This window comes from Mauremys reevesii, linkage group 9 (assembly GCF_016161935.1).
Source record: "Mauremys reevesii isolate NIE-2019 linkage group 9, ASM1616193v1, whole genome shotgun sequence".
Lineage (NCBI taxonomy): Eukaryota > Metazoa > Chordata > Testudines > Geoemydidae > Mauremys > Mauremys reevesii.
Window position 1 is genome coordinate 27,896,773 of NC_052631.1, and position 72,089 is coordinate 27,968,861.

Below are 72,089 nucleotides of genomic sequence, written 5' to 3' on the forward strand. Positions count from 1 at the left end.
AATGTTAACTAGAGTAAACAGCAGTTTAAACTTGTTAACTTTAGTTTGAAATGAGTTGTTGTTTTTGTAATGTTTGTAAAAAATGTAATTTTTGTTATTTTTTTTTTTGTTATATAATAAATTTAATTGAATTTTGTTTATTATTTTGAATTGTTAATTAGGTTTTTATTAGTTAAAATTGTAATTAATATTGTTATATTGTGTGTGTTTTGTAAGGTACTATATAGTAAATAGTAAGTTTTTTTTGTTTTTTTTTAATTAGTTAAAAGTTAGAATAAAGTTTTTTTTTTAATGGAATAATAATAAGTTAAATTGATGATTGTTGTTTTTTTTTTTTTGATTAAATTTATGATGTTTTGTTTTTTTTTTTTTGTTTGGTTATTTATTTTTTTTTGTTTTTTGCTTTTGCTTGCTGTTAGTTTGTTTTTTTTTTTGTTTTTTTTTTTTTATTAGTTTTTTTTTTTTTTTTTTTGTTTTTGTTTCCCTTTAAAAAAAATTTTATTTTTTTTTTTTTTTTTTTTTGTGTTGTGTTTTGTTTTTTTTTTTGTTTTTGTTTTTTTTTTTGTTGTTTTTTTGTTTTTTTTGTTTTGTTTTTTATTTTTTGCTGTGTTTTTGCTGTGTTTCAGTAAGTTTGCCTTTTGTGGATTAATGAGTTTTGGGGGAATTGTTTGATTTTAGTTGGTTTATTTTAGAGTGCTTTGTTTTGTTTTTGTTTTTGTTGTTTTTGTTTTTTTTTTTTTTTTTTTATTTTTTTTATTTAATTTTTTTTTTGTTTTTTTTTGTTTTTTTTTTTTTTTTTTTTGGTTTTTTTTGTTTTGTTTTTTATTAATTTTATTTTTTTTTTTTTTATTTTTTATTTTATTTTTTTTTTTTTTTTTTTTTTGTTTTTTTTTTTTATTTTTGAGATAGAATTTTTTTTTTAAGTTTTTTTTTTTGGTAGTTTAGAGATAATATGTGGATGATAAAAGAGTGTCTGGGCTGAGGGAGTTAATAGGATGAGCTTACAGAATGATAAGTTTTTTAGGCTTGCTTATGGGGCTACTGCTTGCTTGCTTGCTTGCTATAAGAAAAATGCTAAGAGCTGGAAGAACTGCCTGCTGCAATGTATTAAGATTGTATGCTGCTTAAAAAGAGCTTTGCTTGCCTGCCAATCAACTGACCCAGATGAGGACCTAAATATCAATGCATATCTATATCTATATCCATATATATCAAACTCTAATACTCCTGCTTCAACTTATTGAGTATTTAATGCAATGCAACTATTTTGGATACTTTCCAAAGTATAATGGACCAAATTTTGCTTTCAGGTACATATCTCCCATTGGTTTTAATTGAATATCATGTGCAAATCTCAGAGTAGATTTAGCCTAAATGTAAGATATTAAATACATTTACATATATTTCATTGTCTAATTCTGAGCTATACGTTAATATTAAAATCAATATAATAAATAATATAACAATAATAGTGCCATTCATTTTCCACAGTGAAAATAAATCCTGGAATAATATTTCTCTGTGTATACTATAATATTCAGAAGTTAGAGATAATCCTACAACTCACAATCAAACTCAAAAACTAGTTAAGTGTCATCTCTAATTTGTGAAAATACTACATTTAGGATAATAATCTCACTGTTATGTATTTGTTTATACCATTCATCTGAAATTATCAGGAAATTTTTCTTAAATTTTTATCTTTCTCTGCCAGACTGTTTTGTAAACAGATGATTTCCTTTTGCAGAGATTAGACAATTTTAAATTAGAATTGAACAAAGTTTTCTGGAAAGTTATTAGGTGAATTAAAAAGGAGGTAAAATGTAATTATGTCATTAGTTTAGGTTTCCTCAAAGGGGTGTCACTGTTCTCATTTAGAATTATAGAATCATAGACATGTCGGGCTGGAAGGGACCTCAAGAGGACATTTAATCCAACTCCCTCACGGAGATAGGATTAAGTATACCTAGATTATCCCTGACAACTGTTTATCTAACCTGTTCTTAAAAGTCTTCAGTGATTGGCATTCTGTAGTTTCCTTAGGTAACATGTTCCAGTGCTTAAATATCCCTTACAGTGAGAAAAATTTTAAAAGTTAGAGGTTTATCAGCAGGAATCTGTCTGCAAATAGATATATATTTTGGGCCAGATTTGCTCTCAGTTATTCAGATGTGAATAGGGGAATAATTCCACGTCCTTCAAGATGTCCTTCAGGATCAAATTTCTGCTCATAATTACTTTGGTGTAAATATAGAAATTGAGAGCAAAATTTAGTCGTACATTTTCATTTCTATGATTGAGAGCAGAATTTGACCCAATAAGTATGATTACATTTTTGCTTTGTGGAGTTTTGAGTGTCCAGAAATACTGAAGAAAATGGAACATTTTTAGGAGTTTGAGAAGTTCTGAGTGGATTGAATTAATGTGTTTATTTTTCATTTAGTGCTGTAATTATTCTATGAAAATAATTTTGGCTGATTCTTTAAAGCTTGCTAATGACCTCTGTCACAGGATGTCCATATTTTGCTAATATGGAGCAGATTCTCTTAGTCACATAAAGTAAAATTTTATTCCATGAGTAATCCCACTGATGTCAATAGGGGATATTCATGGTCAAGTGAGAGTAAGACTGGTTCATATATAAACTGTGGCCATAAAAATACCCAACCTACATTTAACATAGTGATAAAAATGTGTGTGTACAAAGTAATGTTTCCTTGTATAGAATATAACTAATAGAAATATAGATTTATAAAAAAATATATTTAATAAATAAAACTGCATTTTATTTTATATATTATATAAACTTTTGCCATGTTTAAAATGAATAATAATAGCAAAAATGTATGTGAACACAGTCTTGAAGTCCTTAAATCTCAATCTGAGATGGGAGTGAGACCTGCATATGTAGAATATATATATTTTCACCAACTGGGTGTATTATAAATGTAATGATACACTATATTTGTATCAAGGAAAAATTGATATTTTTCATATTTCAGACATAACTCTGTTCTCCACCATCCTCACCAAATATCATGTGAAAGAAAACAAACATTCTGTTTGACTCTGGCAACACTTTGTATAACAATTCCAAATGGTTAGCTTAGAATTGCTTATGTATGTTGAAAGTAAATTCTGCAGAGTTCATATAATTCACAAGTGATCATGCCTTAACCTAAGTTCTGAGATCTTTTCAGGAGCATCATGTACGCTTCTTCCAAATTTCTGAGCTCTGAGGCAGGATGCCAAAAGACTGCCATCTTCTTGGGTTGCTTCAAATAAAAATAACAAACAGTCCTCTTGACAATATAAAAGGCCACTGCTAAATCTTCCAAAGATGATTTCTAGTAGATGATTTAATGTCTTAGTAATAATGTGCAGTAAGCTGTGATGGTCAGGACTGTGGGTGAACTTTGACACTCTTGCTATTTCATATGCAAGGTTGTTCTAGAAACATATAGGACAAAAGACATCACTCAATGTCAAAAGACCCAATAGTTTTTTTCATGGATAAACTTAAGTTTTCTGATGGTCGATAGGAAAGGGAACTCATTTTTGTTGTTAGACTTGGATGTGCTCTGAGATTTGGTGGAATGTATTTTAGTAGCTGCAGGAAATATTTTTTAAATTTTTTTCCAAAAAAACCATAAAGAAAGGGATTCAAGCAATTGTTGAAGTAAGCTATGCAGATGGTGAAGGGCATAGCTGTATCCACAACATCAACAATTTGGCATTCTGTTATGATACCTAGCTGGATTAATACATCCAGAAAGGTAAACACTTGATGAGGAATCCAGGAAAAGAAGAAGAAAAGTACTATTGCCACAATCATCTTAAAAATCTCATCATTTCTGGTCTTGTTTTTCTGAATTTGGTAAGCTTTCTTCAGCGTCTTCCAGATTAAGGTGTAACTTGTTAAAATTATCAAAAAGGGAATTAAAAAACCCAACATGTTCTTAGATAAACCTAGCCCAACAGGCAGTGTTGTATTATGGGTTTTGTACCGAAAAGCACAAATTGTCATATTCATATTCTCGACAAAAAATACATCACGGTGAATTAGGACAGGCAAACTAGCCAATCCTGCTAGCAGCCAGATGCCAATGCAAGTTATTTTGGCAACAAGCATGGTGCGCTGAAGTCGGGACTTCATTGGATGTACTATAGCCAGGTAACGGTCAATGCTAAGACATGTGAGTAGAAACACACTGGCATACAGGTTGAAACTTACCACAGCTGATGCTAATTTACATAAACAATTGCCAAAAGGCCAGTGGTATTCCATGGCTGTGTAGGCTGCCCACAGTGGCAATGTCATTAGGAAACATAAGTCAGCCAGGGCTAAGTTCAACAGAAAGACACTAGCCACAGTCTTTAATTTCATGTAGAAGCAAATGACAATGACCACCAAGCTGTTCCCGAATATGCCTACAATAAAGATGATGCTGTAAACAGTTGGAACCATAATGTATATATAGGCATGCCTTCCTGAAACGGGGCAGTCAACATGGATTCTTTTAACAGTCCCTTCGGTAGATGAATTAAGGCTCATCTTGATCTCTTCAGTTGCAGGTTTGTTTCAGGCACAATATAAACTCTATCTGGGTGAAAAAGAAAAAAAAAATCATGAGTGAAGGTTTTTTGGGGGCTTTTTTGCAATTAAATTTCAAGACTGTACCTTATGTAGCAATGATGAATCCAATTCACTGAAGGAAATTTTAACTACACTTCTAAGGAAATGAGGACATGAGAAATTAATCTACTTTTCATTAACTGAACAGCTCCATCTGATTCAGTTGAAGTCTGGGTTACAGGCCAAATCCTTAATGAGCCCTTGTTCAGGCAAAATTCCTGTTGCAAACTGATGGGGAAACATTTTCCAGCTCTTTATATTTCTCTCGATGTGTGCTGTCTTCTCTTTGTATTAATGTACCCTGGGCTATACATGCCTATTTTATGTATTTAACACTACCAAAATCCTTGATTCTTTTAAACCTCATATCATTGTATTTATTCTATTTCATTTTACACTCCCCCGGCCATATCCTGCCATCATTCTTTATGAAATCAAAATTTCAGTGCACAAGTGGATGTCGGGATAGGGCCTTTGGTTAGTTTCAGGTGGAAGCAAACATTCAGTGGTGCAAACTCACAGGTCTATTTTCCCCAGACCCTTTGCACAAAACTCCCATTGATATTAACTGTTTCAATCCTGTAGTTGTTTCTTGCCTGGAACTCTTATTGTGTGAATTTCCCACTGAAGTCAGAGAATCTCTGTAATTGGACCTAGGTAGAAATAATATGCATGGAACAGGTAGAATATAGTTGTTGCTGCATAGGACCAAATATGGAGTACAATAAAAGCTGTGGTGATGATTAAATTCCCTAACCAAGTTTGCTCTCTCATTGAGCCAATGACGTACCTCAGCCAGCACTGTTCACTGATTTGGGATGAGAGATAAAGTCAGGTAATGAATTAAGGGCCTGATCAGCTCCCATTGAAATCCACAGGAATCTTTCTGGGGATTGGATTGAGCCTCTGCAACGCACTGCCCAATACCAAAGCAGTAACAAAAGAACAAACCCACCTATGGGAATCCTCAACACTGGCCCACAAACAGTATGAGGCAAAACTCAAACAAGGAACAAACACAATGCCCACAATGTGATACATAATGTCAGTGCTGTTCTGGAAGGTAAAAACCACCCCACTGCACTGCCAATTATCTACAGCAGGGGTAGGCAACCTATGGCACATGTGCTGAAGGCAGCACGTGAGCTGATTTTCAGTGACACTCACACTGCCTGGGTCCTGGCCACTGATCCAGGGGACTCTGCATTTTAATTTAATTTTAAATGAAGCTTCGTAAACATTTTTAAAACCTTATTTACTTTACATACAACAATAGTTTAGTTATATATTATAGACTTAGAGAGAGACCTTCTAAACACATTAAAATGTATTACTGGCACGTGAAACCTTAAATTAGATTGAATAAATGAAGACTCGCCACACCACTTCTGAAAGGTTGCCAACCTCTGATCTACAGGAAAAAAATATGTCTTCCCATCCCCAGAACTGGCAGTCAGCTGCTTCTCTAAGCAAACCAGAAGGTATGGTTTATATACCACACTCTTTAGTGGAGAACAGCAGGCTGAAACTGACAACACTCAAATGGAAAAGTATTACTTATAAGTTGCCTTAATGCATACTAAAGAAATGGGGAAAAGAAAGAGGATGTGTAGCTGTGTTCCACATTTTTCTGTGGCACTGTAAATAAAAAGGAAAGTTTTAATTTAGCATAAATGATTCTTTTATTTCTATGACACTATCTTTCTAATGTCATTGCAGTAAAGACTAAAGATAGTAAATTTCCATGGTTCCAAAAGTCCTTGCTTTCTGTTCCAGTTCAGTCATGGGAAAAAACTAATTTTAACCACCTAAATAAACTACTTTGAAATGCAGTGAGGATTTTGTATCTGTCCCGAACATATGTTTGGCTGCTCTCTGGAAGCCATGGCAAACGATATGAATTGTGTTGAAAAGATTTGCCTTGCAGCCTTCAGAGGTTTACCAGCATTTCTAACTCTCTGAACATGCACAAAAACCAGAAGGCCAGAGCCTCAGCCGCTATAAATTGTGATAGCTCCCTGGATTTCAATGGAACTATCCTCACTTACGCCTGCTGATGGTTCAGCCCACAAAATGTTTATTCTTACAAATTCTAAAATGATATTTCTCATAACATTTTAATTGTAAATGTAAAATTCTGAAGTGCTTACTCAGGAAATACTATTAAGAAGGTCAATAGGCACCCTCTGCTTCTCAACTGAACTGAACATGAGTAAGGTCTTTAGGATTTGGTTCAATAGTGATAGCTTCTTTTGAAAGGCAAGCTAAAACTCAGATTCAGTATAATTTTCAGTGAGGCTGCAACTTAAAGCGGAAATAGCTAATGACTATGCAAAAAAGCCTCCCTGTGATAACAGGCAGGTAATAAAAAAAACCCCAGCTAATTACATTTTAGAAGAATCTTCTGATATCCAGGCTACTTTTTCAATAATCATAAAAATGATGTGGCAAATGGACCAACTTACTCAGATGTCTTTTAGATTCTATACTTGGATGTCATGCCAGTCCATACAGTAAATATGATACATGTGCCATAGGCTAGAGTTTTATCTAAAGCTGTGAATTCAAGCTAGGTACTTATTTTGTTCTGTGGTATCTGTACTCTAATGTTCTTTTGACATAGTAATTTAAGCCTAATTTTTTAGGACTATTTGGAGGTTATATAGGCAGAACTGAGTGTGTCTTACAACTTAGTGGTTTGTTGCATTCACCAGGATTGTAAACACATAAACCGCTCACAAATTACACATCCCAGCCATTTGGATTGAAAAATTTGTCGTTTAATTGACAATGAAAAACAAATCTGTAAAAATCCAGGGCCAGATTGTTTTTGTCCCACACTGAAACCTTTAGAAAGGTTTCAGGGGAAGGAATCACAGTTCCATTACCTCTTCAGTTAGTGCCTAAATATGGATCTACGTGCCTAAATTTAGGTGCCCAAGTGTGAAAATTTTGACATAAATCTACTAAAAATATATCCAAGCAATGTAAACATGTGCAAGTTGTGTAAAATCTACCTTTGGCTTTGCTAGGGCCTCTACGGTGTGCACAAACAACTTATTTCTTAATGAATTGGAACCTCAGGGTGCAGTTACTAAATTATAACTGAAACAGGCAGAACATTTTCTCAACCACCTACAGACCAGCAAATTTTGCACCCAAATTAGTGGAAACTTACAAGATGACACAGCATTCACTTGACAAGTCTGTGAGGACCCTAGCTGACTATCATACCTAACTTGTGCCCGAAACACAGATTAATATATTGGCTTTACTCTTAAAACAACCTGGTAAATGTAAAGTCACTGTTACAAAAATGAATATGTCCCTAAACCACTGGGGCATTATAACTACTTTACTTCATTTAAAAAAAAAAGACATCTGCAGTACTGTACAGGCAACGGAAAACTTCAGGGACTAATACTGATACTTTGTTGTTGCTCATTATTTATACTACAGTAGCACCAGAGGTTCCAATTAAGATCATGATAAAAGTTTTAAACAGACATAGTGGGAGACACGTCCTGTCTCAGAGAGCTTAAAACCTAAATATACAAGACAGACAATGGGAGTATTATTTTCCCTTTTTTTTTAAAATGGGAAACTGAGACACAGAGAAATTAAAGCTCAGATTTTTAAAAGGTATTTAGGTGTTCTGCTCAGTGTTGCAACATCTATCTGATTTACAAGTCTATGGGCTTGTCTACACAGCCCTGCAGTTTGGACTGGGTGTGAATTGCAGCACACACCAAAGTGCTGCGCTGTATCTGCCCCATGTGGATCCTGTTGGCATGAAGTAAAAGGTACCTAGTTCGTACTAATGTAGTCCTGTTGGAAGAGGGCTAAGTTAACGCAAACTAGGTATCATGCTGGCAGTGTCCACATGGGGGAGTTACAGTGCAGCACTTTGGTGCACACTGCAGTTCACACCCCTGTAGTCCACACTATGCAGCGCAGCATAGAAATAGCCTCCGAGTATGTCTACACTGCAGTTGAAGGCCTGATTGCAGTTTGGGTAGGCATACCCATGCTAGCATGCCTAAAAACAGCAGTGAAGACACAGTGGCTCCTTACAAGCCCCCTTTGAATCCTGGGTAAAGCCTACGCAAGCTGCCATCACACCTCTGACTACAGTGTCAACATAGCCTAAGTCTCACTGAAAGTTAATGGGACTTAGGTTCCTAGGTACCCAAACCACTTTGGCCTTCCAGTGTTTAGCTGAGGAATGCCGAAAAACCTTTAAAAATCTGGGCCTAAGGGACTTGCCCAAGATCACACAGGAAATCAGGCAGAGCCAGGAATTGAATTAGATCTCCTGACGCTCAAGCCAGTGCTTTGAGCCACAAGACCATCCTTTTACTTTAATAGGTTGCTCTTTTCTAAAAATGTAGTGAGCCTCAAATATGTTTTTTTTTCCATGAGTAATGATCTATTAATGCTTCATTTATCCTCCTGATACACTTCCTTGTTCTAGGAATAATGCCGGACTTACAAAGCTGATTAATTAAAAAAAAGATAAAAGGGCAATTTCAAGATTTAGCTTCTTGGGAATTACACCAAGACTGGAATATCTAATTAAATGTAGCTTTAAATATAAAACTTTTACCAAGAACTACAATTAATTCCTCCCAATCTCAGCAACTCCTTCTGTAAATTACAATCTAGGTACCTCGTTTGTTACAAATGCCTCAAAAAACCCACCAAAAACAAAAACAACAACAACAAAACCCTCCCAACCAACCCTCAGTTATTTTTACCATTTTTTTTCCAAGCAAAAAACTCATGCTAAACCAGCTGGCACAACAAATACCTTATATTCTGATTATCAGTGGCATATTAACTTATTAACCCCCCAGGACTCAAATTCATGGCTGCCCATGCCTCACAAAATCTGGCATGTCACAGGTTTTAGCTTTGTGGCCAGTCACATTATCCAGATCCTATAAGGAAAATAGCAAATACTCCCCTGAAGCACACTGTGGAGCCACCCAACATGATGTGAACTCCTGTGAATACATATTTTTGTAGCTTGTGCTCTGCAACAATATGGTCCATCTTTTTATAACTTGCTTCAGCTCCAGGCTGGGACTGTACAGTCTGTTAGTCATTATAGCCTTTCTTCATTCATATAGAATCACAGAAGTATTGGACCAGAAGGGACCTCAATAGATCTAGTCAAGTCCCCGGCACTCAAGGCAGGACTAAGAGCAGGTCTACCCTACAGCCTAAGTCGATATAACTTACATCGCTCAGGGGTGTGAAAAAGTCTCCCCCATCCCCAAGCGACGCAAGTTTCATGCTGTCCACATTGGCGCTATGTTGGCGAGAGATGCTCTCCCACCGACATAGCTTCTTGACGAGGTGGAGTAATTGTGCCCATGGGAGAGCGCTCTCCCGGCGGCACAGCATGTCTTTCCCAGATGCACTACCGCGGTGCAGCTGCATGAATGCAGCTGTGCTGATGTAGCACTGTAGTGCAGATTTGCCCTAAGTAATAAGGCCATTTGCCCTAAGGCCATTCCTGACAGGTGTGTGTCTAACCTGTTCTTAAAAACCTCTAGTGATGGAGATTCCACAGCCTCCCTAGGTGATTTGTTCCAATGCTTAACCACCCTGACAGGAAGTTTTTCCTAATGTCCAACCTAAACGGCCCTTGCTGCAATTTAAGCCCATTGTTTCTTGTCCTATCCTCAGAGGTTAAGGAGAACAATTTTCTCCCTCCTCCTTGTAACAACCTTTATGTCCTTGAAAACTGTTATGGTCCCCTCCTCAGTCTTCTCTTCTCCAGTCTGAACAAACCCAGTTTTGTCAATCTTCCCTCATAGGTCGTGTTTTCTAGACCTGTAATCATTTTTGTTGCTCTCTTCTGGACTTTCTCCAGCTTGTCCACATCTTTCCTGAAATGTGGGGCCCGGTACTGGACACAATACTCCAGTTGAGGCCTTATCAGCATGAAGCAGAGTGGAAGAATTACCTCTTGTGTCTTGCTTACATCACTCCTGCTGATAAAAAAAAACAAAAACAGAAATCTGGGATGTATTTGCAACAGGGTTACACTGTTGACTCATATTAGCTTGTGATCCAGTATGACCCCCAGATCCCTTTCCGCAGTACTCCTTTCTAGGCAGTCATTTCCCATTTTGCACATGTGTAATTCATTGTTCCTTCCTAAGTGGAGTACTTTGCATTTGTCCGTATTGAATTTCATTCTCTTTACTTCAGACTATTTCTGCAGTTTGTCCAGATCATTTTGAATTTTATTCCTATTCTCCAAAGAACCTGCAACCCCTCCCAGCTTGGTATTCTCCACAAACTTTACAAGTGTGCTCCTTGTGCCATTGTCTAAATTGTTTATGAATATAAACCTAGCACTGATCTCTGCAGGACCCCACATGATATGCAGCTTCCAGCTTGACTGTGAACCACTGATAACTACTGATAACTACTCTATGGAAATGGTTTTCCAACCAATTATGCACCCATCTTATAGTAGCTCCATCTAGGCTATATTTCCCTAGTTTGTTTATGAGGAGGTCATGTGGGATAGTATCAAAAGCCTTACTAAAGTCAAGATATACCACATCTACTACTTCTACTCATCCACAAGACTTGTTACCCTGTGAAAGAAAGCTATTAAGTTGGTTTGACATGATTTGTTCTGGACAAATCCATGCTGGCTGTTAGTTATCACCTTATTATCGCTTAGGTGTTTGCAAATTGATTCCTTAATTATTTGCTCCATTATCTTTCCGGGTACTGAAAATATCAGACCAGTCAGCTTAATTCCCCAGGTTGTCCTTATTCCCCTCTTTATAGACTGGCATATATATTTGCCCTATTCCAGTCCTATGGAATCCCTTCTGGTCTTCCATGAGTTTTCGAAGATAATTGCTAATGGCTCAGATATCTCCTCTGTCAGTTCTAGGATGGATGAATTTCATCAGGCCCTGCCAACTTGAAGACATCTAACTTGTCTAAGCAATTTTTAACTTTTGTTCTTTTCCTATTTTAGCCTCAGACCCTACTTTATTTTCACTGGCATTCACTATGCCAGATGTCCAATTGCTACTAACCTTTCTGGTGAAAACTGAAACAAAAAAAGACATTTAACACGTCTATCATTTCCACGTTTTCTGTTATTGTCTTTCCCCCGTCATTGAGTAATTGGCCTTCCCTGTCCTTGGTCTTCCTCTTGCTTCTAATGTATTTGTAGAATGTTTTCTTGTTCCCCTTGATGTCTCTAGCTAGTTTAATCTCATTTTGTGCCTTGGCCTTTCTAATTTTGTCCCTACAGGCTTTATATTCATCCTTTGTAATTTGACCCATTTTCTACTTTTGTATGACTCTGTCTTGAGTTTTAGATCATTGAAAATCTCCTAGGTAAGCCAGGGGGGGTCTCTTGGCATACTTCCTATCTTTCCTACACTGTGGGGTAGTTTGATCTTGTGCCCTTACATAATATCTCTTTAAAAAACTGCCAGCTCTCTCAAACTGTTTTTCCCTTAGGCTTGTTTCTCATGGGATCTTATCTACCAACTCCCTGAGTTTGGTAAAGTCTGCCTTCTTGAAATCCATCGTCTTTTTATTCTGCTGTTGTCTCTCCTGTCATTCCTTAGAGTCATGAATTCTGTCATTTCAGGATCACTTACCAATAGACACTTATAGATTTGAAGGCCAGAAAGAACAATTATCATCCATTATATCATCTAGTCTGACCTCTTGTATGCTAGCTAAGAACCTGAATCTACCAGTGTTGTGCTGAGTTGGACCTTACTCCATGAGCAGACCCACTGATTCCAAGTAGTAAGGTCCTACTCTATGTGTGTAAGGTTGGTGGAATTGTGACATAAGATATGTATTGAATACAACTGTGGATTTCATAGCAAATAGTCAAGTCATGTCTAATGCAACATGTGGTAGATGTCCCTCTGCAGAGGGTTTAAGTATTTTCCTCTCAAAACAGGTTGCAGCTTTTATGGTTGTGCAGTCCATGAATCTTGAAGCATTTCTAATAACCAGCAGGAATACCGGGCTCTCTCTGTAGATTGGCCCCACCTTTGGAATTTATTCCCTTTGGCAACGCACCACATAGTTTAGTGTGCTTTGGGGTATGCATCAGTATTTAGGTTTTGACTTCCCCTTTCTGCTCAAATGGTGGCTAATGTTTCTGGTGAGAGCGGTGGCCTTGATTAATGCTAACTATTGTTATCTGTGTTTTAAATGTTTGTAAATAAGCACCTACCTTAAATGTTCTAAAATTCATTACAATCAGCAATAAAATCAAGTTTGTTAATTTGAGCCTGACCCTGTAAGTTTGTGAGCACTTTCTGTGAGGTACTGAATGGCCACAACTCCCTTTGAAGTGAGGAGGGAAATAAGGAAGTTCAGCATTTCATAAGTAGAATCAGGGCCTTGGTCAGGAAAGAGTTTTTTGAAATGCTGTACATGAATACTAAATTAAAACAGCCATTTCAAAGTTAACAGATCAAGCTCATTTCTGGTGTAACACCACTGATTTCAGCAGAGTTACACCAGGGATGAATTTGGCACATTATCATCTTCAAAATATATCAAACAATTGCAAATATTTTATTAATTATTCAAATGCACATGTACAAAAAAGGAAAATATGCTAATTCTAATGACAAAATGAGAAATACCAAAATAATACAGAGCTGAGGAAGTGGAGAGTGGAGAAAGAGATTATTAAGGAGGAATAAGGTAAGAAACTTAGTTTTGTTGCATTTTCCTTATAAGAGATTTTGATGCATCAGAAAGAAAAGAATGTTTTTGTGGATATATTTGAAGTGTTAGAAACACACACAATAGCTTTGTAAAGTGTTTGCATGCAATAGGAATATGGAAGGACGTTTCCTTTGAGTGCAAATAAAGAATGTGGACCATGTCTTCCTAGGAGAAACAGATGTGTAAATTTCCCTTGATTGACTAACAGTGACACACTTGTAATCTTATCACCTGGCTGTATGTTGTGCTCTATATATTTGAGAGCACAAATGGCTTTATATCACTGTGAGACTGAATTTCTGAATGGCCTGACATCTTAAGTTCTCGTAAGGAAAGCATTGCTAATGCTCAAATGGGACTTTTACAGTCTAAGGAACTCTTAATGTTTCAAAAGAAGACACAGTTGGTTTTGCTTCTCAGGAGATGCACATCCCCCTCACTGCTCTGGAAACTCTAAAGCAATAGAAAAAGCTTGAAACCTGAAGTGGAAACTCATTCCTTCTGAAGAGCTACTCAAGATGGCAGCTCTGAGAGATGTGATGGAACATCATCGTTGATATCAATTCCTTGCAGTGAACTGTGCTCTTTCTTTGCTAGACATCACTGGGGTTTAGTTACATTAAAGCTATACAGAATAGAATACGTTAATGTGGGGACACTTCACCTACTGCAATCTGCATCATTACCTCATCAATGAGTGCCAAAGCATCAAAATAATCTGAATGGTGCATAAAAGACAAACACAGAGGCTGCAGACAGACAGATTTTACTCTAGCCAGTGCCTGGGAACTTTAAGGGTGACATGGCAGTAGCGTTTGCTAAAAGGATTGATTTCAAGTGACTGAGAATAGGGGGTGGGGGCTGCTTCAGAGTCAATCTCTAAGCTAAGTGTCTGGTGAGCTGCTAATCCTTGTTGTACATTACTGTCCTGTTTGACCTTTTATTTTTTTAATTACAATGATTATAATAAGTCACTGGTAATGCAGGGTTTCAGACTGTTCTACTAGCTATTATTTACCACTCTATTCATTTCCTGTGTTGGATGAGCATGCATCCTAATTAAACTGCCTGTGGTAACAAGGCAGGATGCTGGGCCCAGGCAAGGTAAATAGTGCTTTGCCAACTGAAACATAAGATGAGATACCACTGACTCCAGCTTCCTGTGAAAACTTCATTAGCTATAAATGGGTAACCAGATGTCACAAGTAAGGTTTGAAACAAACAAACAAAAATGCTTTCAATATTTGTGCTTTGGCACTGACTATCGATACAGGCAGACCCAGCCTTAAGGATTTAGCTGTATTACAGTAGGTAATACGCCCTTTTTCTTCTCCTGATGCTGGCTGGGTTATCTGTTCCCCCTGTAAATGAGAAATAAGACTTCTCTGTGTTTATCAGGATGAAATCTTCTTTTCACATGAGAGGGCTGTGGATTTAACTCAGAGTAAACTTCCTGAGACAGGCTGGAAAACATTTTGGAATATGTTCTATAATAAAAAGTGTTTGTTTATTGTTCCTTTTTTAAAAAACTCTGTCCCAGGTAGTCTTGCTTTCATTCCTTCTCTAGGTCTGTTGTAACTGGTTGCTGCAAAACTATTAAGGTTTTACAAGCTTTTTATTTCATTGTCCTTTTCCTATACAGCAGTATAAACAGTATGTTCATCCCCACAGCCATAAGTGACTGTACTTTCTTCCACCTCATATGATCACAAATTCATCCTCCTTTCCTGCTTATCTCCCAGGACCTCGCTTCTCACGGCAATGAGACAGACTGCATCCTGTAAACACTCTGCCACCAACTAGGACCAAAGCCTACCCACAGAAAAAAGTAGGTGGTGGTAGAATTCTTGTTTAACAAACACAGATACAAAAGATAAAGTAGCAGATGTATTTTTTCTGCCAAAATATCTTGTCATGTACAGGCAGAGAGGAGTGTCATTAAGTACAAGTGCTTAAATAGGATAAGTTAACGAAGGGCGGTCTGAATTCTAAAGAGCCCTGTGATTGCTCCTCTGCCCAGACTTATGGTACAGAGGGAAGACTTGATGGTGAAGCCTGATGAGCACTGCTGGAGAGGCTGCTTCCTCTAGGTTGCTGGGTCAATCCAGTACAAGTCAATAGAAGCAAAAAATGTTAACAGTATGATGGCTACTCAGTGGCCTATCTAGAACAAGCTGCTGTTTTCAGACTGTTCCCTAGTGGGCAGCTTTCCATGTAACAGCTGTAACTTGCAGTTCAAGATAGAAACATGTTCGGTTTCTCAGATTTAAAGATGAGTTTATTTTAAAAATATATTTTTTAGTATATATAGTAGGCTGATGGGCAAACTATGTGGCCTGGTCTCACTTTAGTTACAATCCTAAATAAGAATTTGCAAATAGATGCAGGGGATTTTCTTTCTTATTTTCTGTGTACTTGTTCAGCTCCAGCTAAAGCCTATCCCAAACCCAGCAGGGATTGAGCTGAACCATGGGGTTTCCCCTGCGGTTACAATTCCTGGATTTCAAGAGCTCCTGTGGGGCTACCACTGAAGCCAGGGAGTCCGGCTCTTCTCCTCTGCTCTCAGTGCTCATCCTAGTGGCATCCAGCTGGCATGGAACAACCAGGTGGGAGAACAGGCAGCAGCAGCCTCAGGGCCTTGCTGGCAGAGGGGCAGAGACTGGAATGGAGGGTGGCAGGGGTTCAAATGGGATCAGAATGCAGCTCTGATCAGAACTAAGTGCCAGAGACTTTCCCAGGGCTGTTTCGTATAGGTTTTTAGGGAGCTATGGCATGCGCCCTCTTCTGGCAAGACATGAACGCCTCAGACCTGTCAAGTTTAACCTGCTGTTCAGCCACAATCTGCCCTTCTGCTGGTTCAGGGATTTCTACCCTTCCCCCCAACAAATGGCTCCTTAGGTCTCTCTAGTCCAGAGTTACTGCTGAGGAGCCCACATGTAGGCTGAGGAGACTGTAAGAAATGTGTTCCTGCCGTTAAATCACACCATGTAATTATAAGTATTGTAGTCTTCCTATTTGCATGGGCTTTACAGTCACGTGACAGCCTCCCCACGTTTCACGATGCTTAGTGCCTAAGACTTTAACCTTTTACAAATGTAATCATGAAGAATAGAATTAGAGAAATACAATACAGAACTAGAAGCTTTTCTCCAGATATACTCATTTGTATCATACAAGCAAACAGAAAAGCAGCTTTGATAATAATTGTTGAATTTGTTGCTGCTTGGGCACATTTTGGAATAATTAGATAAAACAGTGATTTGGCATGTGAGTCACCAGAAATCCCAGGAACTATATGCCTTCCTGTCCATTTCTAACGTATTTGGACTCTTTCACTAAGCAATTACCATAATCACATGAGAACTCACTACCAGTATTATTTAAGTGCTTTCTTTCTGCTACAATCTTTTGAATTGGATTAAGCTACTTTTTGGTTTTATGTTTCACAAGTATTAGTGAATGTATGTCCTTGTATTGACTGTTAAAATGTACTGTGTAAAAGTACTATTGTTTGAAAAGCAATGTCTATTTGTAAGATCTGCATTGATATGCTTTTGGCTGACCCTGTGCTACTCTCATGTATGCTCCAGTCCATGTATACGAGTATATAATCCCAGTGAGCTCAGCAGGACTACTCCTGTGTGTTCAAGTGTTTGCAGAATTGGGGCCCTAACTTGCAGTCATTATTTTGGTTGCTTTCTTTCATTGTGTTTCTATTTCAGGGCCGCCCAGAGGATTTAGGGGGCCTGGGGCAAAGCAATTTCAGGGACCCCTTCCATAAAAAAAAAGTTGCAATACTATAGAATACTTTATTCTCGTGGGGGCCCCTGCGGGGCCTGGGGCAAACTGCCTCACTCCCCCTGCCCCCCACCGGGGCAGCCCTGTTCTATTTAGGCTTTGTAAGAATGACACAATTAGGCTAATTACTTGTGTACTCTACATACTTGGTTAATATTTTCAGCTGAAGTAATGCATGAGTAGAAAGAGTGAGTTATTGCTTGCCCTGGACAGTTAGATGATCTAAATACCATTTTTTTTAGATCAAAATATTTTAAATCTTAAAATTTTCAGTTTGTGATGAGAGCTTTCAAATATGTGACAACAGTTTTTAAGCTGCCATGGTAAAAGCTGGGCTGCTTTATGGTGCCAGTTTTTCATAATCAGCAAACTGCAAGGGTGAGGCCTGACATCTTAGGAGGATGTGAATTTCTCCATTAGAGTGAAACACTGACTTTCCTTGTCAAATTAGCTTTCATGATATTGGCTCTTGAGTAGCAGAGGCCCAGCTATTGTTAGCCTGTAAACTGGTACACTTTGTGATGCCGAGAACTCTCCTCTATATTTATCTCCTTCTACATACTTCAGTACTTAGAAAAATCAAATTATTTTCATTTCTTGCTTTTCTTCCTTACTTCCAGTTTTTCATACTCCCCCCCCCCATCTGCTTTCCTGACTTTGATTAATTTTTTAACTTCGTTACCAAACCTCATTCAACTTTGCTCAGTTTTATCTGTGAAAGTTTCTGTAAGGGAAAAGTGCAGATTAATGTGCATACTCTGTGGGAAATCATCTGCTTTCAGAAGGAGTAACCAGGGTTGAAATTATGGGGAAGGTATTTTGAAGGATTTTTTTTTTTGGAATGGAAAAGCAATAGGAAGAAGATAATAGCAATAATCATAGTGATGCTGTTTAATTTGCTCTGAAATCTATTCACACTATGTAGGACATTCTGACCACTAGAGGTCTGTATTTCCTATTTTAAAAAATATAAAAAAACTGTTTTTTTATTCTCAAGTGTCATCATTCAGTGTCAACCCCAGAATGTTGTTTACATGAAGAATTGCTTCAAAGACACAAACACAGTACAAAAAAGTACTATCCTTAAGTTTTGCATTTAAGCACCGAAGAGTATAGCAGAGAGAGCAATTTTAGGATGGATTATAGGACATAATAGTTGTTTTCTCTCTCCAATTGCTATTAATTTAGGATAGTCCTGGTTTTGCTGACATTTAACCCAATATCCTGTTCGAGTAAATCATGGAGCAACATCCTGACATTTGTTTTCCCAAAGACACATGGAGTTTGACCTCCCCAAATTTCCTGATGCAAATTTTAAAAAATGTATTTGCAGTCTGGGAAAAGATTATAGTTCCCTATAAAATTGTAAATGAAAATACTTGGCAACTAAATATTATTCTGTAAGATTTTTAGTTCTTTGTTATTAATTATACAGCATGTTTTTTTCAAATGCCAGCCAGAGAATAATACTGAAAGTAATTTTAGCTAATTCTAGGTCTACTTGACTTAAACATTCATTTTCCTATTTAGTGGGTGGTGTTTTTGTTGTTGAAGTTGTATGAAGATTCCACTTCAGATCTACTGTGGTTGTTATTAAAAAAAAAAAAAAAAGCACCATTTTTTTAAATTGGGATTTTGGAAAAGTACATGGCAATGTGATTCTATATTGATTTTTAGTACCCACACTGTCAATTTTAGATTTAAAGGTCTTAACATATTTAATTTCCTGTAAAATCAGTTTCAGGTTTTAAAATAATAGTTGTCTGATTTCCCCTCCTTCTGTTTACACACCTCTCACATTAACCCTTGGGGCCCTCGTGAGACATGATGGTGTTTATATAATTGTTCTACTAAAATAATTCTCTTTTGAGCTAGGCAGTCTGCCAGTCCCCATTAAAGTAAACATCATTGTAACACTTTCCTCCATACGAGACTTCTAAATCTAGGGGGAGGTGAACTTCTGTAGTAGTTGATTGCTACAATGGTATTTATTTATTTGGGGACTGGAAGACTATCATGTCAATAGAGGAACAATAGGGAACCACAAGTGAGTTATATTACTTCATGCCAGACAAACAAATAAATTGTGTATTCTACTTTTCACTACCATGTCTCATGTTTGTGTCCAATAAGGTGGTTATGTTCTGTCTGATGGTGAATCCTTATAGAGTTAAGGAATGACGCATTGTATCTCAGATCCAGCAAAAACAGCAATATTTTTGAGAGAAAACAAAGGGATCTGAGAAAATGGGGGATGATGGGGGTGGGGAGAAGGGTTGGACATCTGTGGTGGCTGTAAAACCCAAGGTGAACGGATGTCACCAGTGCCACCAATTTTCTAGGCTGTTTAAAAGACAGAATAAAGAAAAAAAGGCTTTCACCTGCACAGGCCCAAATTCCGCACTTTGCATGAGAGTGGACTGTGGCAAAAGTCAGCAGGAACAACAGACCTCACCTAAATGCTGGGGTGGGGGACACATCTGCACTTTTGCAGAGGAACAATCCAAGAGGCTCTCCTTGGGAATTTCTCCCAAAGTAATGTCATTGGAGGAGGACTGGATTTGCCCCTTCCCCCCACCAACACACATAATGAGTTCTTCTGCCCCCAGAAGCCAGCAGATCCTCCAGGATTCAGAGGAAACAAGGAACATCTGCATAGAGGGCCTGTGCTTTGAGGCTCCAATACCCTGCTCACTCCAGTATCCTAGCTGTGCAGCTCCAATAGGAATACATTGACAGAGCCTCTGTTGCCAAAGTTCCACAAGGTTCAGCCTGAAGCAGCATTCTTTCTTTCTAGTAATCTACATTCATGAGAAAATAAAGAGATGAAACGGGAAAAAAAAATCTGCAGGGATTGGTGAGGAGAATGCAGCAATTACAGCCTTATTTCCAGCCCACCCTCTTATCATAGAATCATAGGAATGGAAGGGACCTCAAGAGGTCATCTAGTCCAGCCCCTGCACTCAAGGCAGGGCCGAATATTATCTAGACCATGCCTGTCAGGTGGTGTTTGTCTAACCTGCTCTTAAAAATATCCAATGACAGAGATTCCACAACCTCCCTAGGCAATTTATTCCAGTGCTTAACCATCCTATTAACCAACCTAAACTACACTTGGTGCAATTTAAGCCCATTGCTTCTTGTCTTATTCTCAGAGGTTAAGAACAACAATTCTTCCTCCTCCTTATAGTAGCCTTTTATGCTCTTGAAAATTCCCCTCTCCCCCTGTCTTCGCTTCTCCAGATTAAACAAACCCAATTTTTTCAATCTTCCTTCATAAAGGTCTTCCTTCTAGACCTTAAATCATTTTTGTTGCTTTTCTCTAGACTTTCTCCAATTTCTACACATTCTTCCTGAATTATGGTGCCCAGATCTGGACACAGTACTCCAGTTGAGGTCTTATCAGCATGAAGTAGAGTAGAAGAATTACTTCTTGTGTCTTGCTTACAACACTCTGGCGGATACATCCCAGATTGCTGTTCAATTTTTTTTGCAACACTGTTACCTCATTTAGCTTGTGATCCACTATGACCCTCAGCTCCTTTTTCGCAGTACTCCTTCCTAGGCTGTCATTTCCCATTTTGTGTGTGCAACTGATTGTTTCTTCTTAAGTGGAGTACTTTGCATTTGTCCCTATGGGATGAAATTCAATTTACTTCAGACCATTGCTCTAGTTTGTCCAGATCATTTTGAATTTTAATCCTATCCTCCAAAGCACTTGCAACCTCCGAACTTGGTATTGTCTGCAAATTTAATAAGTGTATTCTCTGTGCCATTATCTAAATCACTGATGAAGACATTGAACAGAACCCTAGGTGTGCTTCATCACTGCTCTCTCTCGGCATGGACCTGGCCATTCTGAAAGCCAAGAAGTTGGAATGGGATGAGTGACACACCTGCCGCGTATGGGGCAGGAGAGAGCTGCATGGGCATCTTGGGACAAAGTCATGCCTCCATCATGTCAAAATCATAGGGCCTGACTCCCATTTGACATCAGTGGACTTTTGATCAGGCCCTTAAGGCAGGACTAGCCAAGTATTAACAACATTTATTCAGAAAAGTTTTCGCTTTAGTAAAACATCTTGTTACTATTAAAAGGCAGAAATAATGTTTAGTAATACTACACTGTATCAGTAAAAAAGTGTTCTAAATTGCCTACACATTTGTTGTGAGTAGGGCTGTCAAGTGATTAAAAAATTAATCATGAATAATCATGCAATTAAATTGCGAATAATTGTGCGATTAATCAGGCTGTTAAACAATAATAGAATACCATTTATTTAAATATTTGTGGATGTTTTCTACATTTTCAAATATATTTATCAATTACAACACAGAATAAAAAGTGTACAGTGCTCACTATATTATTATTACAAATATTTGCCCTGTAAAAAACAATAAAAATAATGTTTCAATTCACCTAAATACAAGTACTGTAGTGCAATCTCTTTATAATGAAAGTTGAACTTACAAATGTAGAATTATGTACCAAAAAATAACTGCACTAAAAAACAAAACAATGTAAAACTTCAGAGCCTACAAGTCCACTCAGTCCTACTTCAGCCAATTCCTCAGACAACTACTTTGGTTACAATTTGCAGGAGATAATGCTGCCTATTTCTTGTTTACGATGTAACCTGAAAGTGAGAACAGGCGTTCACATGGCACTGTTGTAGCCGATGTTGCAAGATATTTATATGCCAGATGCGCTGAAGATTCATATGTCCCTTCATACTTCAACCACCTTTACAGAGGACATGTGTCCATGCTGATGACGGGTTCTGCTCAATAACAATCCAAAGCAGTGCAGACCGACACATGCTCATTTTAATCATCTGAGTCAGATTCCACCAGCAGAAGGTTGATTTTCTTTTTTGGTGGTTCGGGTTCTGTAGTTTCCGCATCGCAGTGTTGCTCTTTTAAGACTTCTGAAAGCATGCTCCACACCTTGTCCCTCTCAGATTTTGGATGGCACTTCAAATTCTTAAACCTTGGGTCGAGTGCTGTAGTTATTTTTAGAAATCTCACATTGGTACCTTTGTGTTTTTTGTCAAATCTACTCTGAAAGTGTTCTTAAAATGAACATTTACTGGGTCATCATCTGAGACTGCTATAACATGAAATCTATGGCAGAATGCGGGTAAAACAGAATAAGAGACATACAATTTTCCCCCAAGGAGTTCAGTCACAAATTTAATTAATACATTATTTTTTAATGAGTGTCATCAGCATGGAAGCATGTCTTCTGGAATGGTGGCCAAACCATGAAGGGGTATATGAAAGTTTAGCATATCTGGCACATACACACCTTACAATGCTGGCTACAAAAGTGCCATGCAAATGCCTGTTCTCACTTTCAGGTGACATTGTAAATAAGAAGCAGGCAGCAATATCTCCTGTAAATGTAAACAAATTTGTTTGTCTTAGCGATTGGCTGAACAAGAAGTAGGACTGAGTTGACTTGTAGGCTCTGAAGTTTTACATTGTTTTGTTTTTAGTGCAGTTATGTAACAAAAAAAATCTACATTTCTAAGTTAAGCTTTTACGATAAAGAGATTCCACTACACTTCTTGTATGAGATGAACTGAAAAAAACGACTACTTTTGTTTATAATTTTTACAGTGCAAATATTTGTAATAAAAAATATAAAATGAGTACTGTGCACTTCGTATTCTATGTTGTAATAGAAATCAGTATATTTGAAAATGTACAAAAACAAAAAATATTTAATAAATGTCAGTTGGTATTCTATTGTTTAACAGTGCGATTAATGGTGATTAATTTTTTTTTAATAGCAGTTAATCTTTTTGAGTTAATCGCATGAGTTAACTGCTATTTAATCAACAGCCCTAGTTGTGAGTAAACTACAGAGTGGTAATTCCACATATGGAAACTACATCAGTTGTAACCAAAAGTTTCATCATTGTTACAATTATGCCTTTGCACTAATACTTACAATGTCCAGGAACATTATATGTTTTTCTTCACATTTAGCAGCATATAGTTAATGCTACATAGACCTAGGAGCTGTAATTTCCCATCTCTCATTTGTGCTCTCCTGCCAGAAGTTGGGAAATCCTGATATACAATTTATATTCATACATGATAGATGGCACAACCCTAGGATTGTGCAACTTTAATGGTATTTAGACATTAACACTAAACTGACTTTTTGTTTTAAAATACTTTTATATATATACCACAATTTGTTGTATGCTGTTTGCTGCTTTGCAAGCGCATTTGTGGAAGGGTTAGCTGAAAGAATGTTATTTTCCAATTTCCCATACAGTTTTAGCAAAGTACTTCACTTTGTACGTTTCATTTTTCAGATCAGTTGGATTTGGTTCGAAAGGTGACCTTTGATTTCCATATGCTCTTCTTCCTTATAAAGGGCCTGACTATGCTCTGACTGCAGTTAACAGAAAAACTCTCTCTGACTTAGGACTGAACTAAAAAATGCTGCAGAATCACTGCATTCCAAAACGTTACAGATTCACTGGATTTCATCACAACCTCAGAAGCCATCGGTGAGGCAATGTAGAGTGGGCAAAACATGATGCCAACGGAGGCCACCTCTCTACACTGAAAAAGCAATCCCCATGTCATGGTGTACTCCTTGCTCTCTCGCAGACTTCTGCAACCTTGTGATACAGGAATTGCCCAGAATCCACATGTTGACAACCCTGGCTGCATACATATTTATTTTCCCTCAGCAGTCAAAGTACCTGCATTGTCAGTTCCAAACCTTGACCCTATATCTCTTTGCAAATGCCACATTAATTTATCCTTCAATCAGGAAGTAGCCACTTGCCCTTCCCTCCCTCCCCAGGCCTAGTAAAATACAGATTTTTCTCCACCACTCCAAGGTTTACCTACTACCCATACTCATTGCCTACCCTCTCTGCAGCTGCAACCCCTCGCCCTGTCCCTCGTCCTCTTCCCCAGTGTCTCCAGTTCCTCCCCTACTGATATAACAAAAATTTGGATTAGACCAAGTGGTGACTATTCTGCTGTGTTCACTGTAAATCTTCCCATAAAATAAAAACATATTCTATTGTAACAGAGACAACTTGTGACAAGCAACATGAGTTATTAAATCTTTATTGCACAGGTGTACAAAGGTTTGGACTAGACACATCAGTGTCAAGGTGTTCACCAGAGTAATGGTGTTGACATATTCCCTCCAACTGTCCAGGAAAACAAAATGGCTGCCTAGAAACCGTCTCATGGTTTCAGGCCCAGTGAGAGAAATTTGAGGCCCTGGTACATCATATTCAGTGGGGTCCCACACCCTCCCATTTCACTTTATTTATACAGATGTTACAGATGTTTTGGTGCATACTGAGTTCGGGGCTCAGTACAATTGACACTCATTCACCCCCAGTTCGCCCTGCGTGTTTTTTCTTTATTGGTGCATGCACACTATAAGCCTTCTGGACAATACATCTTCACAAGCGAAGAAGTGAACATGTTCTTAAATACAATGGTTAATCTGGGTCCCCCAAAGATTCAGTGGGGGCTGTGCACTTCCTTGGCAGGGTGAGTTTGACCTGCATGAAATCAATAGTTTGAGCTGTAGCTCTGTGCAAAACCTACCCCCGTAGCAACTTTTTGAAAAATGGGCTATTTTTTTTTAGGGTTATATCTCTGCAACCTAGGCTGACCAGACAGCAAGTGTGAAAAATTGGGACAGGGGGTGGGAGGTAATAGGAGCCTATATAACAAAAAGCCCCAAATATTGGGACTGTCCCTATAAAATTGGGACATCTGGTCACCCTACTGCAACCTCTATCTTGAATGACTCTTCCCCTCCCACACTTTGGGTCAGTAACCCTACCCGAACTCCGTGAACACCAAATTTCAAAGGCACTCCGACTAAGTATGTTGATTTTAGAGGCCTTGGAAAGGTTGACCTTTATACAGAAATTGTGACACAACAGTAACTGCTGTGCCACAGTAATAACAGAGACAGTCCCTAGCCCAAAGAGCTCACAACCTAAGTGAATTTGTGGATGTGGCCGGGGGGGCTGAGCACAAGTTGGGGGGCACTGGCAGAGTTGTAGGATGTAGGGGGATTGGGCTGCACTGGCGGAACTCGGGGTGTCATGCCTCCCTCATCTTTGTCCCACCCTTTCTCCCCTCCCCCTACCACTTATCCCCCTCCCCATAACCTCCTTCCCCTCGCTGCAGCCCCAAGACCTCTCCTGGGAAGTATTCATATGTTTCCCCCCCAACTTACATGCCACCCATGACTCTCAAATTATAGCAAACTCCTTTCATTTTAGGTGGGGGGCTTGTCATTCACTTTTCCTTTGTTACATGAATTGAAAGGAGAGTTCACAGCCATCAATCTCAAAAAGGTCTGTGACATCCAGGCTCGAATATTACTTGTATCTAGAAACACAGGTGCCGGCTTCCTCTGGGCCCCAGGAGTGCTCACCCCTATGCACTGCCCCAGGCCCCGCCTTCACCAACCCCTTTTCCCCAAGGCCCCACCCCTACCCCTTCTCCCAAGCCCCCGCCCCCACCTCTTCCCACCCAGTTCCACCCCCTCCCCCGAGCACGGCTCATCCTTGTTCCTCCTCCTCTTCCCCAGTGCCTCCTGCATGCTGCGGAACAGCTGTTCCCAGTGGGCTGGAGGCGCTGAGAGGGAGTGGAAGGAGTTGATTAATGGGGCTACTGGCAGACGGGAGGCATTGGGGGTGGGTGGGAGGGTGGAGCTGGCTGCTAGAGGGTGCTAAGCACCCACTAAGTTTTTTTCCTGGGGTGCTCCAGGGCTGGAGCACCCATAGAGGTGCCTATGTCTAGAAATGAAGCCATTGCCTTGATAGAGCTCAAGATGCTACTGAAAAACAGTGCATCGTCAACACAAGTCACAGCTAATGCATCACTGCATTGGTTCTCCCTTCAACAGAGAGAGTCCAAATTAAAATCTCTGCCCTGATATTCAAAGCCCTCCCCATGATTGGGCCTTACTACCTGAGAAATATTCCTCCCGCCATGGCTGTGACAGCTAAATTCCATTGGAACAATGAAAGTGTTGATCACCGAGGAAAAGATCTTGACTGTGAAAGTCAGAATGTTCACAGGGTGAATATACATTATGGAATTTGCTTCTGCAAGAAATAAGGATGACTTTGGAAGTAACTACATTCAGAACAATATACATAACCTATTCCTGTGATTTAGCTTTCCTTCAATAAGTTACACACAAACACTAAACTACTCAAGCTATTTCTCCTACAGGCAGGAGAGGGAGAGAGATTATTATTGTTATTTCTATTTTTATATACTTGGGAGGCACCCAGATGCTATGGTGAAGAGGACCATATAAGTACCTAAAAGAGAGAGCTGAAAGGGTAGATTAAGTGGATATAGAATTTGCATGTGAAGTTTAACACTCAGGAGCCATTTAAAAAATGGTCAGAAAGAAAGATCGATCAGTATTCCTGTCACTGTTACTCTACTTACTGCTGGATGGCACTGCCTCCTGGCGGTTCTGGGGATTAGCTTGGTCAGGCCAATGCCCCTTCCAGTGGCTGCACCCCATCAGTTTCTCCTCTGTAGCCCCCCTCTCACGAGCTTCAACTGTCCTCTTCAACAGACATCAATGGCTATCTTACATGAATTTATCTAATTCTTTTATGAAGCCAGTTGTACTTATGGCCTTCACAACATCCCTAACAACAAGTTCCACAGTTTGATGGTGTGTTATGTGAAGAAATACTTCCTTATATTTGTGTTAAACCTGCTGCCTATTAATTTCATTAGATGACCCTTGGTTCTTGCATTATGTGAAAGGATAAATAACACTTCTTTATTCACTTTCTCCACACCATTCATGATTTTATAGACCTCTATCATATCACTCAGTTGTGCCTTTTCTGAATTGAACAGTCCCAGTCTTTTTAATCTCTTCTGATACGGAAGCTGTTCCATACCCCTAATCATTTTTATTGTCCTCTCTGTACTTGTTCCAAAGCTAATACATCTTTTTTGAGATGGGGCAACCAGACCCGCACGCAGTATTTAAGGGTTGGGGTACCATGGATTTATATACTGGCATTATGACACTTTCTATTTTATTATCTATCCCTGTCCTAATGGTTCCTAACAATCTGTTAACTTTTTTAACCGCTGCTGCCCATTGAGCAGATGTTTTCAGAGAACTGTCCATTATGACTCCAAGATCTCTTTCTTGACTGGTAACAGCTAATTTAGAGCCCATCATTTTGTATGTATAGTTGGGATTATGCTTTCCAGTGTGCATTACTTTGCAATTATCAACTGAATTTAATCTGCCCTTTTGTTGCCCAGTCATTCACTTTTGTGAGATCCCTTTGTAACTCTTCTCAGTGACCTTTGGATTAAAGTATCTTAAGTAATTTTATATTATCTGAAAACTTGGCCACCTCACTGTTTACTGCTTTTTCCAAATCATTTAAGAATATGTTGAACAGCACAAGTCCCAGGACAGATCCTTGGGGGACCCTGCTATTTACCTCTCTCCACGAAGACTGTTGATGATTTTTTGAGTCTGACTCATAATTTTTGAATGCTTGTGGCTGGCAATATTAAGTATAGAAAGGGGACAAAGGGCAGGGAGCAGGCACACTCCTAATTAGTGTGGTTGGCAAAGGGACAGTGTTCTAGGAGAAAAATGTTTGAAGCACAGGAACCCAAAAACTGTTTTGGGTATAGAGAATCCTCTTGTGTGACAGCCTTATTATTTGTCAAAGAAGAGACAATGGAAAGATGAAACCATCTATCCGGTAGAAGTTTCAAACATATGTTGAGACTTCAGTTTGTATGATATTGGTGGAAGTTACTTTTACACAGGACTAAGGACTGTTCCAAGATTAATAATCTCCAAAGTACTACTTAACTCTCTTTTGTGACTGAAATCTTTCATCCTTTGATTTTTTCCCCCCTATATACACTTTTGGTTTTAATTTATTGTAGGTCACAGTTGTGACACAAGGAATCCCATTGGGCTCAATCCACCAAGTAATTTTTCAGATATTTAGTCTTTATCCATGTTGAAATCCAAGGGAATTTCTGCATGAGAAAGAACTCTTCACATAAATTAGGGATTGCAAAATTGAGCCTGTGACACTGCATCCCATATTCTTCATCGTGATATTATTACGATAGGAGTATGGCATAATTATGATGTATTTTAGGCAAGATAGGTCATGTGAGATATCATTGAAAAGGTTATGCTTTACTGAATATGATTATCCTATTTGTATTCATGTATCATTTTTGTGTCTGAAGTTAGGAATACTGACTATGTATCTGTATTTCAAATGTGTTTATACTTGGGGAATACCCACTAGACAAGATGCTTTAATTCTGAAAAGCTGGGTGAGGAAGGGCCATTCGAGAACAATAGGCCATAGAAGAAGCTTATCTCCCACCTGGGGAGCCTTCCTGAGGACGCTGCAGACGGCCTCCAAGTCGTGGCTGCTGTGACACTACAGGGACACATGACCAGGTCACCTGGTGCTGGACTCCATCCAGGGATATCAGTATTTTTCCACTGGCTGGCGTGGGAATCAAGCTTTGAGACAAAGGGTTCCTGCCATATGCAAAAGCTGTATAAGGCAGGGGAGTGCCATCATCATGGTTCTTCACTGACTCCTGACCCGAAGAGACTCCTGGAAACACCTGAGGAACAAAGACAGACCTGGGGGAAGTGCTGGACCCAGGCCAAAAGGATTTTTAGCCTGTGAATGGAACACCTGGGGATTCCAAGCTGTAAGCAAGTGCAGCTTGACCCTTAGGAGTCTGCAGCCTGCTGGCACCATCACTTAGGGTGAGAATTTGCTATTCATATCTGATCTATGTAGTATATTAAGCTTAGTTTGTGTTTTTGTTTATTTGCTAGGTAATCTGCTTTGATCTGTTTGCTATCCCTTATAATCACTTAAAAACTATCTTTTGTAGTTAACACCATTTGTTTTTACTTTGTTTAAACCAGTGTGTGGGAGTCATAACTCAGGGCAGAAAGCTACTGCGTATTCCTCTCCACAGTGAGGAGGGGCGAATTTCATGAGCTTGCGCTGTACAGTTCCCTGTGCAGAGCAAGATGGTATAATTTTGGATTTACACTCCAGTGGGGGTGCATGCCTGAGTAGCTGGGAAATTGCCTAGCTGGAGCCTTCCCATGTAGGGCTGATCACAGCATCTGCATGTAATTGCAACTGGGTGCAGGGCCGACGGGTGGGGTGGGGGCAAGGGAAAGCTGGTACAAATTACTGGGGCCCGGCAGTCTGGAAGGGGGCCTGGGGCCTGGCTTCATCGGCCCTGTTTAGCTGGTCCGCCCTTGCTGGGGGGCCCGAAAAATTTTTTTCACCAGGGCCCAAACCCGCTCTTGGCAGCCCTGACTGGGTGTGTCCCTTCCTGTATATGTGCTGGAGAAAGTGCAGGCTGGTCACAGCAGTACACTGTAAAGGGAGTCCAGGCTGGTGGGTCAGGGCTCAGTTCCAGGTGGCACCCCTGGGGGAACCCGTCACAGAGCCCATGAGTATTAGAGTCTCTTGGGCTTTCTTTGCTCATGGAAATAAATAATTCTGGTTCTCCAGGATGTAAGGGACTGAAAATATACATAAAGGGCTTCCTACCAGTGCACAGAGTGTGCAAATATTTCCTATATATTTCTGAACTAGAGTTAAAAAAAGTCTATATTTTTAACTCTAGTTCAGAAATTTAAATCTCGTTTAACAGCTCTTTCTGCCTGAGTCATTCCTATAAGAGTAAGAGATTCCTATTCCACAGAAAAGCGGTGCTAGTCTAGTAGAATGTCTGCAGGGAAATGATTTGTAATTGTCTTTATAAAGTTCACTTTTCTTCTAGAGACTCTTGTCCCTTGCACTGGGGAGGTTTACCACCCTCAACATTTGTTTTCTATGGATGAGTCGATGATTAAGGAAAATATCTGATAGCTGTTTCTGAATCATGAAGCATATCAAGGCTATTAAATTTGGATTGAAGTCTTATGCACTTCAGTCTGGGCCCATGCGCCTTCTCAGCCTGGAGAGAGAAGGAAAAGCTGACAAAACATAGAATTATCCTTCATATTCTCTTGCATTTGCAAAAGCCATAAAAAGGCCTGTCACATGGGGGAAGGGGGGAGTGAAGTATGATATGCTGGGAAGGTATACGAGAGGATTCAAGACACCTGGCTTGGGCAAGTCATTTAATCTCTCTGTGCCTCAATTTGTCATCTGTATAATGGGGATAATACTTCTCTACCTCCCAGGGCTGTTGTAAGGACAAATTCATTAATGTCTCTGAAGTGCTCATTTATTATGGTGAGGAATGCCGTAGAAAAGCCTATAAGTAAATCTCTTTAGACACTTGGCACACGTTTTTGATTTACAGTAATTCCAAGAAGAACATAGGTAGTTTATGAGGGGTGCCTGACAATTAACCAAAAATAGGGTTTAGGAAGTCTAAAATTGGGGGATTAGAATATTCCAAAGCATTGTAATATGTAGGTAATATGCATAAGGCAAGAGACCAACATCATTAGCATCCTTATTACTATGGACAGAGATAACAAGTCATCACAGAAAGAGAGATCAAAGATATAATCACCTTCTGGGCCAAGTCATTCACTCACACAGGAAAAACTTGTGGGAGAGGAAGAGTCCTGTTGTAACTCCAAGCATTAAACTCTTGGGCCTGATTCTGATCTCATGTATATCATTATGAATTAGGAGTAACTCCAGTGAAATCAATGGAGTTACACCCTTATGAAAATGGTGTAAGTGATATTATAAGCTGGCCCTCAAATTTTCTGCAGCATTCTTGCTTCAATAGGGAAGCCTTTGTCTGCATGAAGAAAGAAGGGGATGTGACTGGCAAACTCTGAAGAGCTCAAGGATCTGTGGGCAAAGACTACAGGGACTTCCTCTACTTGCTGTCAAATTTTGCTTTTTGCCTTTCCTTCCCTCTCCTGTCTAGTAGCTTGGCTTATTCAAGGACCATACTGCCCTTGGCCTTCTCCCTCACAGCTGCACATTTCTCCCCCTCTGCACAGGCAGAAGGTGTTTTTCCCTAGCTAGATCTCAGGTCATCCACATATGACAATGTTTTGTAAGGAACAGGGGCTACCACAAGCACATTACACCTGTCCTCTGCTCTTTAGGCTGGCTTCCCAGGGAATGCAAAATCAAGTTCAAGGTCTTGGTCCTTAACTTTGAGACACTCTATAGGCCCAGAACACGTACAAGTTTGACTAAAGCTCTGGGATTAGGATTGTGGTTGATAATTTCATCCTTTAGGCACAATGCAGCTATTCACAGCCAGGGTAAAGCTTGTCTGTGCAGGAGATAGAGTCCTTGGGGCCAGTCCCAGACAAGAATAAACTCCCACATGAACTCAGGCTCTCAAACCTCTCCACTTTCCATTCACAGCAAAAGGTGTGCAACTTTGAGCTTGCTGATATAAGGCACACAGCATAGTGTACATATAATTAAATAACATGCACTGAACACACACTTTTACCCCGGGGAAGAGCATGAGAAAGATGAACCATACGTAACAGATGCTAGTTACATTACTTAATGCATTATTAGAATATACTTATGTACTCTGGTGATGAGGGTGGTGTAAGAACCTGGATAGAATAAAATAGACCCTTCTGCATTGTATTGCAAATGGGGAACGGTTGGGCCTCTCTAGATGGCGTGTCCTTGGCACATCAACATTTGACAGCATCATGGCTATAAAGTAGACTTTAGTTCCTTTCTGGTAACAGGAGCAACAGTGCTTACATTTGGTGTGCAGAGCCCCATGGTTTAGAGAGAGACTTTCAAAGATATGGTGCTTGACTGACATACATGCCTTTGAGAATCTGCACCTACATTCTACCTTTGTTGCTCATTCCTGATGTTGAGGTGTGGTATTTCTACCACGTTAGTCCTTGGCAAGGCCACCTTTCCATGTGGCTTTCTCAAAGTCACCAGGTATGAGCAGTGTTTCAACAATACACTGCTAGAGCCCTGATGTCTTAAAAACCAACCTGTCCTGCAGGGAGGGAGGGAGAGAGAATCTTTTATTCTTGGAACTAAGGTGTTACTAGTATTCACCTGCTGGACAAATATAATTTGATTGCTCCAGGATAATAGATTTTCCACTGAAACTTTTCAGATAACAACATTATAGCACATAATGCATCTTCATTTGCAACTAGGAGTAACCTCACCAAAATAAAACCAAAACTAACCCGCCTCCACACACAAACTGGGAAGAGAAACAAAGTAACTTCATGTTGGCATACTGCACCCAGGCACCATCCCCCTGAAAATTAAAATCTCCCCACTTTTTAGCCAATGTAAAGAGCCTATATGACCAACTAATCAGCTGTAAAAAGTAGTTATTATACATCATACTTAGAAAGAGAGGGTTTCTCCCATCTACTAAATATAGGATTTACTGACTATGATTTGGTATAATACATAAGAATATTCCTATTTGGTACCAATGAGGTTAAAGTTAAGGCTTCAAACTGAACAAGTAATGTTTGTCTTACTGTTTAAGTCTGAAAGTAAAAACACAGTTTAAGTTCAGATGCACAAAAATAGCTGCTTATGCCCCCCCCCCAAAAAAAAACAACTTGTGCTCTTATAACTCAGAGATACATGTTTTCAATATGTTGTTTTGATTTAGTCTTCAGTAACAGGAGTAGTTATAGGATGCAAGTGTGACTGAGCCACTGGGTGACCCTTGTGTAATTAAGTTAGACATCCTCACAGCAGGGGCAACATCCTAAGACACTATGCTTCAGGAAAGGAGACTTTAAAGAAGGGGAGGATGTTAGAAACAGCCTGAAGGAAAAAAGTTAAAAGATTAAAAGCCACAGAATCAGCACTAGTCATAGTCATTATAGTCTCAGAAGGAAACCATAGGTGAGAAGGTAAAATGGTATGGTTAAATGGCAAAAACAGACAAAAAACAACAAACAACCCCACCCCACCACAGTAATGCAGCCCAGCCCAAGTGAGTCTAGCAGGAACATAAGCATTAGCAAATATGATGCGGAAAATATAGAGGGCCCAATCCTGCAGTCCCTACTAACAGAAAACTTCTATCTAATTTTGAATGCAGGGTTGGGTCCTAAGAAGGTTAGGTGGATATTTGAAGAACAAATTGCTAAAGATATAGACAAATAATAAGAAATCTTTAAATACAGGTATGTTGGTAATTTTGGGCAAGTCAATGGGACCACTACAGAGCTAAGCCGACAATCAAAGAGGATGAAGAACCAAATTCTGCCACTTTTATCCATGTATAGAGAGAGAAAATTACCAAAAATAGAGATGATGGAACAATCTGAGAAATTAAATAGATTGCCATTGTACTTTATTTTCTGTGGGGCCTCAAGCATCTTCCACTTTAAAAATTAAATATTCTTCAATTGTAATGAATCGCCAGTAGGGTGAGCAGATAGCAACTGTGAAAAATCAGGATGGGGGTGGGGGTAATAGACACCTATTTAAGACAAAGCCCGGAATATCGGGATTATCCCTATAAAATCCGGGACATCTGGTCACCCTCATCGCCAGTACTCCAAAGGAGATCTGAAAGTAGTGAAGAATGGAGCAGCTGCACTATTAAAAAAAACCTTGTAGTCTGCCATTGTAATACAATACATCATTTCAACATCTATGGGCCAGATCTTGCTTCACCTGAGTAAGGGAGGTAGAATCTGGACTTTAATATATAATAGATTATCAAAACATTTACAGCAAAGGTTGGAAGCTGACAATAATACTTAGCATTTTAGGTAGCACTTTATATACTGAATTCGAAGCACATAAGAATGGCCACACTCAGTCAGACCAATGGTCCATCTAGCTCAGTATCTTGTCTTCTGACAGTGGTTGGTGCCAGATGCTTCAGAGGGAATGAACAGAAGAGGGCAATTTATGGAGTGATCCATCTCCTGTCATCTAGTTCAAGCTTCTGGCACTCAGGCCTGGTCTACACTACGCATTTAAACCGAATTTAGCAGCGTTAAACCGAATTAACCCTGCACCCGTCCACACAACGAAGCCCTTTATATCGATATAAAGGGCTCTTTAAATCGATTTCTGTACTCCTCCCCGATGAAGGGAGCAGCACTGAAATCGGTATTGCCATGTCGGATTAGGGTTAGTGTGGCCGCAATTCGACGGTATTGGCCTCCGGGCGGTATCCCACAGTGCACCATTGTGACTGCTCTGGAAAGCAATCTGAACTCGGATGCACTGGCCAGGTAGACAGGAAAAGCCAAGTGAACTTTTGAATTTCATTTCCTGTTGCCCAGCGTGGAGCTCTGATCAGCACGGGTGGCGATGCAGTCCCAAATCCAAAAAGAGCTCCAGCATGGACCGTACGGGAGATACTGGATCTGATCGCTGTATGGGGAGACAAATCTGTTCTATCAGAGCTCCGTTACAGAAGACGAAATGACAAAGCATTTGAAAAAATCTCCAGGCTATGATAGACAGAGGCCACAGCAGGGACTCAGCACAGTGCTGCGTGAGAAGCGTAACGGAAAGCCAAAGAATCAAATGCTCATGATTCTTGGATGCCCATGGATGCTCATGGAGGGAGGGAGGGGAAACTGAGGACTCCAGCTATCCCACAGTCCCCGCAGTCTCCGAAAAGCATTTTCATTCTTGGCTGAGCTCCCAATGCCTGAAGGGTCAAAAACATTTTCCCGGGTGTTTCAGGGTGTATGTCGTCAATTTACACCCTTCTCTCCCCCCCCCCCAGAAAGAAAAGGGAAAAAAATCGTTTCTCGCCTTTTTTCAATGTCACCCTATGTCTACTGCATGCTGCTGGTAGACGGGGTGCTGCAGCGCTGAACACCAGCATCCCCTTCCCGGTGGGAGATGGTGCAAAATGACTGGTAGCCATCGTCATCATCAGCCCGTGAGTGCTCCTGGCTGGCCTTGATGAGGTCGGCCGGGGGCGCCTGGGTAAAAATGGGAATGACTCCCGGTCATTCCCTGCAGATGGTACAAAAGGCTTGGTAACCATCCTCATCATAGCAGCTGGAGGCTGAGCTCCATCAGCCCCGCCCCTTTCATGTCTAAAGAAGATTCTGTACTCCCTGGACTATCATAGCAGCGGGAGGCTGCGCTCCTCTCCCCTCCACCCTTTAATGTCCTGCCTGGACTATCATAGCAGCTGCAGGCTGCCTCCCCCTCATTTTATCTCACTAAAAACTCAGTGTTTCTTATTCCTGCATTCTTTATTACTTCATCACACAAATGGGGGGGACACTGCCACGGTAGCCCAGGAGGGTTGGGGGAGGAGGGAAGCAACGGGTGGGGTTGTTGCAGGGGCACCCCCTAGAATGGCATGCAGCTCATCATTTCTGCGGGATCTCTGGGGCTCTGACCTGGAGCAGCTGTGCTCTCTGGTTCTCTAGTACACTTGCCCCATATTCTAGGCAGGACTGACTCTATTTTTAGACAAAACATAAAGAAGGGAATGACCCGGGGACTCATTCCCATTTTTGTCCCTGCGTCCCCGGCCGACCTCAGCGAGGCCTGCCGGGAGCACCTATGACAGCAGCAGACGGTACAAAAGGTTTGATAACCATCATCGCAAATTTCCAATTGCAAACGGTGCAAAATGACTGATAACCATCGCCAATTTACAATGGCAGACAGTGCAATAGGGATGGTAACCGTCTCTGCTACCTTGCAAAGGCAAATGAATGCTGCTGTGTAGCACTGCAGTACCGTGTCTGTCAGCAGCATCCAGTACACATATGGTGACAGTGACAAAAGGCAAAACAGGCTCCATGGTTGCCATGCTATGGTGTCTGCCAAGGCAATCCAGGGAAAAAGGGTGCGAAATGATTGTCTGCCGTTGCTTTCACGGAGGAAGGATTGAGTGACGACATTTACCCAGAATCACCCGCAACACTGTTTTTGCCCCATCATGCATCAACCCAGAATTCCAATGGGCGGGGGAGACTGGGGGAACTATGGGATAGTTACGGGATAGCTACCCACAGTGCAACGCTCCGGAAATCGACGCTAGCCTCGGTACACAGACGCACACCGCCGAATTAATGTGCTTAGTGTGGCCGCGTGCACTCGACTTTATACAATGTTTTAAAAAACCGGTTTCTGTAAAATCGGAATAATCCCGTAGTGTAGACATACCCTCAGAAGTTTAGGGACACCCAGCGCATGGTGTGGTATCCCTGACCATTTTGGCTAATAGCCACTGATGGACCTATCCTCCATGAATTCATCTAATTCTTTTTTTTTAACCCAGTTATACAGTTTGGCCTTCACAACATCCCCTGGCAACAAGCTCCACAGGTTGACTGTGTGAAGGAGTACTTCCTTGTATTTGTTTTAAACCTGCTGCCTATTCACTTCATTGGCTGGTTACTGGTTCTTCTGTTATGTGACGGGGTAAATAATACTTCCTTTTTCACTTTAACCAGACTATCCATGAATTTGTAGACCTCTCTTATATTACCCCTCAGTCATCTGTTTTCTAAGCTGACCAGTCAAAGCCTTTTTAATCTTTCCTCATATGGAAGCTGTACTATATCCCTAATAATTTTTGTTGCCCTTCTCTGTAGATTTTCTAATCTAATCTATCTTTTTTGAGATGGGGCTACCAGAACTGCACACAATATTCAAGGTGTGGGCTTACCTTGAATTTAGATAGATAAGACAGTGGCATTTTGATATTTTTCTATCTCCTTTCTAATGGTTCCTAACATTCTGTTAACTCTCTGAACTGCTGCTGCACATTGAACAGATGTTTTCAGACAACTATCCAGGGTGACTAAGCACAGTACAGACATTAACAAATGTCATTAGGGATTCTGAAGGTGAAAGACAATTTGGGTGAAAGTGATCACGAAATGATGGATATCATGATTCTAAGGAAAGAAAAGAGTAAGAGCAGCAGACTAAGGACAACAGATTTTTTAAAAAGCAGACTTTAACAAACTCAGAGAACTGGTAGATAAGGTCCCATTGGAAGAAAACATAGTACCTAGCTTTGAAAAGGGGAACAAAGAGGACCCAGGGAAATATAGACCAGTCAGCCTAACTGTGATACCTTGAAAGATATCTGAACAAATTATTAAACAATCAATTTGTAAGTACCTGGAGGATAATAGGATAATGAGCAATAGTCAGGTTGGTTTGGCATGATTTGTTCTTGAGAAATCAATGCTATTTTCCATCTTTGACAGGGTTACTGGCTGAGTGGATGTGGGGGAGCAATAGTTGTGATATGTCTTGATTATAGTTAGGCTTTTGATACAGTTGCACATTGCATTCTCATAAGCAAACTAGGGTGCGTGCACAATTGGTTGAAAGACCATACTCCAAGAGTCATTATCAGTGGTTGACTGTGAAACTGGGAGGGCATATTTAGTGGGGCCCCACAGGGTCCAGTACTTTTCAATATTTTCATAAATGACTTGGATAATGAAGTGGAGAGTATGCTTATAAAAATTGCAGATGATACCAAACTGGCCAACTGGGAGGGTTTGTAATAACTTTGGAGGACAGAATTAGAATTCAAACTTCCTTAATAAATTGGAGAACTGATCTAATTCAATAAGTTGAAATTCAATAAAGACAAATGAAAAGTGTTTCATTTAGGAAGGAAAACTCAAATTCACAACTACAAAATGGGAAATAACTGGCTTGGTAGTAGTACTGCTGAAAAGGATCTAGAGGTTATGGTGGATTACAAAATGAATACGAGTCAATGTGATGCAGTTGCAAAAAAGGCTAACAAAAGAATGTAAGAACGGCTATACTGGGTCAGAGCAAATGTCGATCTAGTCCAGTATCCTGTCTTCTGACAGTGGCCAATGCCAGGTGCCCCAGAGGGAATGAACAGAGCACATAATCATCAAGTGATCCATCCCCTGTCACCTATTCCCAACTTCTGGCAAACAGGCTAGGGACACCATTTCTGCCCATCCTGGCTAATAGCCATTGATGGACCTATCCTCCATGAGCTTATCTAGTTCTTTTTTGAACCCTGTTATAGTCTTGGCCTTCACAACATCCTCTGGCAAAGACTGATTGTGAGTTTTGTGAAAAAATACTTCCTTTTGTTTGTTTTAAACCTGCTGCCTATTAATTTCATTTAGTGACCTCTAGTTCTTGTGTTATGGGGAGTAAATAACACTTCCTTGTTTATTTTGTCCACACCTGTCATGATTTTATAGACCTCAATCATATCTCCCCTTAGTCATCTCTTTTCCAAGCTGAAAAATCCCAGTTTTATTAATTGCTCCTCATATGGAAGCCGTTAATAATTTTCGTTGCCCTTTTATGAACCTTTTTCAATTCCGATAGATCTTTTTTGAGATGGGGAGACCACATCTGCACACAGTATTCAAGATTTGGGCATATAATGGATTTATATAGAGGTGATACGATTTTTCTGTCTTATCTATCCCTTTCTTAATGATTCACAACATTCTGTTCGCTTTTTTGACTGCCATTGCACATTGAGTTAATGTTTTCAGAGAATTATCCACTGTGATTCCAAGATCTCTTTCTTGAGTGGTAACAGCTAATTTAGACTCTATCATTTTATATGTATAGTTGGGATTATGTTTTCCAATGTGCATTACTTTGCATTTATCAACATTGAATTTCATCTGCCATTTTGTTGCCCCATCACCCAATTTTGAGAGATCTTTTTGTAGCTCTTTGCAGTTTGCCTGGCACTTAAGTATCTTGAGTCATTTTGTATCATCTGCAAACTTTGCCACCTCACTGTTTACCCCTTTTTCCAGATGATTTATGAAGATGTTGAATAGGACTGGTCCCAGTACCGACCCTGGAGGACACCACTATTTACCTCTCTCCATTCTGAAAAATAACCATTTATTCCTACCTCTGGAGCCCTTTTTAAAAAATTGACGTCACATTAGCTATCCTACAGTCATTTGGTACAAAAGCAGATTTAAATGATAGGTTACAGACTACAGTTAGTAGTTCTTCAATTTCACATTTGAGTTCCTTCAGAACTCTTGGGTGAATACCATCTGGTCCTAGTGACCTATTACTGTTTAGTTTATCAATTTGTTCCAAAACCCCCTCTAATGACACCTCAATCTGGGACAGTTCCTCAGATTTGTCATCTAAAGAATGGCTCAGGTTTGGGAATCTCCCTCACATCCTCAGATGTGAAGACTGATGCAAAGAATTTAGTTTCTCCGCAATGGCCTTATCGTCCTTGAGTGCTCCTTTAGCACCTCGATTATTCAGTGGCGCTACTGGTTGCTTAGCAGGCTTCCTGCTTCTGATGTACTTACATTTTTTTTTTGCTATTACTATTGAGTCTTTGGGTAGCTGTTCTTCAAATTGTTTTTTGGCCTTCCTAATTATATTTTTACACTTCATTTGCCCGAGTTTATGCTCCTTTATATTTTCCTCACTAGGATTTAACTTCCACTTTTTAAAGGATGCCTTTTTGCCTCTCACTGCTTCTTTTACTTTGTGCCTCTCATTGCTTATCATTCTGGGGTGTATTAACAGGAATGGTGCATGTAAGACATGGGAGCTAATTGTCTTTCTCTACTCAGCACTGGTGAGGCCTCACATGAAGTATTAGGTCTAGTTCTGGGTGCCACATTTTAGGACATATGTGGACAAATTGGAGAGAGTCCAGAGCAAAGCAACAAAAATGAGAAAAGGTTTAGAAACCCTGACCTATGAGGAAAGGTTAAAAAAAACCTGTGCATGTTTAGTCTTGAGAAAAGAAGACTGACGGGGGGACCTCATAAGTCTTCAAAGATATTAAGGGCTGTTATAACAAGGATGGTGATCAATTGTTCTCCATGTCCGTTGAAGGTAGGACAAGAAGCAATGGCCTTAATCTGCAGCAAGAGAGGTTTAGATTAGATATTAGGAAAAAACTTTCCAACTATGAGGACAGTTAAGCTGTGGAATAGGCTTCCAAAGGAGTTCATGGAATCCCCATAACTGGAGGTTTTAAAGAACAGGTTGGACAAACACCTGTCGGTGATGGTCTAGGTTGACTTGGTCCTGCCACCTTCTCAAGGTCCCTTCAAGCCCTACATTTCTATGAAATCACTCATCACAACATCCCTGTAAGACTGGTGGATAAATGTTGTTATTCCCATTTTACTGAAGTTGAAGAAGAAGAAAACTTGTCTTGGATCATACAGAGAGTAAGTGACAGAGCCAGGATTAGAATTCAGGCCCTCCTGACTCCCTGTCCTGTGTTCATTTCTCCAGCCCTCACAGAGGTCCAGGGCTGTCCCCACCAGAAAGTTCTAATAGCAATCCCAGCAATTATGTTCCAGTGAGCTTTACTTTGGTACCAGGGAAAATAGTAGAGAAAATTGATACTAACTGTATGATAGAAACATTATCCACTATTTTGTTAAAGAAGAGTATGAAGATATTTAGTTAACTTTTTTAAAAAAGTTCTCTTATAAGGCGCTTTTAAGAAAATTTGGTAACTGGGTTAGAGATGAATCTTGTTGTGATGCTACACCCCATATTCTTCACAGAAATAGTTATATTAATATGATATAACTAAGATGTTTTATGCAAGATGCGTCATGTAAGGTATCATTGGAAAGGCTATGTTTTACTGAATATGATTATCCTATTCGTATACATGTATCACTTCTGTATCTGAAGTTAGGAATATTGATTATGTAACAATTACAACTGTGGTTACATCTGGGAAACGCCCACCAGACAGTATGCAATTGGCCTAGATGAGCCATTAGGAAAGACACTGGATCTTTGAAGATGTGCATATCTCCCTCCACATTGAGGGAGGGGATGATTTTTATGAGCTTACACTATGTAGATCTCTGTACAGAGCAAGACAATATAATTTTGGGTCTACACTCGAGAGGGTGTGTGCACTGGAAAGCTGGGCATTCCCCTAGCTGAGCCCTCCCAAAGAGAGCTAATCTCAGACTCTGTGAGATTCTACAGCTGGGTGTGTTCTTGTCTGTGTGTGTGCTGGAAAGGGACTTGAAAGCCTATCACAGAGTAGGGGAAACCCAGGCTGGTAGGACAGGTGAGCTTAGTGGGACCCCAGCACATCCGTTGGCACCCCAAAAAGGGGGTCCAATCCATCACACTTGTCATGGGTTAAAACTGATTAAGACAAAGAAAGCAAAGAATAGGAGTAAATGACATGGAAAAATAGTTAATAGTGGAGAGGTGCACCTCCGTGCAGGAATAGAATAGCACTTCTAAAATACCTGTTGATACCCACTCAGTGCATGCAGCTAAATGGAGCAGGAGCATGGGTATAGAAAATACAATGTATTCAGTAGGAGAGAGGAACCAGGCGCTGTTGTGGGTAACTGCTGCTAGGGAATGGAGGGTAGGAGACTCTCTCTTGTTCTCTCTCCACTCCAGGACCTTGTAGAGGAACTTGCCTCTCTGCGTCCAGCTCCTCTTATGCTTACATGAGGGGCTGTAACTGAAAACTCAGAGCAGAGAGAACATTGAACAGCTGCCAGAGACAGCAGACCCACCCTCAACCCTTCAGGTAACAGGAGCATAGGTGAGAGGATAGTGGGAAAGGAAGCCCCTCAGGAGAGAAAGAGATAGGGAGAAAAGGAGGAGACAAGTGGAAGAATAATGGGGAGATAAATTCAAGGATAGAGCGAAAGAGAAAGGGGAACTTCAGGAGAAAAGGTTGTTAGCCCTTATAAAGGTAGATTACATGGTATGTATGTTATTTAGGCAACAATGTTCAGGGTGATTGCTCATCTTTCAAGAAGACAAGCTTGCCAGGAGAGAGCAAAACTAGAACGAGGGCCAGCTGGAGGATAGTGCCAATAGAAAAACATTTTATCTGACTTCACTAGAAAATGTTCTTTTTTCCTTGCCTAAGCCTGCCAACATGAAAGGAAAGTTGTTATGCAGAAGTTTCCAGGAATGTTTCCCCAGCTCTACATAGGTCTGTCTGAGGTAGAAATGCTGAGGCACAGTACTCCATTCAGTATACACCTCTACGTTTTGGGCAAGGTTAAAGTGGAGTGAGAAATCTGTTCTATTTGGGGTCTCATACTGCACCCATCACAGTGGTGTCTAAGCACTGTGGTGTCATTAGCCAGCAATCTTTCAGCCACTGGGAAATGTGTATGTTCTGAGAGGTAAGGAGCAGGGGAGTAGAGGTACCCACCCTCACTTTTCTATCAGGAAGTCTCCCCTCAAGGGAGTCTATAATCAGACACTGGTAATATACATTATTTCTGTGGCCTTGTATCTAACAGTTATTTCCTAAAAGGCACCAACGAGAGCATCTTCCCTTCACGTTCCACCTTGTCACCCTATATCTTAGGGTGCCTGACTTTAGCACATTTCTTCAGATATTGCCAGTGCTGCCTTCTGCTGCTGTTTGATTTTTCTCTCTCCCACAATCATGCCACTAACTGGTGCCTTGTTTTATTGATGTGAGGTTGTCTTCAATTGTTACTCCTTTTCTACCCTACAGGAGACGTGCTAAGGAATAATGATACCAGATAACACCACAAATGATAAACAAGCATGCTAGCCAATATTTGTACACAGTTGATACATGTCATACCAGGATAGTTCTGCTATCTCACAGATACCATATGGAATGAAGATTGCAAGAGGTGATTAGGAGAGTAAACCTGTAATAGTTTGAGGAGGCGGCACAAAAGTGAATAGAAAGATCACACCTTGTTGACCATCCTGTTTTCCACTTTTAGTTATGATTCACTTGAAAGCCCAAAGTCATTTTAGCTTGGTCCATCATTTATCTAAAAGATAAGTCTGTAAATGATTAAACTAACCATTTAGTTTCATAGGCATTTTTGTTGCGAGCAATCACAGTTGCTATGATTTATAGTAAAAACAACCTCCCAAGACTGCTGGCTAAAAAAGGTCCAAAACAAAGTACCAGGAACTATATATTTTATGGTGTCTAAAGTATTCTTATTATCCACTGAGTCCCCCAAAGTGTTCACACTAAGAAGAATCTGCATTATTTTGAAGACATGGGCTAAGCACCTTTATCAAATACTATTTTTTTGCCAAAATATATTTTGCAAAGTACAAAAGTTAGAAGCAGCAGAACAATAGGGATTAGAGAAAGGTGTTCAATATTTCAGATCAGGTACCTACAAAGAAAGGAAAGAAGCATGAGCATTTTTATGTATCTTTGTCTACTTTTAATTTTTCTTTAGAAGCTCTGATTTGCTACTGAATATTTGACTGAAGAGTGCACAGCTGTATTGGATGAGAAAGATAGTGTGGTGCGAGATACTTTTACACTCATGCTCTTTTAGGTAGTGGTGTTTTCAGAGTGTCTGCTCTGTAAGTGGTACATGTAAATGGAAATGATATTGGGGGGGGGTAAATCTGTTGATGTCATTTAAACTGAAAGAAAATGTGTCTAACAAAAGCTTGCCCTGATCCGATACCTTGCTCTACACCTTGTGGAGTGTGGAAGTATGTTAAAGTCATAAGCGGGAACAGGAAATTAAAATGATGCCCTGTTTAGTAACTTTGTTATATGCCTGCAGCTTCTACTATGTTCAATAGGAGTTGGACATATGAAACCATGGACAGGAATCGATCCTTTATGAAGTTCACTGGGGAAGAGAAGGAGATGGAATTGTTAGGCACATAGCAGTGTGTCTAAAATTCAGAAAGCACTATAGGTTTTACATAACAGCTCAGATGCTGTAAAATGTGAGGAATTATAGTTGAGAGCAGTTTCTTATTCTCCTTGTACTGCTTGGCATCTCGTTGGGGTCATACTGGGAGGTGGTTGCAGTCTGAGCACTGCAGGAGAATACCGATCATGACAGAGGAGCTTTGTGCTGGCAAGGAGTTTGGCTGCTTTATTTCCACATGGGAAAAATATGTTCCAGAAATGTCCTGAAGAAAATGGAGGGTTAGTTAGTACTTGAATGCATGACTGTGAATGTTTGGTCTAGTATCCATACATGAGGCTCTCCTTTCTCACTAGTGAGAGTTGTTTAATTGGTGCTCTGTGACTGGAGCTTGTAATTTATATCATTTTTTTTAAACAATGACATTCCCATATTTGTGTAGTTAATGTGACCGATGGTACAGAAGCACAGGGGATTGTCAGAGAGATTGGTAATACTGAAATAAGAGATTTGATTTTTAAATATTTATTTCATTACAAAATATGGTACTTAAAAATGATTACAGTACAGAAAACTTATGCAGTGGGCCCAAATAAATGCAGTGCTTTCCCACCATCTGAAATGAAATTGTCAAGAATTTAAAGTATCATTCTACTCTGAATATTAATACACTGTGAACATTTTCTGCTCCAGAGAGCAGCTCCCTTTATGTATTCACAATATCCGCTTAATTTACTGAGTAAAATAAATATTTCCTACCTCTTACACTTGATAGCTCTGGGGATCCCATACAGCACCAGGAGACTGAAATGGAATCGATTCTGACTCATGCATTATCAGCAGAATTGTTAATTAAATTCAGATTAAGGAGACTCTAGTGGTGTTAATCCATGAGCCAGAAAAAAAAAAATCCATTTGACTTTCAGATCCCAGGCTGAGTTTTGATGGCTGGTAGCCTTCAAAACTAGCTTTTAACTAAACAGATTTTATCTGGAAGTTGTTGAGAGGCAATAAATATGTAACACCATGATGCCAATTTCAGTCAGTTCTCATAGTAGATCAGCACTTTAAAAGAATAGATTATCTAGCCCAAGAAGAGAGTTTCATACATCAGTTACACTGTAGACTTCAAGAGGGGGAAAAAAATCACCTTTAGGTCTGCAAATACAGTACAATATTTCAACGGTGTAATTAAAGTGTATATTGGACTCTACTTCCACAATCTGTCTCTCTGCCTCTTTCTTTTACACACTTACAATAGTGGCAAAAAGGAAGCTACCAGGCAGACATTATTATTAGTTCACAGATAAAATGTAGAAATTGAACTACTTTTTTGTCTTACATTGGGAGATTAATTAACAATATCTAGAGTGGTGATGTAACCTGACAAGACACCATGTTCCTCCTTTCTGCAATGTGGTACTAACACCTCTGCCTGTCATGATTGCCATAGAAACAGATAACTTCCTATTACCATGGGTTGGTATGGCATGTGCAAATTGCCAAGGGCTGTTGCCAGGCTAGAAGATAGGACATGCCACCCCCCCTCAGAACAACGGGCCCAATTCTCTTTTCCCTTTCTCTGGTGTAAATCAGGAATTAACTCAATTTCAGTCAACAAAATGCACAACAATTGTGCCCACTATTTTCAAATCTCAAGATGAACATTGTTCCCCGTACAACAAGCAGTAAAGAGGTAAATTAGCTTCCCACTCTTAGCAATACTCTTAGCAAGTACATCAGGAAGTACTCAAGGGACGTATTCCTGACTTAACATTGCTGTGAGAATGTGGTTCAGGGTTTGTAGAGATGAAAAATATACAACAAATGCTCATTTCCAGCTGGAGAATTATACCAGTAAAAGATTGTTTTAAAAGATTATGATGTCAGTAAAACAAAAAGGATCACCCTAATCAAGAGTGTGAAAGGTTTGTCTAACCATAAAATGCTGCTGCCAGAGCACTTTAACATCACCACATTAATTACCTGCTTTAGGCCATATTCAACCCCTCTTATTCAGGCAGATCCTATTGACTTTAATTCTAATCCACAGCATTGTTGTGTTCACACAGCTATGTTAAAGGGAGTGGTGATTTACCATCAAGAATATACAGACTGAATTTGGAGAGGTTTCATTACTTCCAGCAATTACAGGTTCACCAAGTTTATTTACTGAACTTCCCCATGTTATGACAATTGGTTTTTAAAATACAATAGGGTTACACTCCAATACCCATGGAAATTCAAAATGAATTGCAAACTGTTATGGTTTGAATCCTGCCATTCATTCCAATTAATTCTCTATTAATTTCAGAAGAGTTGCACAGGTGTAACAAAGCATAATTTGACTCTGCAAGTTGATTACTTGTAAATACTGTGAACCAATTGGTGATTTATCCAGTTACTTTGCTGGCACCAATGGGTTTGCTCAGATCTTGAGATATTCCAGGATGCATGTCTCTGTAAATAACATATCATAGATTTTTACAAGCATTGTACCTCATACATTTAAGGTCTGCAGTCACTTAAATATTAAATGTTAAAATATGGAAACCTCCTGTTGCTATATTTTTCTCCACACGTTCAGAAAACGTGGAATGAAATTTGGTTATGCAGAGAGAAAGTTACAGAATCTAGACCAAACCAATATCTGACATTAGATAGCGAAAGCTGCATTTCCAACCCTTTAGAATGTTCAGTCTGGATTTGTAATAAAAGTAAATAGAAGAGATTGCACCATTGTCATCTCTGGTGCCTTTAATGGAGTTACACCAGGACTCCATATGGTCTGTTATGAATAGCCTGAATAATCTCCTGAATCAGAGGGTTCACTGCTCTAAGTTCCATCACTTTTGGTAAGTGGCATCTTTACTCTGTCTTGGAACTGTTGACAAGACATTAGAGAGCATCCACATGACATGGCTGTGAGTTTGCAAGCTGGACCTATCTAGCTATCTACAAAATAAAGATAAGTATGTGGCATGGTTTCAATAAATTGGCCTTGATGCAACTGTACTATCTTCATGCTGGGGTCTGCTTGTAGATGATTGCATTTTGGCAAGGGAAAAGGGATTCCACTTCCAACTTTATATAAACAAAGTATAAAATTATCATAAAACTATGTAACAGATTGGAAACCATGGATACATTTTTTCATTAGGCAACTGGACATTTTTTTCCTGTGAAAATAAGAGTAAATTAAAATAATCTGAACCAATACTCCTCTGATGAAAATGAAACAAAAACACCTTGCAAGGGAAAATCCAATGCCCAACAAATACGAATTAACTCCCTCAAATATACTGTAAACTTATTTTCCTGCAATTCTGTCCTATCAATTAACTTTAAAAGCAACTGAACCACGACACAATGCAGAATAGTGTAGTGCTCTCATAAAGCAAATGCAAAAAGCCTTAAACTTTTCACTGATGTCTATAAAGGAGCCCCCGCAGTGCTTGAGTGGCAGATGGCCCTGATGTGGGGAGAGAAAGGAAAACCACAAGGGCTGTTACTACCTGAAGTCCTGACAGACTTAGAATTACTGCCCCCTCCTCGGTGCTGCTAAAGTGCACGCGCCCCGCCGCCCTCAGTACAGTCTATGCATGAAGTCCCCGCTGAAAAAACTTACAAGGCAGCAGGAACTTGCAGGCTGGTGCGCGCCCCGCGTGGCGAGCTGGCGGTGCAATGGCAAAGCCGGGAGGTCCCGCCCGGGCTCTGTGCGCGCTGGCTGGGGCGAGCAGCTCAGCCCTGGGCGAGCCAGGCTCCTCCGGATCTTCCCCCCGCCCTCTGCTAGGAGCAGCCGCCGCCGCTAGCCTGTCCCCTGCCACGCGCTTGTATCCCTTTGCGGCTCGGACCCCCAAGATTTATAGCAAGAGGCGTTGCTGCGCAGCCGGGTCCCTCTCGTCTCTCACTCCCCCGGTTCCTCTCCCTCCCGGGAGACCCCCTGTGACCTCTGCCCCTCCCACTTCCCCCCACGCATGAGTGGAGCCTAGAGACTCCCCCGAATTCATCAGCCCCCTTCCTCTCCTCCGGTTGCTGCCGCTTGACCCCCTCCCCCGCCGGGTGCAGCTTGCATCCAGAGCCGGGCAGGGCTGCGTTGTCTGCCTCTTCACACGGGGCTTGTCTTTCTACCTTTCCATTACACGCCCGGAGCAGGGAACTTTTCGTTCCTCCTCCAGAACTTGGCCCAGTGGGAGGGGAATCGAGGGGACCGAACGAGCTGAAACTTTGCTCTGCAGCGGCTGGGCTGCTCTGCTTCCGATATTCCCCTCTCGGGTGTTCAGCTGTTTGATCGCAACTTGCGTGCTTTGGAAGGGGAAGGGACACGGACATGTAGTTGTGCTGAGCACTGAATAAAATAAAGGCGACCTTGTGCATAGGTTTCCTGCTCCCCGTGCCATTAGTACAGAAGAGCTCAGTGGCGTATATTTCACACCCTAAAACAGCGTCCAATAGACATGCTGCTCGGCAGCCCGAGGGAAAATAGTTATTTTAAAGGGGGGGGCCAACTCCACCATAAATGCGAATCGGGTAGTTTGTGTGGGGCTAATACATGCATGATGTGTGTGTGTGGGGGGGGAGAGTTGGGTTTTTCAGTCTCTAAGGTGCATGCTGGATGAAGAGGCATATACATTTCCAGTTTGCATAGAGCTTCAGTTGTAGGCATCTCCAGAGCCATGTGGCAAAACATTAACAGCGATCTCAAAATTAATAATATACAGTAAATCAGTCAAACTTTACTACTTGCAGCTGAATACCCAAACAAAGGTGAAAGAAAGAGACAGGGAAGCAGCTAGTTTACATCAGGTAGGAAAATATGCTCACCAAATGGGCACACACTGAAGGTCAGTGCCAGACAAGGAATTTTTATTTATCTTAAGTCTGATCTCAGTTAGCTTGAAATAGAGAAAGTTCACAAGCAGGCTTTCTAAGACCCTCATGATGTTGCTGGATCAGCACAGGATTTTCTAAATATGCTATTAGGAATGTGTTTAAGTGCCATCAGCCACCGTCAAAAATATAGATCCCTCTGTGAAGGGTGATGGGTGCTGATATGATGCCATACTGCAAAAAAGGCTGATCTCTAAATGTCTGTTGGCCAAGGTGAATTGTGAAAGCCCCCTAATGAGGATGACCTTGCTATGCAGGATAGTAAAACTCACTGAGCGTTGGTGTATTTTCATGGTGTCCAGAAGCGGTTGGAACCATGGAAATACATTACTATGCCATACCACAAAAGAAAAAAAAGCAAATCAGGAGGAAAAATTCCAATTCTATATGCTGACATTGGCTGGAATAACATATGTTCTTCAGCATCTGCATATGTGTATTCAATAGGGATTTGTCTGGCTACAGGTTTTTTTAAACATCTGCTAGCTAAACCAGAGATTCAAATAAGAAATATAGAACTTGGAAGCATGACATGAACTTAAACTCTTTAAAGGAGTTTCTTATTGCTCTTAGCAATGAATGAAATACCTGGAGACACAAATACATCCCTGGACACAGTGTTGTCCTAATATTGTTCAAGTTATGTAAAGAAAAGGTATTTTTCCACCAGAATAATACTGTGAAATTTCTAAAGGAGAGAAGCATCTCTGTGCATGAATAAAATGACTAATGTATAACAATATCAGACCACATTTAAAAACTCCATAGTTCTGTGATTAGCAATTTAGGCACAATTTTCCTTTATTTTAAAATCCCATGTGTTCAGTAACACACTAGAGTGCTTATCCAAAGTGCATTCTGAGGTTTCAGTAATTGTGGAAGGTGTTATATGTCAGCAAAATGGGAGGCATGTCATACAGGCTTTTTTGACAATGATAGAGCAATTTGACTTTGCCATGTGTTAAACGAGCAGTGTTGTAGCAAGCCCACATGACTTTGCACAGTCCAAAAACCATGTGTCCCAGACAGTGCATATCTGGCTGAAATTGCCTGCCCCTCAAAGAAATGTAGGGCTGGAAGGGCCCATGAGAAGTCATCAAGTCCAGCCCCCTGTACTGAAGGAGGAACAAGTAAACCTAGACCGTTACCAACAGGTATTTGTCCAACTTGTTCTTAAAAACCTCCAGTGATGGGAATTCCACAAACTCCTTTGGAAGCCTGTTCCAAAGCTTAACTATCCTTATAGATAGAAATGTATTTCTAATATCTAATCTATTACTTCTTGTACTACTTTCAGTGGACATGGAGAACAATTGATCACAGTTCCTTTCATATCAGCCCATAACATATTTGAAGACTGTTGTCAGGTCCCACCTTAGTCATCTTTTCTCAAGACTAAACATGCCAATTTTTCCTCAGAGGTCAGGCTTTCTAAACCTTTATCATTTTTGTTGCTCTCCTCTGGATTCTCTCCAGTTGTCCACATTTTTCCTAAGGTCTGGCACATAGACACGGTACTCCAGTTGAGGCCTCACTAGTGCCAAGTAGAGTGTATATCTTATATTGTTTTAGCAGTGTAACTAAACAATTTGTGTGTGTGCTCAGAGTTTCCAAGACAGGGAATGCAAGCCAACGTGGATGGTAGCAGTGTTCTGACCTTTTTTTGCACTAGCAGCAAATTCCTGCATTTTTTTCTTTAAGTCCCAAGTTTGCATTTTAATAATAATACAAGATGTTGAATAATCAGGCTACATTGAAATTTATTTAACAGAGATTATTAGTCAAAGATCAATACAGAAAGAAAGGTTATGCATACCAAGTCAGTGTGGAGAAGTGACTTTCCAGCTTGATTCATTCCCAGCTAACACCCAGCAACTCTTCCTCGAATATATCATGCATGTTCACAGCAAAAGAGACAAAGAAAATGACTCATTGACCCATGGAGGTCTTTTCATGGTATCTGGTTTACCTAACTGATAACTGAAAGACACCTGTAATAAAGTCATTATGACAAAAACATCTGTAAGAAGTTCCTACTAAGCTCAATGCATCTCCCAATAGATCATTATCAATCACAGAATACCGCTTCCTCACATCAGTCACATGTAGGCCCTTTCTGACCATGTGGACACAATTCTTAAGGATCAGAAAGATGACATCCAGTGTATCACTGATAACAAGCCAAGATTCAGTTTAAATTAGGGCTGTTGATTAACTGCAGTTAACTCACACGATTAACTCAAAAAAATTAATCGCGATTAATCACATTTTAATCACACTGTTAAACAATAGAATACCAATTGAAATTTATTAAATATTTTTTGATGTTTTCTACATTTTCAAATATATTGATTTCAATTACAACACAGAATACAAAGTGTACAGTGCTTACTTTATATTATTATTTTAATACAAATATTTGTACTGTAAAAATGATAAAAGAAATAGTGTTATTCAGTTCGCCTCATATGAGTACTGTAGTGCAATCTCTTTATTGTGAAAGTGCAAATTACAAATGTAGATTTTTTTTGAGCCAACAAGTCCACTCAGTCCTACTTCTTGTTTAGCCAATTGCTCAGAAAAACAAGTTTGTTTACATTTACGGGAGATATGCTGCCCACTTCTTCTTTACAATGCCACCTGAAAGTGAGAACAGGTGTTCACATGGCACTTTTGTAGTCAGCATTACAAGGAATTTACATGCCAGATATGCTAAACCTTCATATGCCCTTTCATGCTTTGGCCACCATTCCAGAGGACATGCTTCCATTCTGATGACACTTGTTAAAAAATAACGTGTTAAATATTTTATGACTGAACTCCTCAGGGAGAATTGTATGCGTCCTTCTGTTTTACCTGCATTCTGCCATATATTCAATGTTATAGCAATCTCGGATGATGACCCAGCACATGTTGTTCATTTTAAGAACACTTTTACTGCAGATCTGACAAAATGCAAAGAAGGTATCAATGTGAGATTTCTAAAGATAGCTACAGTACTTGACCCAAGGTTTAAGAATCTGAAGTGCCTTCCAAAATATGAGAGGGACGAGGTGTGGAACATGCTTTCAGAAGTTTTAAAAGAGCAACACTCCGATGCAGAAACTACAGAACTCAGACCACCAAAAAAGAAAATCAGCCTCCTGCTGGGTGCATCTGACTGAGATGATGATCCAAAGCTGTTGGTCTGCACTGCTTTGGATCATTATTGAGCAGAACTTGTCATCAACATGGACGCGTGTCCTCTGGAATGATGGTTAAAGCATGAATCTTTAGTGCATCTGCCATATAAATACCTTGCGATACCGGCTACAACAGTGCCATGGGAACACCTGTTCTCACTTTCAGGTGACATTGTAAACAAGAAGTGGGCAGCATTATCTCCTGCAAATGTAAACAACCTTGTTTGTCTTAGCGATTGGCTGAACAAGAAGTAGGAGTGAGTGGACTTGTAGGCTCTAAAGTTTTATATTGTTTTGTTTTTGAATGCAGTTATTTTTTGTACATAATTCTACATTTGTAAGTTCAACTTTCAGGATAAAGAGATTGCATTACAGTACTTGTATTATGTGCATTGAAAAATACTATTTCTTTTGTTTTTACAGCGTAAATGTTTGTAATAAAAATGAATATAAAGTGAGCTCTGTACACTTTGTATTCTGTGTTGTATTTGAAAATGTAGGAAAAAAATCCAAAAATATTTAAATAAATGGTATTCTATTATTATTTAACAGTGTGATTAATTGTGATTCATTTTTTTAATCACTTGACAGCTCTAGTTTAAATACGAAGAATTATAGATATAAGCCATGTGAGACTTTGGCTCACCTCCAAAGAATGAATGAAGTCTGGATCACCTACTAACATTTAATGTGAGCAATATGATAAATGTCTGATGGGACACATTTATTGCTATTCAAATGTCACTCTATCTTTTGTACAACTGACTGTATCAAACTTTACTAAAATGTAAATGTACTAAAGGGACATTGTCAGTATAAAAGCATGGTCCTGATCATTCTTTCCTATGGTAAAACCCACAGGATGGGGCTAAAAAAAGGGAGGAAATCTTCGCAAGATTATGCTTGCAGAGATTTGTCCCCTATTGTTCCCTTGGCTTCAGTGAAGCTGTGCTGATAGACTCCTGCAGCCAACCCTAGCCCTAGGGAACCCTCTTTAAGGAAGATCCTCACCACAGAGGACTATTATCTTTCTACTCTGAGTTCCACTGTTCGCGAAGGAGGGAGGTGGAAGAGACTGATGTGCCTAAGGGAAGGTACAGGTGGAGTCCATAAGCAGACAGTTTCCACCACGTATGGATTGGGGTAGGGAATACGAAGGGGCTCTGAAGCACAAAACACCTGGTATTTTAAAGCTTGAATGTGAGAGTCACTATCTGTGCTGTTGGTTCCCTTATTGCTCTAAGCTGGAAGACTGACACTAGACTAGTCGCCTTTAGTTCTGCTTCTAGTTAGTTTTAGTTTTCTGTCCTCATGCACAAGCACCGTGCTGCAATGTTTGGATTGCAAACACTGCCACGTAGGGTGACCTGATGTCCCGATTTTATAGGGACAGTCCCTATATTTGGGGCTTTGTCTTAGATAAGTGCCTATTACCCCTCACCCCCTGTCCTGATTTTTCACCCTTGCTGTCTGGTCATCCTACTGCTGGGGGTATTTATTTGGAGAGGGGAGGTGGCTAGTGGAATGATGATGACTTTCTGCTGGTATAACATGACAACTCTGAAACATTTTTTATTGATACTGGGCTTAAGTTTTGTAAAAGTTTATTTTTACACAATGTAAATTTTGGAACAAATTTGCTATAACACTCTTCTTTTAGTCAGTTCATTGTGTGTATGTAGTAGGGGTCTGATTGTGCAGTCCTTGCTCAGGCAAAACTCCCATGTAACTTCAGGATCAGGCTCTATATCAGTCCTTGTACTTTTATCAAATAAGGCATTAAGTTTGTGTGGCATGATCTCTGCTAAAGAAGCCACAGTGTTTATGACTCATTAGGCTTTTCTAAGTGCATCCAAATCAATTATTATTTTTTAGAGTATTTTTCCCAGTATTGATATTAAACTAACTTGTTGATAATTTCCTCAATCTCTATTTTGGCACATCTTGAAGAACAGAATGATTATCATAATTACTTCTTCGTATCTCGCTGTAGTCAGTCTGTTTCACTCTGCTTTTTCCTGTACTGTTTCTGAATTAAATCAGATCTCCATGGTTTGTAAACATTGTCGCCTAAATTCATCTCAGATGTAACTCAATAGAGGTCCATGGAGCTACATCTAGGATGAATTTGGCCAGTTTGTCATTACCAATCAAGCAGCATGTTGAAATGACACTAATCATAAAAACGGAGTGCTCACCACACCCTTTCATTTATTTTAAAATGACCCTAAATAGTCTGTAATAAAAGTAGAAACTAGCATTGTATAAAATTAGAATATATTTCTTCTCAAAGGAGGAAATTGATAAGACACGAGGGCTATGCTTCTCAGGCAACTTTGTGCCAAATCTCCTCTTTTCCCTCAACCAGGGCAGGGAAAGGTTTGTAAACTAGTCAACTTTGCCTGATCAGTTGGACTTGTAACTTAGGTAAGAGGCATCTTCTATGTCTGAACTTCCTGTGCACTGGAACCCTGGTCAGAGAATCACTACTACAGTCGACTGAGGATTTCTATGCCAAATGTTAGCAGGTTCATCAGAGGATTTGCAGCGTTACCAACTCTTGTGGCTTTCATTGCGAGCCTTCTGATATTTAGTTGGTATGCATACTTCCACCTTTTCATGTTCTCTGTATGTATAAATATCTCCTGTCTGTGTGTTCCATTCTATGCATCCGAAGGAGTGAGCTGTAGCCCACGAAAGCTTATGCTGAAATAAATTTGTTAGTCTCTAAAGTGCCACAAGTACTCCTGTTCTTTTTGCGGAGACAGACTAACACGGCTGCTACTCTGAAACCTGATATTTAGTGATGTTCTTAAAACCTGAGTTCACGGAGTCATGTTATTATATGAGAAACTCAGCTTTCATTAAAAAAAAATTCTCTCTCATGACTGTGAAGAAAAGCTTGAAACATGAACCCCAGAAGGCCAATGAAACGAACTCCAGTCTAAAAAACCCTAATAATTTTAAATCCAATTTCTTTATTTTTTTGAGTAGGTTGCGGCTCATGATTTTAGAGGCATGGGAATGGCAGTATTGTTCTGGAGAGGCATGGGTGAGAGAACAGGCCTGACTGAATTGCAATTTTACAGCGATTGAGACAGAAAGGGCAGGGGAACTATAGACCATAAAGGCAAGGTGTTCAGGGACTAGTGTGTCAGGCTAGGGATCATGGCTATGCAACTGTGCTCTTGCCTGACAACCTGACCCCTACTGTCCATCACCCTCCAGTCTGTCTGCCTAGCCCAGTTCTCCTAGCCTAACCTCCAGACTGGCTCCTCTCTGGCCTCCGTTATCTCCGTTACATGGTATGGTTAAAGGAGTTTTAGAGATGGGCGTTGCTCTTCACTTGTCCCCAGTTTAAAAAATGTTTATTTGTATTAACTTGAACTATTCTTATCAATAAATATTAATTGTGGGAAAAATATATCTGTAGAATGTGGTGGGTACTGCAAAGGATAGAGTGGGGGCAATGGAAGAGCTAGGAGGGTATAAAGAGCCACAGCTCCACTACCTTTTCTGTGTCAGTTGTAGTTTGGCAACAGCCTTTGGTAATTAACAATGATGTAGTGTGCAGGGAAGTAGTATAATGAACACACACACTTTTTGCTTCAGTGAACACCACTAATTATTTGGTGTAACTTTAAGGTTACACTGAATTTACCTTATTGTGACCTTTTTAAAATAGTTTCTGATTATCTTTTATTTCTATTTTTGTTGCATCCCAAAAGGCTTTCTGCCAGAATCGAGCATCACTAAGGAGTGCCATATACTACTAATAACAGGAGGCCAGATGCTGGACCCTGCAAGGTGTTTTGCTGGATTGGGATCATAGTGCTCAGCAGTTTGCAGGACTGAGCTCTAAATTAGCTCTCTAAGAAGAAATGCATGTGAGATCATTTAGGTTTCATTCCTACCCTACGCTTGTCAAAGGTGGTGGGGGAGGAAAGAGTGTAGGTCGCATCTGCTTCCAGGACAAACAGTAGGGCTAGATTCAGGGGCGCTGGAACAATTTGTAGAATGGGGGTACTAAGAGCCATTGAACTATAATGTAAACCCTGTATATAATGGAAACAACTTCAAGCCAGGGGTGTGGCAGCACCCCCAGCACCTCTAGTTCCAGTGCCTATGGCTGGATCCCTGGACAATGTACTAGGACGTGAGCCAGGTTAATAAGCCAACTTATGCACCGCAACTCTATGTGGGGGTTTTCAGCTCCTCAAATCCCATAGCACAGATGCTGCCATCAGCAGCAAGCTTTATCTGGCAGATGGTGGAAATGCATATCACTCAGACAAACAGCAAAATGCACCCCACAGTGCCCTACCCCTTTCCATGGAACCTTGCCTTAGCTGGCAGGCTCTTTATGGCAGAGGATGCACCAGGCAATATTTTTTGTACCCCAACAGTGCTGGCTAGAGCCAGATTTCAGTCTTAATGGGAAGATAATCAGGTACAGAGAAGTGCAGTAAAATGTGTATGGTATGTACAATATTTCCATTTGTGTGTTTCCCCTGTTTGAGATGAGCATATTCTCTGTCACTCTAAAAGAGAGGATTCCTCCAGGAACTGTTTTCTGGACTCAAATATTGAATCATTTCTAAAATGACATGGGCAAAAATTTTGTGGTCTGTAATAAATCAAGCAGATTTGCATCCATGTGATTGAGAGGAATTTGGCCTAATGTTTTTTATAAATTGCTTTATAAAAGTATTTTATGTATTATAATTACATCACCATCAGTGCAATATTACATTGGGGCTGAGGCTTTGCGTGGGCTGCTGGAGTGGTGCGGTGAGTGTGTGAAATCGTAAAAAATAAAACAAAACAAAAACAAAATTAAGGGCTTGTTTAACTGGGGTTTTTTTTTGTTTGTTTTCCTCTTAGTAATGCCAAACTTTCACTAGTTTAATTCCAGGGGAGTTACTCATGATTAAAACCCTGATTCAAGAAAGCGCTTAAGCATGTGTTTAACTTTAGAGCTCTTCCTGGATAGAGGTGCTTTCCTGTGTTCAGTCTTATCTGTAGACATGCTTACAGTATCATACTGTTAAGTAGCTTTACTCACATAAGTAGTTATTTGAAACCAATGGAACTACTCACAAGAGTAAAGTTATTTATCGGTCTATGAGATTGCAGGATCAGATCCTTAAACTTGTGTGTGTTAGAACAGATTTTGGCCCTAAATTACTTTTTAACACTTCACTGAGGGAAACTCTAAGATGTCCAAATAGGAGGCCCAAAATATTTCTGCAGCAAACATGACAGTATTGAGGCCAAATAAATGAGATGGAATGGAGAGCATATTAGTGGTTCCAAATATAACTAAAATCAGTTAAACAATTTTACTCTAAAAAGTCTTCTCAGTCACCGTTAACACAGACCACTGGTACTGAAAACTAAAAAGCTTGGTGAAAAACCAAATCATTTTTATCTTGAAAAATATTCTTTTAATTATATTTATAAATTAGTTAAAGGGATACTAACAATTTAAGTTACTCTTCTGCCTCAAAGTTTTCTAATCTATTATTGTTACAAGTAAAATGATTATCACTAGAGAAATATTTGCTCTGTTCCCCACCCGAAGTTTATTTGCTTTGTGTGTTCGATAGTACTTGATATATAGTCCATTTCATGTTTTTTCTGGCCCTGGGTAGTAATTGTTTTTCCGAGTGTGGATCTCATCTTGCACTTATACATGTACACACAGGTAGTTAACTTGATACATATGAGTATCAAGTAGTCTTCAATGGGATTGCTCACATGTGCAAAGTTAAACACATGAGTAAATGTTCTGTGTGGGGGGAGGGGATGTTTCAGACAGTGACATGGAAGAGAGACTTTAAAAAAATAGGAAAAATGTGATTGTAAAACCACAAATTGGCAAAGGAACAATAGTAACATCTGAAACTACTTTTAGCTCATATTTCAGAATTAAACCATGTCCCTTAATTGGAATATTAAACTAGAAAAGACTGGGGATAGCTTGCCTATTCTTTTTTACAGGGGATCTTATACCATGCTCATCACCGTAGTATCTCAGCACCTTCCAGTAGTGAATTGAACAACTAAAAGGATTCTGACTGGATGTCAGAAAATTAGAGAGTTATTGTAGGGGCATATACAATATATCCTGGCCAACAGACCTGGGTTACTAAAGTTAGGGACCTAAATCTATATTTAGGCACTTTAATCTCCAGAGGGTGCTGAGCACTTAGAACTCCTGTTGGCTTTCACAAAGGTTGTTGGTTCTTAGCACCTCTGTAAATAAAGTGCCTAACTATGGAGTTAGATGCAAACTTTATTTTGGGCCAAATCCCTATTATTATGATGCATGATCACAACCTTAGATTTGCACACAGAGGGTTCTTCATTGTGTCCTCTCCCCTCCTCGGTGCTGAACGGGCAGTCCGGTGCCTTCTCAACAATGTCCACCCTGGATCTTAAGACAGTGAGTCAGGGCAGGCCAGGCGAGGAAGAGAGGCAGGCTAGGGGTAAAGAAATACATTGATCTCCTTTCCCCACCCTGAGGAAAGCAGCTAAGCTCTCCCCCCCTGAGGGCAGTTGTGGCCATAAAGCATTCCTGAAAGTACATCACCATTGGAGCCATGCTGCACAGTGGTTGCTGCTAAAGACCAGAGATGCTGAAGGGTGCAGCCCCCCTGACTCTGGAAATCTGCCAGTTTGTGGAGAGGGTTTTTTTGCATAAAGTGATGAGCAAACTCCATCCCCAATGAGATATTGGTGGGAACATGGTTAGAAAATTCTCACAGGGATTTTTTTCCTAAAAAGTTCTCTCTGTTGGCAGTTCACATGGGAGACGATGATGTATCATGTAACTTTGGGGAAATATCTTCATTGACTGAAGTTAAACAAAGAATCTTTATGACTGCTTTCAGTAAATGTATTTTAATACTATGGCTGTGCAAACAGATACCCCATATAGAAATGTGGTTTATTTAAAAAAAAAATCCAGTAATAGAAAGATTTACTGGGTATGATTCTGCTCTCATTTTAACTGCTCTAAATCCAGAGTACTGCCACCAAAGTTAATGGAATTACAGTATCAAAGTGGTATAAGAGAGCAGAATTGGTCCCACCTCTTGTTAACTGTGGAGATATTTGAGGAAAGATGATCTGGTGGGATGAACTTATAAAAACAGTTAATATATATTAAATTTTCTATTAACATTATATTTACTGTCACCAATACCATATACAATATTACCAACTCTAAGCATTTAAAAATCCTTAGCCTGGCTTCAAAAGATCATGAGATTGTTTTAAAAATCTCCGAATTTTTAAGAATTAATACATTTTAGGTTCTAATTTGTCTTCTGGTTTCTGAGCTTCTGAGGTTCATGAGATTAGAAACTTTTTTTTGTATTTAAATGAAAGCTGAGCTCACAGAATCATGTGACTTCAAGATCTGGGCTTAAGTAACATCAAATATTGTTGAGACTTCTGAGGAAATCACAATTGTTGGCAACTCTACATGTAAGAACTCAACTCTGCTGTATTCTCTTACATTGTATTTCTGATGTCTTATTCCACAGTTGCTTATTTCAGAAAATTGCTAGTGCTGTCAATAATTCTTTTTTCCCTTTAATAGAAGATTAGTAACTCATAGCCAGGTCTCACCCAATTGCAGGAAAACCTATGGTATGGAATAATGGGATAGATTCTAGAGCTATACAGATTTACATTAGCTGAAAATCTGGCTCAGGGGAAGGAAACTCCTAGAAGCCTGGTCTACACTAGGCGTTTAAATCGGTTTTAGGAGCGTAAAACCGATTTAACGCCACAACCATCCACACTAGGAGGCACCTTATATCGATTTTAATGGCTCTTTAAATCGGTTTCTGTACTCCTCCCCAACGAGAGGAGTAGCGCTAATATCGGGATTAACATATCGGAATAGGGTTAGTGTGGCCGCAAATCGACGGTATTGGCCTCCGGGCGGTATCCCACAGTGCACCACTGACCGCTCTGGACAGCATTCTGAACTCGGATGCACTGGCCAGGTAGACAGGAAAAGCCCCGCAAACTTTTGAAATTCATTTCCTGCTTCCCCAGCGTGGAGAGCTCATCATCACAGGTGACCACGCACAGCTCATCAGCACAGTTAACAATGCAGTCTCCTGAGAATCGAAAAAGAGCCCCAGCATGGACCGCTCGGGAGGTACTGGATCTGATCGCTATATGGGGAGAGGATTCAGTGCTAACAGAACTGCATTCCAAAAGACGAAATGAAAAAGTATTTGAAAGAATTTCTAAGGCTATGACGGATAAAGGCCACAGCAGGGACTCAGTGCAGTGCAGAGTGAAAGTTAAGGAGCTCAGACAAGCCTACCAGAAAACCAAAGAAGCAAACGGAAAGTCCGGGGCAGGTTGAAAAACATGCCACTTCTATGCTGAGCTGCATGCAATTTTAGGGGGCTGCGCCACAAGTACCCCACCCCGACCGTGGATTCTGAGGTGGGGGTTGTAATCTCTGCCATGTCTGAGGATTATGCAGACGGGGAAGATGAAGATGAAGAAGAGGAGGAAGACCTAGCAGAGAGCACACAGCACTCCGTGACCCCCAGCAGCCAGGAGCTTTTTATCACCCTGACGGAATTACCCTGCTCCCAGCCCTCACAAGCAACTATCCCAGACAATGACGCCATGGAAGGGAGCTCTGGTGAGTGTACCTTTGTAAATAGCAAACATTGTTTTTTAAGCAAGCGTTTTTTAATGATTGATTTGCCCTGAGGACTTGGGATGCGGTCGCAGACAGTATAGTTACTTAGAAAAGTTTGTTAACATGTCCGGGGATTGAGAGGAAATCCTCCAGGGACATCTCGATGAAGCGCTCCTGTAGGTACTCCAGAAGCCTTTGCAGAAGGTTTCTGGGCAAGGCAGCCTTGTTCCGCCCACCATGGTAGGACACTTTACCACGCCATGCATGTAGCAAGTAATCAGGTATCATTGCGTGGCAAAGCATAGCAGCGTATGGTCCCGGTGACTGCTGGCATTCAAGAAGCATCCATTCTTTATCTTGTTGTGTTATCCTCAGCAAAGTGATATCGTTCAGGATAACCTGGTTAAAAATCAGGAATTTAAGTAAGGGGGGTGGCCATTTTTCTAATGGGTTCGTGGACTGCAAGCTTAAAAAAAAACCTTTCCTGCACGTAGCGAAGCGGGGGGAGGGGAGGAGTGAAATGCCGATGATCTTTTTTGTGTTTGGTCACCGGCGATCTTCCCCAAGCTACCAGCCACGCAGTGGGTGGGGGGGTGGGAAGGTTGTTGATTAGCAGGGAGCTAGCGTGGTATTAGCCATGCGTTGGGGGGGAGGGGTAAATCACTACAGAAGCCGAAAGACAGTGGCTTACCATGGCTGCATGCAAGCTGAATTCTGATGCCTGGACCTGTGTCTGTGAGATCTGTAACTCCAGAGCTGCAAGCACTCACTATTAAGATGAAAAATGTGACCTTGTAGGGAAATCACATGTGCTAGGTGAATAGTGCTGTTCACTGTGAAAGAGTATAACCATTGTTCTGTAAAATGTATCTTTCTAAATATTTATCTCCCTCATGCAGCTGCAAATTTTTCAACCATCCCTCCTCCATCCCAAAGGCTAGCACAGATAAGGCGGAGGAAAAAGAAGACGCGAGATGAGATGTTCTCAGATATTATGGAAGTTACATGCAATGAAAGAGCTCATCTGAATGAGTGGAAGGACGTGGTATCAAATTACAGGAAAGAGGCCAGTGAACGTGAGGACAGGAGGGATGAACGTGAGGACAGGAGGGACAACCGAGATGAGAGGTGGCGGCAGGAAGATCAGCGGTGGCGGGATGCAAGTCTGGGGCTGCTGCGTGATCAAACTGACGTGCTCCCGGCGTCTGGTGGAGCTTCAGGAACGGCAGCAGGATCACAGAGTGCCGCTGCAGCCCCTGTGTAACCACCCTCAACCCTCACCATGTTCCATATCCTCCTCACCCAGACGTGTAAGAACGCGTGGGGGGAGGCTCCGTGCACCCGCCCACTCCACCCCCGTGGACAGCCCAACCAGAAGGCTGTCGTTAATGTGAAATTTTTTTAATGGCCTTCTCCATCCTTCCTATCCTCCTCCCAAACCACACCCTTACTTCTCTTCCTCTTTTTATAATGAATTAATAAAGAATTCATGATTTTTAAACGAGAGTGACTTTATTTGCATAAGTAAGCTGTACTCGAAGGGGGAGGGAGAGTTGCTTTCAGGGAATGAGTCAATCAAGGGGGGGTGGGTGTTCATCAACAAACACAGCAGTCACACTGTACCCTGGCCATTGATGAAGCTCCTTTTCAAAGCTTCTCTGATGCGCACCGCTTCCTGGTGTGCTCTTCTAATCTCCCTGGTGTCTGGCTGCGCGTAATCAGCGGCCAGGTGATTTGCCTCAGCCTCCCACCCCGCCATAAAGGTCTCCCCCTTACTCTCACAGAGATTGTGGAGAATACAGCAAGCAGCAATAACATAGGGGACATTGGTTTGGCTGAGGTCTGAGCGAGTCAGTAATGTGCGCCAGCGCGCCTTTAAACGGCCAAATGCACATTCCACCACCATTCTGCACTTGCTCAGCCTGTAATTGAACAGATCCTGACCACTGTCCAGGCTGCCTGTGTATGGCTTCATGAGCCATGGCATCAAGGGGTAGGCTGGGTCCCCCAGGATAACGACAGGCATTTCAACATCCCCAACTGTTATTTTCTGGTCTGGGAAGTAATTCCCTTGCTGCAGCCGTTTAAACAGAGTAGTGCTTCTGAATACGCGAGGCCATGAACCCTCCTGGCCATCCCACGTGGATGTTTGTGAAACGTCCTTGTGATCCACCAGTGCTTGCAGCACCATTGAAAAGTACCCTTCCGGTTTACGTACTGGGTGCCCTGGTGCTGCGGTGCCAAGATAGGGATATGGGTTCCATCTATTGCCCCCCCACAGTTAGGGAATCCCAGTGCAGCAAAGCCATCCACTATGGCCTGCACGTTTCCCAGAGTCACAACCTTTCGTAGCAGCAGCTTAGTGATTGCTTTGGCTACTTGCATCACAGCAGCCCCCACAGTAGATTTTCCAACTCCAAATTGATTCCCGACTGACCGGTAGCTGTCTGGCGTTGCAAGCTTCCACAGGGCTCTCGCCACTCGCTTCTCTACTGTGAGGGCTGCTCATCTTGGTATTATGGCGTTTCAGGGCAGGGGCAAGCAAGTCACAAAGTTCCATGAAAGTGCCCTTACGCATGCGAAAGTTTCGCAGCCACTGGGAATCGTCCCACACCTGCAACACAATGCGGTCCCACCAGTCAGTGCTTGTTTCCTGGGCCCAAAATCGGCGTTCAATGGATAGAATCTGCCCCATTACCATCAGGATCTCCAAAGCGCCGGGGCCCGCGGTTTGAGAGAATTCTGTGTCTACGTCCTCATTACTGTCATCACCGCGCTGCCGTATCCGCCTCCTCCTAGCCTTGGTTCGAAGGTCCTGGTTCAGCATATACTGCACAAGAGTGCGCGAGGTGTTTAAAACATCCACGATTGCGGTATTGAGCTGAGCAGGGTCCATGCTTGCTGTGCTATGGCGTCTGCACAGTTCACCAAGCAAAAAAGGCGCGAAACGGTTGTCTGCCGCTTTCAGGGAGGGAGGGGTGAGGCTGTACCCAGAACCACCCGCGAAAATGATTTTTGCCCCATCAGGCACTGGGATCTCAACCCGGAAATGCCAAGGGGCGGGGGAGGCTGCGGGAACTATGGGATAGCTATGGGATAGCTACCCACAGTGCAACGCTTCCGAAATCGATGCTAGCCTCGGACCGTGGACGCACACCACCAATTTAATGTGTTTAGTGTGGCCGCGCACAATCGATTTTATACAATCTGTTTTACTAAACCGGTTTATGTAAATTCGGAATAATCCCGTAGTGTAGACGTACCCCCAGGCTTCAGCATCCTTTGAATTCCTCCACACTAGTAAACATTAGTCATGTAGAACCCTGCTCATAAATTGTGCACCTGTTCTGAGAAGAGGGGCAAGGAGTCAGCGTTGCATCATTGCAGCTATGGAGAGCCAGTCAGGGCATTTGTCTGTAGATTTCTGTTGACTGTTTACAACAAATGTGTGTTTCCCTTCAAGCCTAAATATCTACCACAATTAAAGGTGACTGGAAAACTTAAATGAAAACAAAAGTTTAGACGAGAGAGAAAATTTTGTGATTTTCTTTCTCTCCCCTCAAACCCTCCCATTTTCTTACCAGCTGTAGCCACAATGCAGCCAGCCTATCCTGTATTTAGGAATGGCTGTCACTGCTGTAATCCACCATTGGTGCCCATCATGTTTTGTTATGTACAGCAGGTACAGCCAATAGCACAGGTATATGCATGTGTGTGAACTTTGTAAACAAGTAAAGGAGGTAATGTAGGTTCTTGAATTAGAATGAGCCTCTCAAGTAGCAAAGTTGCTGATATCCACAAAGCCCACTTAGCCAGAGCCATGGAAATTTATTTTTATTTGCTGAAGAGGTCCTTGAATAATTAAAATAGTTAATCTCTTTCCAGGACACTATATGGTTTAACATAAAGTCTTCCTCAGCTTGTGTGCTTTAATTATGCCATTTATAATCATTGTGGCATAGTGCAAGCAAAATAACAGGGCATGATGAAAAATCTAATGCATGTAGGTCTTTAAAAAAGCTGATATATCAAAAAAAATTCAGAACTACCTTTCAAAATTGTAGGGTTTAATCAGCTTTATTATATTCTGATTATGAAAAGTTAGAAGACATAATGGACTGAACCAGAAGTATTTGACAGTTCCTTGCATGTTTGTCCAAGTTAACTGAGTGTGGATGGTTCTGTATTAATTACACTATATTCCTTGGATGTTTCTCATTTAGATTCTGATTACCTCAGTACTGATGGTAAATATTTTGCTGGTTTTGACTGTAGAATTATAAAACTATCAGCTCCTGAAGTTAACAGTGATAACTAAGGGCTCGATTGTGTCCCCCCTGATTTCCATGCTCCACATAGAAGAAGCAGCCACCTATGTGGGAACAACTTACCTTCCTCTTCACCCTTTGGTGGCCTCTGTGTTGAGTCACTGGATCTGTGTGGGAGGGATTTGGGGAATGGATGGCTGCAGGGAAACCTGTCATCCTTTCACCAGCCCTGTGGAGCTCAGGTTAGGGCGATAAAACAGTGCCAGGCTATGTTGTTTTGCTGGCAGGCAGAGTTGGGGAATAATTTTAAGAGGAGTCTTGGGGCAATCCTGGCCATTGGAGCAGCACCACCAAGTAACAAGACCTGGGCTGTATGGGCCAGAGCTGCTAGAGAGGCAGTGTCCCCAGGGAGCAATGCCGGATCTCCTAAAATCATGAATATTCTGGAGAGTCTATGGGATATGCGTTCTTGAGCTGTAGTCTGTTCAAAACTCTGTTCTCCTGATTGGGAAGAAATCTGCAAGGAGAATGTTGGAGAGATTTCCTCCCCTTTCAGCTGCTCGGTAGGTCTTCTGCAGAAGGGGCTGACTGCATCTGGCTCCACGCAGCTCCTGGAAGCAGCCGGCATGTCCCTTTGGCCCCTAGGTGCAGGGGTGATCAGAGACATGCCACGTGCTGCCCCTGCCCCCAGTGCAGCTCCGCAGCTCCCATTGGCTGTGAACTGTGGCCAATGGGAGCTGTGGGGGAGGTGCCTGTGGGTGCGGACAGTGCACACTATGCAGAGCCTCCTGGCCATGCCTCTGCCTAGGGGCTGGACATGCCAGCTGCTTCCAGGAGCAGCGTAGAGCCAGGGCAGGCAGGGAGCTTGCCTTAGCCCTGCTGCTCACCACTGGCTGGGAGCCACTTGAAGTAAATGCCACCCAGTTGGAGCCTATGCCCCGACCCATCTCCCGCACCCAAGCCCCCTGTCCCAGACCAGAGCCCCCTCCTGCACCCTGAACCCCTCATTTCTGGCCCCACCACAGAGCCTGTACCGCCAGCCAGAGCCCTCACCCCCTGCCACACCCCAACCCCCTGCCCCAGCCCAGTGAAAGTGAGTGAGGATGGGAGAGCGTGAGCAATGGGGTGGGGGCTGGAGTGAGCAGGGGGCAGGGCCTCTGAGAAGGGGCAGGGGGCATGGCAAGGGCATTCGGTTTTGTGCAATTAGGAAGTTGGCAACCCTACAGTGTTTCAAACTATTCACTGAATCAGAGGCCTCTGTTGTAGACTATTTAGTTACATGGTGATTTGTTGTACTTAATACCACTATACAGAAAATTTGTGTGTTTGGGGAATAGTGGGGTAGAGGGAAAGATACTGAAGTGAAATGTGATGTGCGACAAAGTTCCACCTCTACCTTGGTGGGTCCTGCGCTTATTGGTGGATTTTGCTAGCCTCAGAGATCTTCCTGTGTTGGATCAGGAGTTGGGAGGTCTTGAGGGGAACCCAGGCGCATCCTCTACTCCAGGTTCCAGCCCAAGGCCTTGGGGATTGCAGCTGTCTATAGTGCCTCCTGTAACAGCTGCATGACAGCTACAACTCCCTGGGCTACTTCCCCAGGGCCTCCTCCAAACACCTTCTTTATCCTCACCACAGGACCTTCCTCCTGGTGTCTGATAATGCTTGTACTCCTCAGTCCTCCAGCAGCACACCCACACCCACACCCACACCCACACCCACACCCACACCCACACCCACACCCACACCCACACCTTGCGCCTCTTGCTCCCAGCTCCTCACACACGCACCACAAACTGAAGTGAGCTCCCTTTTAAACCCAGGTGCCCTGATTAGCCTGCCTTAACTGATTCTAGCAGCTTCTTGATTGGCTGCAGATGTTCTAATCAGCCTGTCTGTCTTAATTGTTTCCAGAAAGTTCCTGATTGTTCTGGAACCTTCCCTGTTACCTTACCCAGGGAAAGGGGACCTATTTAACCTGGGGCTAATATAGCTGCCTTCTATCATTCTCCTGTAGCCATCTGGCCTGACCCTGTCACAGATGCTATAAAACAGTATTCAAAGGTAATATGTTAATTTAATAAAATACAACATTACTACATCTATGAGGAAGTGTGTCGCTGAACAATTCCTAATCTTGTAACAGATGCAAATATGATATTGTAACATGTTAATTCATATTTATGATGAATAATGAACTTAGAAAAGGGGCATTGTCATTATTACTAAGAACATGATTTTAGTTGTAAGTCCAATGTAGTGTTCAGGTTATAAACCACTGTTACAGTAGGTTTATATATATTAAATGAATGTTGCACGTTGCTTAGACACATCATTTCAAATCATGGTGTTTTTTTATACAGAGGGATGATGAAGAAATTTAAAAAAATACATGAAATATTTATTTTAGACAAATTACTATTTGCAGATCTTCTCTTCCAAGTCATTCTATCTTTTAAAATATATTAGCCACTGACAAAACTAAACAAAATCCAGGGACTGAATTGCTAGAAAACGATCTTATCCTGACCTGACTTTTCTAATACAAGCATCAGTATTTAGAGTTTTTAAAGAACACTTCAGCCCAAAATGACGTGTTTGATCTTATTTTATTTTTTGTGATCACTCTCTATTATATTCTAAACTATACACCAGTGTCTCATAACCACTGAGGAGAAATTGACAAGTCTGGACTGAATCCATGATTTGGAGTAAGCAACTGTGCACACTGGGATTGTGAGACTTTGGTTTGTACTTTGGAACATAATGAAAGGGAATAAAGTAGAACCATGAGATCAATTGATGCTCAGAGTTCATGGAGATGAGTATAAATCCCTAGAAAGATAGATATGATTGAAATGTACCTGTGATCAACTGAGAAATTCTGAACCATATGAAAAACAAATGAAATAAGACAAACTGCATTAGAATTAATAATGTATCTTGCTTAAGCCTTTCTTTCAAAAGCAAAATATTGCGTTGAATCAAGAGGGAGGAGAAGCAAAAATGGTGTTTCTTTTCTTCTCTTTGTAAACAGTGGACTATCACAGCAAATAGAAAAACAGCAGTAAAATTCTTCACTTGGACATATATCCCCTGAGATTACACAGCTCCTATTAAGGCTTCCCAGTCGCTTGCAATGTAGAAGTCTTTCTTTTTATCCCAGTGGAAAGTAGTGGAATGGTTCAGAGTGGAACATGCTGTGTTTTAACCATTTTAGGCCTCTGTCCTACACATACTTAACTTTATGCATTGTGAGTAGTCCCACTGGGGACTCAAGCGGGTACCTTCATTTCAGTGACAGTGCATAAAAGGAAATACTTTATTTCTAGAAAACAGTCTTCTCTTTGTTAGACTGCCAGTTTGACCATCTTGTTTTCAGGAAACATTTTAAAGACCCATCTTCTGGTCTTGGTCTCTGCCAGGATGTTGTTCTCCCTGACTTTCTCATCTTTGTTATCTCCTTATCTTTAGGTTCCTTTGATGTCACAGGGCCATTATCATAGCAACCATTTCTCAGAGTTATTCACATAGATGCTCTGGCTTGTTTTCACAGGAGATAACTCCTCATCCAGTTAAGATTTCCATTCTGGATTAATGGTATGCAATATATTGGCAAGCCATTTGTGTTTTTTCTAAGGTTGATTCCCTGTCCTGTACTGATACAAAACCAGATGTGGTTTTGTCTGGTATTGGGTAGGGGATTCCATTTTGAAGAGCGTGACACATTGCCCCCACCAGTGTGAGGTCACACCAGTGGGGCGGGGTCATGCAGATGTGTGTGTGGGGGAGCTATGCCATTCTCAGAAGTACCAAAATGTTCATAACCATTGAAGTACCAAAATGTTCATAACCACCTAACAATACTATTTCCGTTGCTCCTTTTCACTCCAAATTTTTTTGAAGATCGATCCTCATAACTGGGAACTTGTAGCTTCTTGTGGCTTTTTTCTGAACCCTCTCCAGTTTATCAACATCTTTCTTGAATTGTGGGCACCAGGACTGGACACAGTATTCCAGCAGCAGTCATACAAGTGCCAAATACAGAGATAAAAGAACCTCTCTATTCCCATTTGAGATTCCCCTGTTTATGCATCCAAGGATCACATTAGCCCTTTTGACTACAGTGTCGCACTGGGGGCTCCTATTCAGCTGATATCCACCATAACCCACAAATCTTCTTCAGTCACTGCTTCCCAAGATACAGTCCCTCATTTTGTATGTCCTATATTCTGTTTCTCGATGTATACATTTACATTTAGCAATATTAAAACATAGATTGTTTGCTTGCGCCCAGTTTACCAAGAGATCTAAATATCTCTGTATCTGTGACCTGTCCTCTTCATAATTTACCATTTCGCCAATCTCTGTGTGAGCTGAAAACTTTGAGTGATGGATTTTATATTCTCTTCCAGGTCATTGATATAAATGTTAAATATCATAAGACCCAGGACCGATCCCTGTGGTACCCAACTAGAAATGTATCCCCTTGATGATGATTCCCCGTTTACAATAACACTTTGAAACATAGCAGTTAGCCAGTTTTTAAGCCAGTTTTTAATCCACATTCTGTGCCATGTTAATTTTATCATTCTAGTTTTTTAATCAAAATGTTGTGCAGTACAAAGTCAATGCCTTACAGAAGTTTAAGTTTATTACATCAACACTGTTACCTTTTATCAACCAAACTTGTACTCTCATTGAAAAAAATATCAAGTTAGTTTGACAGGATCTGTTTTCCATAAACCCATTTGATTGGCTTTAATTACGTTATCCTCCTTTAATTCTTTATTAATGGAGTCCTGTATCAGCTGTTCCATTATTTTGCCCAGGATCGATGTCAGGACTGACAGGTCTGTAATTATCAAAGTCATCCTATTTATCCTTTTAAAATATTGGAACAACTTTAGCTTTCTTTCAGCCTTCTGGCGCTTCCCTTGTATTCCAAGACTTAACTTTGAAACCAACTTTTGTCTGTTAAAAGAAACAGGATAGATTTCCAATATAATTCCCTTTTCCCAATATTTGTACTTTATTTTGACAGATTAATGTCCACCTGCCACACCAGTATACTTTGCTACCAGTTGCCCAAAGTGGAAACAGGGAGTCTATGCCATTGGGCTGTAACAGCAAATGTGGTGGCAATCAGGAGAAGGCACAAAGAGAATTATTTTTTTCTTAGGTAACAAGCAAAAGAGTTTGTGGTGTACCACAAAGTCTTTGCTCAGTTTGGCAGACTTGGAGCATGCATAGTATTTCAGTGCTGGTCTATGTATTATGGATAAGATTCCCTGAGATATTTTTGTGGCTACATAGAATAAGGGTCAGTTATGCTACAAATATCTAAAACTTGGAGTCCTATTATTTGTGCTGAATTACAAGGCAGTGCTTCAGCATACTTATTCTCTGGCTCAAGAACCTTAAGGCTCACTTCTTCATTCTAGTCACCAGACCTTCTTTAACAGATTACAAGAGTTTTAGATTAACCATAATTAGTAAACTGTTTGAGACAATACAATCTCAGGCTTACATGCAACCTGGAGAGAGCTGGCCAGTGCTGCAGTACATGTTTTGGAGTGTGTATTGCCCTTTATTTCCTAGTGGAGGATTTCTGCTGAACTGCAAATTACCTGTGGGTTTTCCTTGGGAAATAAAAGGAGGGGGACTCTCCTTTCCAACTAAGTTGGGGGAAGAGTCAGAGGCCTATTTCCATCTGTGGGCCTCTCCTAAACTCAGCTAGAATTATGGCTGTAAGATTGTCTTTGTGATATTGTATAGGCATTAGCTGGTGGAGGCTTTTGACTGATTGTTGGGGACACTGGCTGGAGGAAACCTCAGACCGTATTTCAATGAGTGCCAAGGATGCCTGCTGTCTCCTTGAGGAAATGTAACCAAAAGAAGTGTCTCATTTGACACTACCTTCTAACAGATGGTCAGGAAGCTCCAGCTTTCACTTCCATAAAGTCAAATGTCCCTTTTCTCGTGAGAGTACCTGGCAGTGGTGGTGGTGGTGATGAATCACAGTAATACCTAGAAGTCCCAATTGAAGTTGAGGCCCCATTGTGCTAGGCACTGTAATGACAATAAGTAGCTCTTTCCCTGAGGAACTTACAATCTACATAGAGAAGACAAAGGTTGGGAGAAAAGGAGTGTTATCCCCACTTTACAGATGGGGAACTGAGGCACAGAGGGGGTAAGTGGCCTGTCCAAGGTCAAGAAGTCATTGACACAGCAGGAAATTGAACCCAGATCTCTTTATTCCTAGGCCAGTGCCTTTATCACAAGATCATCCTTCCTCTATGATTAACATGAGAATCATCACTTCCAAAACAGGTTGTTTTAAATATAAGCAAAAATTATTATATAAAGAAAGATATTACTAAAGCTATCACAAAGGCAATAGATTTAAGTTTCCAAATATGTGCTATGGCAGAAACCATTCCTTCTCTAATTCTCAAGGTTATCAGTTGAATATATTACTGAAAGGCTTACAGACAGCCTCCCAACCTGAAGCAAATACTCACCAGCAACCGCACACCATACAACATAAACACTAACCCAGGAACCTATCCTTGCAACAAAGCCCGATGCCAGCTCTGTCCACATATCCATTCAAGTGACACCATCATAGGACCTAATCACATCAGACACGTCATCAATATGCCATCATGTGCCAGCAATGAAAGAATAAATGGACACAAATCTGACATCAGGAATCATAACATTCAAAAACCAGTGGGAGAACACTTCAACCTCTCTAACCACTCAGTGACAGACTTGAAAAAACAGACTCCAAAGAGAAACTGCTGAACTCGAATTAATATGCAAATTAGATACAATTAACTCTGGCCTAAGCAAAGACTGGGAATGGATTACACTAATTGAATCTATTTCCTATGTTAAGTTCTCCTCACACCTTCTATTGGCCATCTTAATTATCACTTCTTTTCCTCCTGCTGATAAGAGCTTATCTCAATTGATTAGACTTTCATGTTCTCTGTATGTATAAATATCTCCTGTCTGTGTGTTCCATTCTATGCATCCAGCTCATGCTACAATAAATTTGTTAGTCTTGAAAGGCTGTGTATCACCTACAGAGCCAATAGGCCTGACTCTCCATTGGCTTACACTTCATGTAATCACTTACACCTGTCTAAAGTGGGTGTGTGAGAAACCCTGCCAAAACAGAATAGCATTTTATATCCACTGTGCCTAGACCTAAATGACTAGAAATGTCTGGAAA

General features: G+C 40.7%; 1 protein-coding gene across 2 annotated transcripts; it reads right to left on the bottom strand.

Annotated features, from left to right (window-relative positions):
- Nucleotides 1–2,817: 2,817 nt before the first annotated feature.
- Nucleotides 2,818–47,717, bottom strand: AGTR1 (angiotensin II receptor type 1). Of its 2 annotated transcripts, none has more exons than XM_039488835.1 (2): nucleotides 47,458–47,717; nucleotides 2,818–4,600 (listed from the first exon to the last, which is right to left on the bottom strand). In XM_039488835.1, exon 2 carries the CDS (start codon nucleotides 4,553–4,555, stop codon nucleotides 3,476–3,478), a length of 1,080 nt encoding a protein of 359 aa, XP_039344769.1. In that variant the 5' UTR covers nucleotides 4,556–4,600; nucleotides 47,458–47,717; the 3' UTR covers nucleotides 2,818–3,475. The 2 variants fall into 2 exon arrangements, with proteins under 2 accessions (XP_039344769.1, XP_039344768.1); XM_039488834.1 differs by having other exon boundaries at nucleotides 2,818–4,604.
- Between the last annotated feature and the right edge of the window lie 24,372 nt (nucleotides 47,718–72,089).

What these genes read in the sequence shown, in the direction of transcription:
- AGTR1 (XM_039488835.1), bottom strand. Translation starts at nt 4,555, where the DNA reads ATGAGCCTTAATTCATCTACCGAAGGGACTGTTAAAAGAATCCATGTT.